At 37.1% G+C, this 51,038-nt stretch overlaps 1 protein-coding gene across 1 annotated transcript; it reads left to right on the top strand.

Moving 5' to 3' along the window:
* Positions 1–17,563: 17,563 nt before the first annotated feature.
* xkr6a (XK, Kell blood group complex subunit-related family, member 6a) lies at positions 17,564–42,941 on the top strand. The gene is made up of 3 exons (XM_048190399.1): positions 17,564–18,219; positions 36,588–36,784; positions 39,560–42,941. Exons 1-3 carry the CDS (start codon positions 17,639–17,641, stop codon positions 40,525–40,527), a joined length of 1,746 nt encoding a protein of 581 aa, XP_048046356.1. The 5' UTR covers positions 17,564–17,638; the 3' UTR covers positions 40,528–42,941.
* Positions 42,942–51,038: the final 8,097 nt, after the last annotated feature.

Genomic DNA, 51,038 nt, shown 5'->3' with positions numbered 1-51,038 from the left:
AAGGTTGAACCACTGTAGTCACTTTGACTATTTTAACGGTGTCTTTACTACTTCTCTGGACCTTGAATGTGGTAATTATGTTGCTTTCTATGGGAGATTTAAAAAAAAAAAAACAACAACTCAGATTTCATCAAAAATATCTTATGCTGCCTTCATGTCCTCTCGGAATTATCGTAAATACGAGTTTCCTAGGTAAAAATTGCACATGAACGCCCTCCCATTTCGAAACTTAAATGCAATGAGCTCGTAATCACGACTTCAGAAGTGATAGCTTCTGATAGCACATGAAGACAGCATAAATTGACCATATGCACAGTTATATGCTGGTTGCCGTTAAGCCAGTTTGGGCATTTCTGGTTATTCTGTACACGCTCTACATTGACACAAAACCATCAATGGTTGACTTTTTAATGTTGTATTTATATTATAATGCAGTTATCACACCTTCCTAATTTGCCAGTAAGCTAGTTTTATTGATTACAATAAAGACAAAGCTAATGGGAATGTTTGAATAAGAAACGCTTTGTCTGTAATTGACTATATGCATGGAGCGTTCTTTAGAACTTCCACAATAAGCCAGCTGGAAAAGTTCCAGTTGCTGGTGTGTTGAGCATCAATAGTGTAATACTTAGTTTATCATCAGAATATAGTCACTTAAATGGTCAGGCATAGCATTAATTTAGTTATTCAAACATAACGACGACATCAAAAAATAAATAAATAAAGACGTACCTTAGTGTTCCTCCTCACTAAATTCAAATTCGACCATCAGTTTTCACACTTTCGTGTGAAAAAAGGCGTCAAAAATTAAATATTTGCTGTGGTTACAAAGGGAAAGCGTGGTGCTCGCATTCTGTGTAATTCATTCATAAGAAAAGTTATTGTTTTTCATGAGATTTTGTGAGTACTTCATACTTCACATTGACAAAGTTATTTTATAATGTTTAATATTTATTCAAAAGCGAAACTAAGTGAAAAACTAAGAAATGGCTAATATATGCACAAATAAAAGCTACACTGCCGCCACCTGCTGGTTATAGTGGTATTTAATGTCTTTTTTGTTTTTAAATAAAGTGTTTTCTATCAAATGTTGGATTTCCTACATTTTGAAACATTCAGTTTTACAAATTGGGACAATCTCAGAAGAATGAACAAATAGGCTAATGTTTGTGGTCATCACATTAAAAATAACATTTGAAGTGCTGGAAAAAATGCGTGTGCATACACGACATTTCTTAAAAGTTTCCAATAGCTTTGTCTTTATTGTTAAAATTAGGTAAATGTGATAGGCTAACTGTATTAAAATATGAATACAACATTAAAAAGTCAACCACTGATGGTTTTGTGTACAGTGAGTACAGAATGATCAGCTAACAGTCAGTCAGTGCAGAAAAACTAATGTCTAACTAATCTAACTAATGTGCACAATAAATCTTTAATTTACAGTGTGTTTACAGTGTGTTTTTTTTTCAAACAAAAGTGTGAAAACTGATGGTCGAATTGAATTTAGCCGAGGAGGAACACTGAAGTAGGCTAATGTCATCTTATGTTTGAATAACTAAATTAATGCTAGGCCTGAATATTTAAGTGACTATATTCTGATCATAAATGAAGTATTACACTATTGATGCTCAACACACCCAACAAGTGACACCGGAAATTTTCCAGCTGGCTTATATTATTGCAGACGTTCTAAAGAATGCTTCGTGCATATAGTCCATTTGTGTTCCAAAGATGAATGAATGTCTTATGGGTTTGGAACGACATGAGGGTGAGTACTTAGTGACAGAAATTTCATTTTTAGGTAAACTAACCCTTTAAATGCAGCCTAGGTGTGTTTGACTTGAAGCTGTGCTGCGCAGACCGTTAATTTGATTTCAATTCGCTCTCGTGGTACTTTGATCTGATGTCATAAACCGATCAGTCTGTACAGTGCAGCTTCAGGTTGAACACACCTAATGACTTCACCAGTAGTGATGTCCGGTTTGCGAACGAATCGTTCTTTTTAACCGGTTCTTTTCAGTGAACCGGTCGAACCAGTTCACCAAATCGGTCTGATTCGTTCCAAACAGTTCGCATCTCCAGTTAGCAAACACGAATCCACAAATTACTAAAGTTACTCAGTTTTTGACGTGCCTAACACTACCTCTCAAAATAAACCAACATCCCAGTTATTCAGTTAATCCAACAGTACACTGATTTAACCTGCTGTGAAGAGAGAACTGATGATGATGGGCACGAGCAGCAGAGCAGCTGATATGAGTGCGCATGTGCGGCGTACACGAACGAACATACACGGTCTGTCACCGTTCTCGTTCTCGAGTCAAGAACCGGTTGCAACGGTTTTCGGATCATCAGTACACGACCGAGAACCGCTTCTTTCGGACATGTCCGATTTGAGAACCGGTGAGCTGATGATACTCATCAGCGCATGCGTGCAATTTTTCAAGAGAATGAAAAGCACGTTAGTTAAGTTTTGTTGAACATCGGACAGTGTGATAATATAAAACATACTGGAAATATGTTTATGACTTAATTCAAAATACAAAAAGTTTATTGTGCTTTTCCAAATACACCAGAGCAGATTAATAGCATAAAATACTGTACACAATACTGTACATAATAAACTACATGCCAACATGAACATAATATTTTGTACACAGAACAAACTAATGTTCAGAAATAGTTCTACAAATTTATTTTTCTATATTAATGTTATTTAAAAAGCAATATAGTGAAAGTTGTGCAGTTGTGCTTTCAAGTTAAGATTTTAAAGATTGGAAACATGTATTTGTTTCATAAATAATCCATGGACAGCTTATTTAATTTCTAAACAAAAATATGACGTATAAAAAAAACAAGAAAACATGACGTAATCAAACTACAGCGAGAGCAAACATGCGACTCCTTTTGAATCGCTCTCGCGGTTCTCGAATCTCAATCTCGTTCTCGAGTAGAACCGGTTGCAACGGTTTTCGGATCATCAGTACACAACCGAGAACCGCTTCTTTCGGACGTGTCCGATTTGAGAACCGATGAACTGATGATACTGCGCATGCGTGAGTCAGCGTGTGATCTAAAGCCCCGGGTATACTTCGGCCGTCCGCGTTCGTGCACCGTCCGCATGACGTAATTTTCGTCATGCGGAGGGCTCGCGGCCGGCCGCACACCCTGGCCGCGTGCAGGCCAAATTTCGAGACCGCGCGGACAGTCCGCGTGCAACAGCGCATGCGCAAGCAGTATAGAAGAGTCCGCTAGGTGGCAATACGCACAGTATTGAGCACAGTGTTCAGCCGTCAAAGAAGAGTGTGATAAGACCGGTTTAAAAACACGCTTGAAAAAAGAGAAAAACACGACAATGGACAGCGAACTTTACCAGCATTTGTGCAAAGAGATTAGAAAGTAACCACATCTGTACAATTCATGTTTAAAGAGTACAAAGACTCATTTAGGGCGGCAAATTCATGGAGGGGATAAGTAAAATATGGGAAAGGATGCACTTCTTTCCTTCTCCGATCATGCCCAGTGAATGTCACGTTGATGACAGGACTCAGTGCTGCTCTCCGATGTCAGGTAGAGCATAGAAAAAAGCTGTACTGCGCATGTGACGAACGCAGTCATCCGCGCGCATCCGTGGTGTAGTATACTTTGAAAGACGCGCGGACGTGACTGCGCGCGTGATGCGTCCGGGCGCGGAAAGTGAAGTATACCCGGGGCTTAAAGCTACAGAACAGTAACATCACAGCACCGGCTAACTAGGACAACTGATGCTATGAGAGGACTCGAATGAGGGGCCAATCTGGCGAAACGTAGGTTTATTTAATTACAAATAAATCGTAATGTAAGAGGATCATGGTTTCTGCTCTGATGAAGACTAATTTATTCACTTTATAACTGTAAAACTTTGTTTGCCCATCACTGCCTGTATATGTCATGTGTTTGTTTAGATGCAAAACTAAATTGTAAGAAACGCTTCAGATAATGTTTTAGTTGACTGATGTTATGATTACTGACTTTATATATTTGAATGTGTTATTTTTTCATCGCGGATGACGTCATTACGTCGGAGCGTAAAAGAACCGGTGCGTTTATTGATGACGTCGAAAGAACCGGTTCGCGGAAAAGAACCGAACTTCCCATCACTATTCACCGTTGCCAATTGCGTAAAAGAACCGGTTGCACTTTCAACATATAAACCGGTTTTTTCAACTGGTTTATTGAATCGAACAAGGAGCTAGTGGAAATTTCCTCTGAGTGTTTTGTAATTAACTCAGTGAACCAATGAACATGAACTGTGTGTGTCACCGTGACATGCTGGAAGACTGGTAGGGCTTGTTTCCAAAGGACTTTTTTCACACCTACATGACATTTAGCACCAAAACAAGCTCAAGGGAATGTTCATGAGTCATATTCCTTATTCTTTCTCTGCTCACTTGCAACATCTTTGAATCAAAGACACACCAAATGCAAAACATATTTTTATGCTAATAAAACAATTTGTAATAAAATATTATAAATTAAATTAGAAAAAAAAAATGTGTAGAATTTTACAGTGCTGTTCCGCATGTACATACTATGTACTTATTTACAATAACTGGGTTATAACTAGATACTAACTCTGAACCTACCTCTAAACCTAACCTTAACCCATGTAGTTACTTTATATTAGGAAAGGCAAGGCAAGTTTATTTATATAGCACATTTCATACACAATGGTAATTCAAAGTGTAATATAAAATCACTTACTGCACGTTTAACCCTCTGGGGTCTGAGGATTTTTGGGGCCCTGGAGATGTTTTGACATACCCTCATAAACATATCAATGGCAAAAGTGTCATTACACTGTATTTAGTATGAACTAGGCTACCATAATATGTGAGCAACATGTATGTACATGTTTGTATTTTTGAGGGAATAAAGTTTATGCGTGGTTATTGAAAAAAACAAAAAACTTAAGTCACTGAAATATGGCCACAAAACAAATACTAAATATGTGTTCACAAGACTTCTTGGTATTGGATGTTGTAGACAAGAGTATTTGCTTCAAAATGATGTAAAATTATCCTGCCTACTAGTTCATATAAAACAATATAATGATTTAAATTTTGTAAGACCCTTTTTTAAGAATTTTTTTTAGAAGTTACTTTATATTAGGAAGGGCAAGGCAAGTTTATTTATATAGCACATTTCATACACAATGGTAATTCAAAGTGCTTTACATAGAAAAGGAATTAAATTATATTCATATATTCATAAAATAATCACAACATATGCATAAGAAATATAAATATCATGCCTGACTGAATCACTAAATTGGGGGCTCCCCAGTCTGAATGGAGGAGAGAGAACTTTCTTGAGTAAATACACTGTAAGTACACATACTGTAAAATAAAGTATAACCAAAAAATGTATAACAAATTTATGTGCATGTAATATGACTCTCTCTCTCTCTCTCTCTCTCTCTCTCTCTCTCTAAATATACAGTATATACACACTGGCCTCTTTAGGTACACCTTTTCAGCTACTCATTAACACAAATATATTGCTGAATATTTTTCTCCTTAAAACTGCAGTGTTCTAAAGACAGTTTCAAAAACGCGGTTTGAAAGCTGGTGTTTGTGACATCACAACCTTGTAACAAATAACGTCAACCTGCTGACAGGCTTTAGCATATCATTAACTGACCATTCTGAAGCAGGGGAGTCTAGAGATGCCAGGTTATCCCAGTATATTTTTCTGTTGATATGAAAAGTCGGGTAAATTTAGCAATATAGTGGGTGTATGATGTACAGTATATTACGATGTTATGATGAACTATATGCCTTTCTGCACTGACAATTGTTCGAGGCAAGGCTAATTAGCATATTCATAGATCACCATATACTAAATTAAAGGTGCAGTAAGCAATTTCTGAGAAACGCTGTTGAAAGTGGATCAGACCAAGCACAACACATTCATAGCCAATCAGCAGTAGGGGGGCATGTCCAGTCATGATGGGGAGGAGAGAGATTGAGCCAATCAGCAGTATGGGGCATGTCCAGTCATGATGGGGAGGAGAGAGATTGAGCCAATCAGCAGTATGGGGCATGTCCACTCATGATGGGGGAGGAGGAAGAGTGAGCCAATCAGCAGTATGGGGCATGTCCACTTATGATGTGGGAGAAGAGAGAGTGAGCCATGGCTGAGAGACATTACAATAGAAAGGGTTATAAAAGAAGAGTTATGATCAGGCAAGAGCTTTAGGACCAGCGTTAATATTAGAAAAGCTTTCCAGTGCTGGAGAAACCGGAGAGGAAAGGCCTGAAACAGGCACGTGCACTTTTTGGAGGTGTTTTATTTTATTTATTCATTTTCTTCAATAAATCAATGCTATTGGTCACCCTTTAAGCATGTCTGACTGATTTACAAATAAATTTAGCCTAATAAAAGGTATTAAAAAGAGCTTGGGACAAAATCGTTTTGGTTCCGCTCAAACTGTCAGTCAAACCTCTTAACTGCGCCCCCTGAGTGCCGTGAACTGAAGTTCCACAGCAGAGCAGCTGAACGTCTTGCAACGGTAAATAAATATCTTGTTGTTTGAATAATTAGGCTACAAGTCGTTGTCTTTACGAAAGAAACACTAGTATGTCTATAAAGTTTCATATTTTATGCATTTGAAGCCTGAGACCGGCGGCGGAGAGAGAGAAAGAGGGGGCTAGCATTTGCCATCTAAGTTAGTCATAGCCAATAGCATACAAATAGCCTTAAATAGCCTGTGCATACAGTAGTATTACATCTTTTATAAATTGAGATTTTGGCCAAACATATTTTACAACAGGAAAAACTGAGCGCTCATAACCTATTGATGATGACGTAGCCTAATGTGATGATGTTTTTGCACATTGCACATTTCCACACATATAACTGCATTTGACTTTGACACAAAGCGAGTGATCCTCGTCAGCTAGGTAAAATATATTTCTAAGAAATTTCTTATTTGATTTATGATGGCTATCTGCTGATACACTTAATTCATTAACATTTAATCATATTATATATGGTCACACAGTATGGTTAATACGATGTTAAGTATTTGCTCGCTAGATATTTTTTTTAATCTTGTATTGTATACTACTCCCCGCTTGTCTTCACATGTATAAACATAGAAAACATGGTTTTACTACAGTAATGTTGTAGTAACTAAAAAATATTACAGAATCATCAGGTCACTGTGCTTCTTTATATTTTATCATGCAGAATGTAGTCTGTGTATTAATGTGTGTTGAGAGGGACATCCCAGTGGATCACATTGAAGTCATCAACGTCTTCAAGCACATGGCTCACAGAAGATTGCTGTTGTAATTAGTTTTAAAGAAGCCCTGCAACCCTGTGTGTGTATATATATATATTATATATATATATACACACTATTATAACCATTTTAGTTTCGGCACATGCCCCTCAAAAGGTCTGTGCAAGGCACTGGCCTGAAAATGGATGCAGACGATGCGTTGTTTCTGCTCCATATATGAGTGACATTGGAGGAGAGAGATTGAGCTAATCAGCAGTAGGTTGCGTGTCCATTCATGATGTGGGAGGAGAAAGAGTGATCCAATCAGCAGTATGGGGCATGTCCACTCATGATGGGGGAGGAGAGAGATTGAGCCAATCAGCAGTAGGGGCGTGTCCACTCATGATGGGGGAGGAGAGAGTAGAAAGAGACTGTAGAAAGAGAGATGGCCGAGAGTCATTACGATAGAGAGGGTTATAATAGAAGAGTTATGATCAGGCAAGAGCTTTAGGACCAGCATAAATATTAGAAAAGATTTCCAGTGCTGGAGAAACCGGAGCGGAAAGGCCTGAAATTTGATGCAGAGGTTGCGTTGTTTCTGCTCCATACAAGTTTTGACATGCCCTGACATTTGTGCTTTTTTCAGTTGTTCATAAACATATTAATGGCAAAAGTGTCATTACACTGTATTTAGCATGAACTAGGCTACCATAATATGTGAGCAACATGTATGTACATGTTTGTATTTCTGAGGGAATAACGTTTATGCGTGGTTATTGAAAAAACAAAAAAACTTAAGTCACTGAAATACGGCCACAAAACAAATACTAAATATGTGTTCACAAGACTTCTGCGTATTGGATGTTGTAGACTAGAGTTTTTGCTTCAAAATGATGTAAAAATTATCCTGCCTACTCGTACATATAAAACAATATAATGATTTAAATTTTGTACAACACTTTTTCAAGATTTTTTTTTTTTCACAAGAAAAAACATTTAAATATGTAATTTTAGTGATCAAAGATGAGTTTTAAAGAATAAAATTATTGACTACAGGGGGACTTGAAAACCGAAAAAATGCTGCCTTCGAGAGAACTCATTCCAAGTACAAAGGCATCAAGGCACATCTGAATCCAGTGTTAGCTTCACTTCCTGTCTCCTGAGATACCTTCATCTGATCGATTTTTGATGGCATCATATATGTAGCCTATCCTTCACTGCCTTTGATATCCCACAATCCTGTGTGTTCCATTCTGTGACAAAGAAAGATGGCATCTGAAAGTTTCAGTTTCTGGTCAGTTTGTGTAAATGTATGTTTTTGACCAATGTTTTCCACTTCTGATGTAATATCTATTGAGAATTGACTACTGTAGTAATTAAATATTTGATTAGTTCTCACCAAAGCTCACTCTATCTCGCTGTAGATCATTAAATGGATATGCTGCCTCGGAAGTCTGTCCACAATCAGTTTCGTGAGGTACCTTCATGTGCAAATGCTGTCTGCAGAGTCATTGCCTATAACAACATTTCAGCTGCCTAATTTTTCAGATGCAGCCATGGTCTAGACAATCTGCTGAAGTTCAAACTGATCATCAGAATGGGGAAGAAAGGTGATTTAAGTAACATTGAACGTGGCATTGTTGCTGCTGTTGCGAGAACGAGCTGGTCTGAATATTTCAGAAACTGCTGGTCTACTGGGATTTTCACGCACAACCATATCTAGGGTTTACAAAGAATGGTCCAAAAAAGAGAAAATATCCAGTGAGCGGCAGAAATCTCTGGGCAAAAATGCCTTGGTGATGCCAGAGGTCAGAGGAGAATGGCCAGACTGAAGAAAGGCAACAGTAACTCAAATAAGCACTCGTTATATTACGATGTTATGATTAACTATATGCCTTTCTCCACTGAAGGTTGTTCAAAGCATTTGTAAGGATACTGGTGTTTAGAAGGCAGCTGTTTGACTCTGAAGTGGCAAATTGGAACATGGTTTGTGTAACATTAGCAACACATTATTAGCAGCTGTTTGATAATGTAGTCAAGCAAAAGGCTAATAATATTAATTACCGTCATTTGCCCAACATTGTAAAATCGATACTGTAATAAGTTCAAGTTCGTAGGGAAGGAAGAGGACAGGGTCGACTTTGACTGCTGGCTGAGTTTTTATTTCAATAACAAGATGTCCAAACAAAAGTCTGTGCAACGCACAATAAACAATCCACATCCACAGTAGGGCTTCACTCCAGTAGTGCTCTCCAGCTCAGTCCCAGTGTCTCTCAGTCAGCAGTCCCTCTCTCTCTCACACTCCTGCTTCTCCTGGTGTTTTATCCTGTCTCCGTGCCAATTACTGGAATTAGAAACAGGTGTTTGTGATTTACAATTAACCCACTCACTCACCACGCGTCTCCCGACTCTCTCTCCTGCTGCAGACTTCACTGAACCACGCCCTCCCTGCCACAGATACCATTGTGCAGTGTTTACCTCAGTAAGTTGACCGAGTGGATCTCTGAGCTTGTGCTAGTGAGTGGGGGTGGGGCTAATTAGCATATTCATAGATCCCCCAGACTAAATCGAGCTGATAGAAAGGCAACAGTAACTCAAATAAGCACTTGTTACAACTGAGGTCTGCAGAAGAGCATCTCTGAACACACAACACAATGGGCTACAGCAGCAGAAGACACACCGATGCCACTCCTGTCAGCTATGGACAGGAAACTGAGGCTACAATTCACACAGACTCACCAAAATTGGAATTTAATTTACTGTAAACAATATGAAAGCATGGATCCATCCTGCTTTGTATCAACGGTTCAGGTGGTGTAATGGTGTGTTGAATATTTTCTTGGTAAACTTTGGGCCCATTAGTACCAACTGAGCATTGTTTAAATGCCACAGCCTACCTGAATATTGCTGCTGATCATTTCCATCCCTTTATGACCACAGTGTACCCATCTTCTGATGGCTACTTCCAGCAGAATAAAGCATGTCACAAAGCTCAAATCATCTCAAACTGGTTTCTTGAATATGACAATGAGTTCACTACTCATATGGCCTCCACAGCCACCAGATCTCAATCCAACAGAGCAGCTTTGGGATGTGCTAGAATGGAAGATTCTTATCATGGATGTGCAGCTGGCAAATCTGCATGATGCTATCATGTCAATGTGGACTAAAATCTCTGAGGAATGTTCCCAACACCTTTTTGAATCTATGTCATGAAGAATTAAGGACAGCTCTGAAGGCAATAGAAGGTCCAAACAGGTACAAGGCGTACCTAATAATGAAATGGCTGGTTGATGTGCTGTATATATACATAAATGACTTGAAACATAGTTGCAAGTTGTTCTTTAAAAAAACAAAATAAAACAAAAACAAACAAATACAAACTACGGAGCCCCACACATGACATACAAGAAAAAAAATTAAATCGTGCACACGATTTATTAATTCGTCCAGTGGATGTATTTGTAATATGTGTTTTATTTGGGGAGAGTGGTAGTATTTTGTTGAGCATGTTATGTGTTGTGTACGTGCTCTCCTCTCTCTCTCTTTCCTGTCTGTCTCTTTGCAGGTCGTTGAGTTCCACCTGATGCTCATCAGCTGAGTGCATGTTGCAGATCCCAAACACTATAACAGAGTGGAGAAACTATGCTGGACTGTGGATGGAATGCTTCCTTTCCCTGATCAAAATTGTTGTGTATTATCTATTGTGTGAGTTCAGGTGTACAACCAAGTGTGGTCTGGCTTTGCTCTCAACTTGTGAATGAGTTGCGTAACTGCTAGCTGTGAGAGAACTTGCAAACGCTGATTTTGTTCTTTTCGGCGTATGTTATCATTTTGTTTTCACCCTTAATTTGTGTAAATACTTTATTTTCGAATTTGGAAGCTGTAGGGAGAGGGTGCCATTTTCTTTTAAACTTGAATTTTGCTTATGTTTAAATTAGACAGGAAGCAAGGTAAGACTTTCTTTTGTATAGGTTATTTAATGCTACCCTTGTCAGTTAGAAAGAATGAATTAGAATGTTGACCTGGCCTTCTTCTGAAGATTTGCTTCCTTTCTTTCTTGTTTATGTTATCTTTGAATTTATTAAATAGTTATTTTGCTTAATTTGGTGTTTGCTTTTCTGGATCAGGGAATTGAAGTGACCGGTCGTTTTCGTTTAATTTTATTTACAATAATTGTTAGATTCTCCTACCCCTAGACAAACTGGGAGGTTCGTAACAGTGCACACAACTTACTAATTTGTTCCCTTGATTTTCTAAATCATGCTCATGATTTATACAGTGTTCAGCGTAAATGAGTATACCCCCTTTGAAAAAGTAACATTTTAAACAGTATCTCAATGAACACAAAAACAATTTCCAAAATGTTGACAAGACCAAGTTTAATTTAATCCGTTTAATTTATAACATGAAAGTAAGGTTAATATTATAACTTGGATTACACATTTTTCAGTTGTACTCAAATTAGGGTGATGCAAAAATGAGTATACCCAACAACAAAAACTACTACTTCTAGTACTTTGTATGGCCTCCATGATTTATAATGACAGCACAAAGTCTTCTAGGCATGGAATGAACAAATTGGTGACATTTTGCAACATCTATCCTTTTCCATTCTTCAAGAATGACCCCTTTTAGAGACTGGATGCTTAACTTGCCTCTTCAGAATTCCCCATAAGTGTTTGATTGGGTTCAGATCAGGAGACATACTTGGCCACTGAATCACTTTCACCCTGTTCTTCAGAAATGTGTTTAGGATCATTGTCATGTTGGAGAAGTGCACAATGACCAAGGGCACGGAGTGATGTTAGAATCTTCTCTTTCAGTATAGAGCAGTACATCGGTGAATTCATGATGCCATCAATGAAACGCAGCTCCCCGACACCAGCAGCACTCATGCATCTTGGTCTCATCACTCCAGAGTATAGAGTCCCAGTAGTCTTCATCTTTGTCACCATGGGCCCTGGCAAACTCTAGGTGGGCTTTGTTGTGCCTGTGCTTTAGGAAAGTCTTCTTTCATGGACAGCACCCATGCATGCCATTCCTCTGCTGTGTACACCGTATTGTGTCATGAGAAATAGTCACCCCAGTTTGGTTTTCTACTTCTTTAGATAACTGCAGTGAACTTTCGTCGATTTTCTTCAACCCTTCTCATCAGAAGGCGCTCCTGACGAGGTGTTAACTTCTGTGGACGACCTGGACGTCTCTGTGAGATGGTTGCAGTTCCATCTTTTTTACATTTTTGTACCACTTTTGCTACAGTATTCTGACTGATAAGTAAAGCTTTGCTGATCATCTTGTAGCCTTCACCTTTCTGGTGTAAAGAAATTATTTTCTTGTGACATATCTCTTCCATGTGGTGCCATTGCTGACAGCATGAAATGGGAAGGGGTTTTAACACCTTTTATAATCAACTGTCTGCTGGACACCTGTGTAATGAATAATTAGACTCACCTGTGGTTGAATTCTTGTTAAATTAAACATTTGTAGTCTAAAATTTAGCTTTGCTCCAGAGTTTCAGCGGTGTTGTACTCATTTTTGTATCACCCTAATTTGAGTAAAACTGAAAATTTTGTTCTATAAGTTATATTATTAACCTTACTTTCAAATTATAAATTAAACCGATGTTATACAAAACTTTGTCTTGTCAGCATTTTGGAAATTTGTGTTCATTGAGATATTGTTTCAAATGTTACTTTTCAAAGGGAGTGTACTCATTTACGCTGAGCACTGTAAATCGAGGGAATGAAATAGTAAATCGTATGCACGTTTTAGTAAATCGAGGGAACAAATTGATAAATCATGCACACGATTTAGCCTACTATTTTTTTTTCCTGCATGTCATGTCCGGGGCTCCGTAACAAACCATATTTGTTTTGATTGATAAAATAATTTGAAAAAAAAAAAAAAAAAAAAAAAAAAAAAAAAAAGCACATTACATTACTAAAGTCACCATAAAATCATTTCTTTATTTTTTTATGGAATATTGCAGTATTTATTACAACCTGTCATTCACATGAGATCGACCAATAGCAAACCACAACCAGCTAGCCAATCAATTGCCCAAGTCTCTCCCTACATTTCTTGTTCCAGAAGCTGTTAAGAATAGGGAAGAAAAGACTATCGCAACTTGCATTTCATGTCTACTGTAAATCTGTATATATATATATATATATATATATATATATAGAATATACAATAAAAATAAAATGTAGCATTGCTGTACATTTGTGTTAAATTATCTGATTCATTTTTAATAAGTGAAAATGTAAAAAAAATTTTTTTTAAATAATACCAGATAAAATAATGATTTTGTCCATGTCTCAAGAATCAGTGATTCCAGCCTTATTCCATATTGAAAGATGTGTCAGTCGGAGCAGCGGTCATAAGTGCTGTGCATATTGAATTAATGGTGTGTCTTTCATGGCATGGGCATTTGTGTGCAGCAGTCATGCAATAAATATACATTTATTGTCTGCTTCAATAGCAGCACATGAAAGCAAGCCAGAACTCAAGGGATCTGCAGGCAATTATCTCACTTGTAGTATTCACTGCCCCTACAGTCACAACATTAGCTTTCATAAAAATTTCATGCCCTTGTGCTTTTGCGTTTAGTAGCGTTTCTGTTTGGTTCAAACCCACTGTAGAGAGCTCTACAGTCACTCTTCTGAACAGAGGAGACAGGCTGCTGAAAAATATGCAGTTCTTTCAAATCATATTTTGTGTAAATGGCTTTTGCCTTTGCAGTCAGACAGAACGCTGGACACTAGAAGAATTTCTCGCCTAAACTAGTTCTCTCAAAACTCAATTGTGTTGTATTTCTGATTCTTTCTTTACCTCTTTTCTGTTTTACATTTGCATTTATTCCTTTGTGAAAAAACATTTTGAAAACATGATGTCCACTACAGTGATACATCCAAATACTTTATCTCACAATCCAATGCTCTTGACTTGAGCTACCATTTCCAATGTGATGAATGAATTAGAATTACAAATGCAAATTTGATTGAATTGTCTGATTGGAACATAATGCCAGTTTTATTAATAGAGTGCCCCAGGGATGACGCGTTTTTGTAGGCAAAACCCGGAAGCGAGTTAGCATTTTAGGACTTCCGGTTCCAACGCCATGGGTCTATGGGTTTTTTGAATGGGTTTTTGCTAAATCGCCTGAAATAAGGTCTGTGGTTAACAAAGCCTCTAAATACTTTCACGTTTTGATCTATGACATAAAACACACCAGTTATAACCCACTTGTGATTTTTTAAACTTTTACTGTGTCTTAAAATCGGCAGTTGCTAACAAATTGCTAAAAGGAGACTACTTCCTTTGGCGGGGACTTTAGATGTCATCATGACAAACAGGACATTTGGACAGCATTCTCATGAAAAAGAGGATAAGTATTCATACACAGCGCAGATCATAATCTGTGAGCATGTTCTTTAAATAGAGTTGTTTTCTAAATAAAGTTTGAGGACGCTTGGTGGTGACGACGTTGATCCGCGACCATGGTGTGCTGTAGTCCGTTTATAGCGTACTGTTAGCCTTTTATATCTGACGACTTTATTTAGGCTTCAAAATCTATAAATGTTGTGTTAACTTGTAAAGATTATCTTGATAAACAAAACGTGTAAGTGTCATAACCCTTTGTTAAACACAGAGCTTATTTTCTGCAATTTTCCATAAGTCTATGGGAAAAATGAATAGGCTTTCAGTTCGAGGGAACCCGTGCGCTGCTAACTTCCGGGTTGGCCTACAAAAACGCGTCATCCCTGGGGCACTCTATTTTACTCAATGTATTTAACATTTATTTATTTAAAAAAAATATATATATATTCACCACAACACTGCAGGATTTAAATGGTTTATTTTGCTGATTTTAAGTAGGCTACAAATAAACATTAGGTTCTGTTATTTTTTATTATTTTGTGGTTTCATAATTCATGCATTAAATGGTTAAATATAGTCATGTTTCACACTTTTTCTTTTACTGAAAATGAGGTTTTCACATCTACTCCTCTCATTTTATCATGACAGTTTAATTAGTGAAGAGCGGTTAAGCCGCCCAGCATCTCTGTCAGATGCGCCGCAGTGTCTGTTTGAAGATTTGGACTCTCTCCATTGGGATGGAACTAAAGATGGGGGCTTTTGTCATATTCCTGTGGCAGAGGGTTTTGCTTGTGCTGTGCTAATCTAGGAAATTCCCCATGTGCTGAAAGCAACTGCAGTGGATTTTATGGAGCTCACAGATTGTGTTCAAGGAGGCTGTTTTTTTTTTTTTTCAGTGTTCTGCTTTTAACAACAACTGGTTTAAATACTGTATGAATAGAGCAATAATATAATGCTGTTTTAAAAAGAACATCAATACAAATGCACAGGAATTCTAAAAAAAATGCTGTGCAAAATCTTATGTATGCCAGCAACTGATTTTAAATGAAAATAAACATTCGCTTTGTGTTTCATACTTGTTTTACTGTTTAAATTTTGCTGAAATCCCAATAACAGGCAGTTTAATGGCAGGTTTCCATGCATTGTCATAAAAGGTCAACATGTTAAATGAACTGTACACACTAAAAAATGCTTTATTTAACCCAAATAGTTCTATTTAATTACTATATGGCTGGTCTTAAAATGAACCCAAAATAGGCTGGAAATTAAAAATCAGACAAATAATTACTAGAAGCAACAATAATAATCAAAAGGTGAACATTTATTAATAAGCAATTTAATAAATGATTATGGTTTAATTATTATTAATTAAAACTTATAAATAAATGTTCATTTATTAAACATATTAATTAATGTTAATTTTAAACATACTTTGGGATCGTTTTAAGCAAGCAGTACAGTCATTATTAAACAAAAACTGAGTTAAATAAAACTACCCAGCAGGTTGTGCAAACATTTAACCCAACCACTGGGTAAAACAACCCAATTACTGGGTTTGTCCATTTTCAACAAAATTTGGGTTGTTTTTAACCCAGCATTTTTTAGAGTGCAATTGAGAAATAATTGTGAAATATTTATGGTGACAAATAAACTATGGGTTTTCCTGGATACAAACTTCATTTATTTTATAGTATTTAATATTAATATATGATACACTATTTAGTTAGTTAGTATAAGATCCTCACCCAAAAAATGAAAATTCTGTCATTTATTACTCACCCTCATGTCCACACTCGTAAGACCTTTCGTTCATCTTCGGAACACAAATTAAGATATTTTGATAAAATCCGATGGCTCAGTGAGGCCTCCATTGCCAGCAAGATCATTTCCTTTTTCAGTTGCCCAGAAAGGTACTAAAAACTAATTTAAAGCAGTTCATGTGACTACAGTGGTTCAACCTTAATATTATAAAATGACGAGAATACTTTTTGTGCAGCAAAAAAAAAAAAAAAAAAAAAAAAAAAAGACGTTATTCAACAATGTCTAGTGATGTGCGATTTCAAAACACTGCTTCATAAAGCTTCGAAGCTTTACGAATCTTTTGTTTCGAATCAGTGGTTCGGAGAACTTATCAAACTGCCAAAGTCACTTGAACTATTGAAAATTCGAAACACTTATGACGTAATGAAGCCTCGTTTACTGAAATCACGTGATTTTGGCACTCCGAACCACTGATTCGAAACAAAAGATTTGTAAAGCTTTGTTTTGAAATCGCCCATCACTAGATATTGTTGAACAAAGTCGTTATTTTGTTTTTTTGAGCGCACAAAATGTATTCTCGTCACTTTATAACATTAAGGTTGAACCACTGTAGTCACATGAACTGTTTTAAATATGTCTTTAGTAGCTTTCTGGGCATTGAAAAGTAAATGATATTGCTGGCAATACAGGCCTCACTGAGCCATCGGATTTTATCAAAAATATCTTAATTTGTGTTCTGAAGGTGAACGAAGGTCTTACGGGTGTGGAACGACATGAAGGTGAGTAATAAATGACAGAATTTCCATTTTTGGGTGAACTAACCCTTTAAATGGTTGTGTACATAAATGTAAAAAATAAAGTCACCTTGAAAATTTTTCTCGTGTGACAAATGGCTATATAATACATTTGGTATTGGTATTTAATATTGTCTTAAAATCATTATATATAGGCCTATTTATTATACGTCACTACTTAAAATATATAAGCTAGTGTATTTTTGTCACTACATGATGTTTCCAACTACTATTGCAAAATGTGAAAAATGGTCATAAAAAAGTATGCGTCCAGACTTTTAACTGGTAATGTATTCTTGAGACCTATAGACAATTTTAAGTAGCATCGTCTCATATATATACACAAACACACTCCAGCACAGGTATCGCGGAAATGACGTCACGAAGCACGGAAGGAGGGGGGGGATGAAGCGTTTCAGAGAGCAAGATGGCAGCAAAATCCGATGGCGTGGGGGTCGTTGCCGGTTTCGCCCAGCTGCACAACCTGGACGAAGCGGTCGGCGACGAGGATGCGCTGGACAGCTCGGCCATACACATCTGTCACTGCTGCAACACGTCGTCGTGTTACTGGGGCTGCAGGAGCGCGTGTCTGCAGTCGCTGCTGGGCGACAGGGATGCTGGAGAACGCGGGCGGCCGCAGCATCAGCAGCAGCCGGAGGAGCGCCTATGGCTGGACTGCCTCTGGATCGTCCTCGCGCTGCTCGTCTTCTTCTGGGACGTCGGGACGGACTTGTGGCTGGCCATAGACTACTACTCCAAACGGGACTATCTGTGGTTTGGGCTCACGCTGTTCTTCGTGCTGGTGCCGTCGGTGCTGGTCCAGATTCTAAGCTTCAGGTGGTTCGTCCAGGATTACACGGGCGGTGGGCTCGGGGCCGTGGAGGGGCTCAGCAGGAAAGCCACGGCGGATCTGAGCTCGCGCATCTACGGCAGGGACAGGTGCTGTGTGATCTCGATATGGATATGGCATGCCTGTGTGCACATCCTTCAGATGGGACAAGTGTGGAGGTAAGACGCTGACGTGATGGTGATAAAAAGTCCATTGAAACGCTTTTAGGATGATGCACACATCCAGTTTATGGACCAGAAGAATGTGCTGATTTATACAGGCAACAACCTGCTTGTTTTGATCAGATGCTCAGGATGGTTTATGGTTGTTTTGGCTGGTCCATGACATCACATCACCGTGCACGCGCTCCAGAGATGATGCACATTGAACAAACACACACATCACATGCAGATGCCTTATATTTCCATCATCACTGAGGCAGCGCTCGGTTGCAACACAAATGTTTTTCTTTCTCTTGCTTTATGGCTCGTTCTCTGTCCTCTAACCATCTGTGTAACGATGCCAAACAGTTCATTTCAGCAGAATGACGGGCTCACTTTGGGCTTGAGAGTGTGAAATCGATAGAGCTTGTAATTAATTTACTTGAATGACCTCTGCAAGAGGAAAACAAACCTCGGTGTGGTTGGGTTGTTTTTGCTGCATCCTGCTTGGGCTTGATCTTGTAGGATGTTGCTTGTACATTCAGTCTTGTAGCAGGCTTGTCTTCAGGCATGTTGTAAATATTTTAGTTGTTCCAAGGTCATATTTTATGCTGATTGAGAAGCGTGTGTGTTCTGGCCTGATGTGGGGACCCCGATGTGTCTCGTCCACGAGAGGCTGTTTGCTCTCGAGTTGAATAGAAACATTGTGATGAGCAGATAAGCATGAAACAAGGCTGGACATCACAAAGATTTGCATTCAAATGCTATTATCCAAATGCAGAATGACTTAAACGTCATCAAGACACAGCATGACGAGGGAAGGATATTTTATGCTTCTTGGTGAACTACTAAATTTTTGTGTGTGTGTAAATTGTGTTTGGGTAAATCTCACAAAAACCAAAAGAAAATTAAAATACGAAATTATAATTTGCATAAAGAGAGCAACACATTTTAGTTTTGCAGTGTGATGACAAATTATCACAATTTACTCACATATTGTCATTCTCATTGCTTATCTTTACATTTTTCTTACTCCGATATGATAATTTTTAAAGGGTTTGTTCACCCAAAAATGAAATTTCTGTCATTAATTACTCACCCTCATGTCGTTCCAAACCTGTAAGACCTTTGTTCATTTTAGGAACGCAAATTAAGATATTTTTGATGAAATCTGAGAAGCTTTCTGACCTCCCTATAGACAGCAACGTAATTACAAAATTCAGTGCCCAGAAAGGTATTAAAGACATATTTAAAACAGTTCATGTGACTACAGTGGTTCAACCTTAATGTTATGAAGCGACAAGAATACTTTCTTGTTCTCTTTCCTGTCATTCTCCTATGCTGTTGACGTAGTAAACAGAGTGCAGCGTTTCCATGTTTACATCCGAACGCCGGCTATTGGCCATCTCTTGCGTCAGCATCGGCCAATACTGAGCCAGTGTTTGGACGTACAACACGGAAATGCTGCACTGTGTTTACAACATCAACAGCGTAGGAGATTGCGTAGTTATGATGTTGCGGTCTATAGGGAGGTCAGAAAGCTCTTGGATTTCATCAAAAATATTTTAATTTGTGTTCCGAAGATGAACAAAGATCTTACGGGTGTGGATTAAAGTAAATACAGTAAAATGATACTATCACAGTGTATAAAATCTTAAAAATTTTAGTGATTAAATTCTTGTTTTTTTCTGGAATAAAATAATGAGAACTAAATTATTGTGAGGATTTTGATGGGTGTAAATGTGCTTAATTGTCATGAAATAAGTATCACAGTGTTAATTATAATAATCCTAAAATTAAGCTTAATTTGTTTAAGGATTTATTTTAGTTTTTTCAGTAAAATGGTACAGAATATAAAGCAGTACATTCATTTTAAATAGCATTTTCATATTTGGATTCATTTCAGTTTTAAGGCAGGTAATGGATAAGAGAAAGATTCTAGGCTGTATGATTTTTCCAGACAATCCAGTTGTCAGATTACAGCATTTCCAAATAATAAATCCTCTGTAATGTTCAGTATCTATAAATGCCTGTGATTAGTTCCATACAGCACTTGTAACCTGTTTACTGAGAGTATCCAGTGACATGTAAGAATAGCTTGTTGTTGATGCTTTACTTCTTCAGCAGGGCGACAGGAAATGTAGTCAGTGTCTGCAGGCCTGAATAAGACAATTAGTTGACTGTCACGCCGGTTAAGATCATCTGTCAAGCTCAGGGGTGACCAGAAGCTCAGGCAGAAAATGTGTTCCCCGTCGGCGGCGCTCACACTCTCTGGATGCACATATGCTTCCCTTGGCAGAGATCTAACACTGATGAGGGCTGATTGCAGTGTTAAGAGTGTAAGACCCCAGCTTGACTCACAGTTCTCACAGCATGGAAATCCTTTCAGCCCTTCCTTGCTTTTAGTTTACAAATGCAGATTATGTCCAGTTGACATATGGGCTTGTAGGATCAAGCGAATTACCAAGGGGATTTTTGGACCCCATTGACAACATAAGACTTAAATTTTCTAATAAATTTTGATGTTTCCATAGAGTATGTTTAATCGGTGGTGGCTTGTAAGGCATAATCATGGTATTGTGCATACACTGAGAAAAAAAAAAAAAAAAAGGTGTAGGATTTACTTTGAACCAATTTTCACTGCTAGTAAATTTCACAAATTTTGGCCATATTATAAATTGATATTTCATATTGTGTTGTTGTTGATAAATGTGTGAGGAATAATGTATAGTCATGGTAATAAATCTCGTATAACCCTGAAGGGGTCTGTTTTGTGATAAATGACTTTTTTCTTCATATATTTTAGTGTTTTCATAGAGATTTTAATTGGTGCTGTTTTGTAACAGGCATGATAGGTATTGCTTATACACTGCAAAAAGAAGAAAAAATGGTGTAGGATCTACTTTGAAAAAAATTTTACTCAGAAATTGCTAGTAAATAATTAGAAACTGCAAGTAACTAAACTTGAAATGTTGAAGTGGAATGACTAAAATATAGTATTTTCTTTAAAAACATATACTCCAATAATTTTTTCAAGTTGTAACCAAAACATTTTTACAGTGTATTTGAACAAACCCTTAACCCTAAATATTGAACTATTGATTAAAAATCATCCAGCACTGCAAAAAAAAAAAAAAAAAAAAAAAAGATTTTCTTACTCAGTATTTTTGTCTTGTTTTCCAGTACAAATATGGAAACATTCTTAAATCAAGATACATTAATTTGAGAAGCAAAATGACAAGATTAAGTCTTTTTTTCTGAAAAAAAAGACAAAATTAAGTTTTTTTTCTTGTTGTTAAGAAGAAAATCTGCCAAAAAGGTAAGAGAAAAAGTTTTCCCTTTTGAATTAAGTTAAAACAAGACTTAATATTCATCTTGTAGTTTTGCTTCTCAAGTTAATGTATCTAGATTTAAAGGTGCCCTAGAATTAAAAATTGAATTTATCTTGGCATAGTTAAATAACAAGAGTTCAGTACATGGAAATGACATACAGTGAGTCTCAAACTCCATTGTTTCCTCCTTCTTATATAAATCTCATTTGTTTAAAAGACCTCAGAAGAACAGGCGAATCTCAACATAACACCGACTGTTACATAACAGTCGGGATCATTAATATGTACGCCTCCAATATTTGCATATGCCAGCCCATGTTTGAGGCATTACACAAGGGCAGGACGTCTGGATCTGTGCACAGCTGAATCATCAGACTAGGTAAGCAAGCAAGGACAACAGTGAAAAATGGCAGATGGAGCAATAATAACTGACATGATCCATGATATCATGATATTTTTAGTGATATTTGTAAATAGGGCTGACCGATATATCGCATGCGACAAGCCACACAATATCGCGTTCATTGTCGAAGGCGATTCATCTGCGATATGAATGCGATACTGCGTGGCTTGTCAGTGAACTACGGCTCTGTCTATTAAATGCCGCTCCATTTGAAAGCAGGTGATGGCGATTTAGCGGTAATCGGGGAACCGGCTTTACTGACGAAATGCGCGTGACAATTGCATGCGATATATTGGTCAGCCTTATTTGTAAACTGTCTTTCTAAATGTTTCGTTAGCATGTTGCTAATGTACTGTTAAATGTGGTTAAAGTTACCATCGTTTCTTGCTGTATTCACGGAGAAAAGAGCCATCGCTATTTTCATTTTTAAACACTTGCAGTCTGTATAATGCATTAACACAGCTTCATTCTTTATAAATCTCTCCAACAGTGTGTAATGTTAGCTTTAGCCATGGAGCAAAACCTCAAACTCATTCAGAATCAAATGTAAACATCCAAATAAATACAATACTCACATAATCCGACGCATGCATGCAGTATGCATGACAAACACTTTGTAAAGATCCATTTTGAGGGTTATATTAGCTGTGTAAACTTTGTTTATGCACTGTTAAAGGCAAGCGTGAGCTCTGGGGGCGGAGAGCGTGAGCATTTAAAGGGGCCGCAGCATGAATTGGTGCATTTCTAATTATGCCCCAAAATAGGTTAAAAAAATTCATAAAAAAAAAAACATGGGGTATTTTGAGCTAACTTCAAAAATTCAGGGGACACCTTAGACTTAAAATCTAGGGCTGGGCGATGTATCGAATGCTTTTGTCACGCGCATTTCTATAAAGCCGGTTCCCTGTACCGCATTTTAGACAGAGCCGAGATCACTGATAAGCCACGAAATCGCGTTCAATATCGACGGCGATCATACGATATTGAACGCGATATTGCGTGGCTTACATGATCACGGCTCTGTCTATTAAATGCCGCTCCATTTGAAACAGGTGATGGCGATTTAGCTTAGACCGGCTTATGAAGAAATGCGCGTGACAAAAGCATTCATCTGCCCAGAAAAAAAAAACGTTTGATGGCACCTTTAAGAATGTTTACAAATTTGTACTGGAAAACAAGACAAAAATACTGAGTAAGAAATGTGATTTTGTGCTATGGAATGGTACCCTAAATCATGTGACTTGTTATTGAGAGGTGCTTAAAATAAAAATGAGACCAGAATATCACAGAGACTTGAGTGTGAACCTTTCACTATAGGGCCAGTAAGAAACCAACAATTTGTAATTTACCTATTAAGAAAATGCATCTAATTTGCATTCTAGCATCTGTTATTAAACCCTCTGGCCAACATCCTTATGAAAACAGTGAGCTCTGGGTTCATATGGTCCTGTTACGCAAGCATGATCTCTAAAGCGCAGCGCAGACCAGACCAGACCAGACCAGCAGTTGGTGTGGCTGTAGATGTTTTGACACACTGACCTGAATTCTCCTCTATCTATTCATTGCACTTTCAGTAACCCCGAGCCCCAGAGCTCACACCTTTCACCGGCCTGTTACAGGGCTTTTACAGCCTCCACTTAACCGCAGTGTGACCGGCTCCTGGGACACACGTATCCCTCTCACAAGCCTCCACCTGCAACCATTACCTTGTTTATGTTTAGCGTTTGTGACATGAGAATATAAAACAAGGTCTCCAATATCAGTCTCTTTGTTGAAAATTGCATTGCTCATGGCATAAATATTTTAGTTGATGTGTGTAATGTTTTTGATGTGCGAACACAAAAAAGCTGCATCTAGCTTATAAAATGAAAACACAACAAACAACAAATCCTTGCCCTATTCCAGTTTACATTTATATTCATGCATTTATCAGACACTTTTATCCAAAGTAACTTATGATAGAGGAACATAAGCAGGTCATTACTGATCCAAGCAATATTCATAGTGTACAATGGCAGGTTTATTAGAAAGCTAGAGCAGATGTGAAATGCAAAGAGGAAGCTTTTTTCTTAACATGCAGTAACCATTTGTATTATAGTATCGTAAGTGTTAATTAATAGTTTGATTTAGATGTTAATTTTTTTTGCTTTTATTTAAATTTTTGTTACATTTTTAGTCATTTTGTTGTTTTTTGCCATTATTATTATTATTATTATTATATGTCTGTGTAGTTTTTATTCATTTTTATTTCAGTTTCAGTTTTAGTTAAACTAAAGGAAAATTAGAAATGATGTCTTGGCAACCAGCTGAAATAAAATAAGTTTAAAGTGTTAGGTCATCCAAAAAGGAAAATTCTGTCATTAATTACTCACTTTTGTTCATCTTCAAAACACAAATTAAGATATTTTTGATGAAATACAAGAGCTTTCTGTCCCTCCATAGACAGCTACACAACTACCACTTTGATGCTTTAAAAAGTTCATAAAGAGATCATAAAACTAATTTATAGGAATTGAGCAGTATATTCCAAATTTTCTGAAGAGACATTATATAATTTATATAATGAACAGATTGAATTTTCGGCTTTTATTTACATATAAACATTAATCAACTCACACATCAGTTGTGGTAAACTGAAGTTCAAGTATGTTTGCTTGACGCGTGTGAGAACCAATGAGGTTCATTCTTGTGTAAAAGAATGCATAATACATAAAAAATGTATTTGTCATTGAATTATTCAGTCAAGAGATTTGTTCAAAAAGTCTGATTCAGAACAGAAATCACTAAGATTTCTTTAAAAAGATTTGTTCCGAAGATAAACCAAAGTTTTACGAGTGTGGAACAACATGAGGGTGAGTAATTAATGTGAATAATTAATAATTTGGGTGAAGTAACTCATCAAGGTATTTTTGTTATGTTTTAACATGTATTTTATTACAAGTAATGAAAATGTTTCTTTTATAGTGCAGGTTTTAGTTTACAATAATAACCCTGGCAGTAACTATAAGTAAACTGTATTTCCCTTAAAAAAAAAAAGAAAAAAAAAAGCTATTAAAATCTTGATCTGTTTATTTGAATCTATTATCTGTTCTTATTCAGCAGACAGTTGTATCATGAAGCAGGAATTAATTTCATGTAAAAAGGGTCAGTATGCACAGGGATATTTCTTATTTAATAATGTGTTTAGCCTGAATACTGAGTAGCCTTACATCTACTTAGCCATATAATCCTCCAGGATCCATTTAACCTTTCAGATAACTCTGACTACTGAATTAGCCTAAACTATTGTTTCTTTTTATTGGGGAATTAGATTTATTGGGCCTTCATTGAAGAACAGAGAAGACCGCTGCTATAGTTTTCAGCCTCTGCACTTATCACTGTTCATAAGGATTACGATTTTTGAATTCATTCTGCAGCTGCAACTAAAAATACCAGAAAATTAAAAACGGGATTTGCTGCATAATGAATAACTTTCAGGGATTGACATCAGCTAGACAGAAAGTACTTTACATTGAGAAAGTTATAGTGAAGCTGTTTGCTCTTTTTAAAGAATTCATATAATGCATTTCTTGTGCAAGCTGTTGGAATAGGCTGTTTAGTTTGTTGAGACATTTATGTGTTAATATTTGTTGAAAGAAAGAAAGTTGAATGAATGTTTTCATTGTGCTCTGAAATAGGGCTGCACGATATATCGCGTGAGATTGTCACGCGCATTTCGTCAGTAAAGCTGATTCCCTGATTACCGCTAAATCGCCATCACCTGCTTTCAAATGTAGTGGCATTTAATAGACAGAGCCGTAGATCACTGAAAAGCCACGCATTATCGCGTTCATTATCGAAGGCGATTCATCTGCGATATGAACGCGATATTGCGTAGCTTGTCAGTGATCTGCGGCTCTGTCTATTAAATGCCGCTCCATTTGAAAGCAGGTGATGGCGATTTAGCGGTAATCAGGGAACCGGCTTTACTGACGAAATGCGCGTGACAATCTCATGCAATATATCGTGCAGCCCTACTCTGAAAGTTATAGTCTGTTTTCATAATGCAACAAACTGCTTTGCATCCAATTTACCTAATCTGTTTAGATTTTTATGATTGTGTCCCTTTAATAGATGCTCAGAAACAAGTCTCAATAGCTAGAAAGAAGTCTAAAAGTCAGTTTTCTCAGATTGTATTGCTAAGTGCTCAACAGTCTTTTCAATTGTTAAAGCTTTTATGGAGTAAACCCAGACTATTTTCTCATAAAAGATTCTGCTGTGAAAACCTGAGGTGCTTCGCACAATCCTCAGTGTTAAAGTTGTGTTCAATTATTGATTGCAGGCACAATCTGTGAAAGTTTCAGGGTAAAAGCAAGCATAAAGCCTGTGTACTGAATCTATCCTCCCTGCGGGAGTTTCAGTAACGGCTGAGAGAGAGTTTACAGTGTCTCAGCAGGATCTTTCTCTTAGTCATGATGTACTTGCAAGAAATAGCACCTGAATTCTTCATCTAGGGGTCAAATGGATGAGCAACCTTGAAAATTTTCTTCTTTCACAAATTTCCAGACAGTTGACTATAGCATCTTCAACCAGACTGTAATACAAGTCAGCATGAAACAGAAGTTGCGAAAGTCTTTCCTTCTATATTGTGATGCATATGTGAAACGGATTCTTGCGCAAGAAAAAAATGTAGGCCGGGACTTGATTTTGTCCATGGGAAATTGATTGGATGGTTGTTTGCTATTGGTGGATTTCATGTGAGTGACAGGTTGCCCCGCCTCACAACAGTAAATACATCATCAGAGAAGAGAAGAGATGTCACTGCTAGAGGGAGGGGAAGATATTTTGATTAAAGATTACATAAACAATAGTGCAGTATTCCATAAAAAAAAAAAAAGAATTGTCAACTTTGATTTAATGGTGACTTTAAAAAAAGTTCTGGGTTGAAAACAACTTCATTGTTGAAATACTTTCTTGTATGCATCCTAGTTTTAATGTGCAGAGCCAAACTGTAAGTTGCATTCCTGTAGTTTTGCATTTTCTGGGATGCACCCCAGTTAGGATAAAAGAGCATGAAGGTTGCTTTATCCGCTGACATTTACTGTACAGTACGCACTTGTCTCTGCATGTGGAAAACTCTGTTGTTTGTCGGCATACATAATTGAAATTTTACTTGCAACTTTTCTCTCTTTTTTTTTTTTTAATTTTGACTGTGACATACTAGAAGACAAATAAATATCCAAGACAAAAGTGTCTTTAAATAATGTATGACATATCACAACACAATAAATGCTCAGCTGGAATACATTTGAAGTAATTTGCCGGTCCCTGTGTTGAATTATGCAGGTCTCTACTGAAATCTGTCACCATGAATTTGAATGTATTTACAGTTTTGAAGTTGTCAAAATGTTTTTGTATTCAGTGTTTTTCCAGCTGATATTTTATGCAATATTTGTACAACTCTGTAGGCCTAGATAATAATCCATTTGCAGGGGCATTTTTTTGTGTGTGCAACTGTGCATATTACATTTCTTAGGCAGATTTGTCACTTTCAGTGGCATTTTTGCATCAACCAACCAAGCAGCCTTGATTTTCTGGGTTTCTGCTCACATTATTTGCTTTAACAGAGCTCTTATGTGGCCATATTATCATTTGATATAATTTTCCTATTTTGTTAATAAATGTGTGCGGGATAATGTACAGTCTGATATCTCGTATCACCCTGAAGGAGGCTGTGATTAATGAATGACTGTCATATTTTATGTGATATTCGTATAGCATAACTAGAATAGAGTTCGGCATTTTGTTTGCCCTCACGTTTTGAATTTCTAGGGCATTTTTCCAAGCCAGATCCATTAGAAAAAATGTGCATGTGGTGAAATTTCTGCAAAATGATATTATGTTGCTTCTGCATGTTTTGCGACACTTTGAAAGTGAAATGTCTAGTGAGTGGACAGTGGAGCTAAAACCACGTTCAGTTTTTTTTACTGAAACAGACGTGAATCTTGCAATGTTGTATGTATCACGGAAGTTTGGAAATGAAATGTCTGTTGAGCGTTGCATTTGAAAATAACAAACCATCTACACTAAATCTAACCAATACTGTTAAAGGGGTCATGAATTGAGAAATCAAGTTTTCCTTGAGCTTTTGATATATAAGAGGTCATCGTACTATAAGAATATCCTGTACGTTTCAGAACCGAAAACTTCCTTGTTAGTCAAGTAAAAGCTTTTATTGACACCAGGCCCATCTAACGACTGATCCTGTAATGTGCCTATCTATAACAGGTGAAACGCTGCCTCCACAGAAGAAATCAATGCCTACTTCATCACTGCAATGTTAGCCCCGCCCACTGGTGTGTTAGTGAGATGAGGAGGAGAGAATAGCGATACAGGACAAAAATAACATTACCTTTCAAAGGATTCTAATTCTAGGAATATGGATATTTATTTTCAACAATGTGAATGTCTCAGTTGAGCTATATTTATTTGTTCTTTGGTAAATCAGTCGCATTTCGACGCAGGCTTTGCAAACAGACTTTTACGATATGGACTTGACAGTAATGCAACAACATTTAAAGAGTTAGTTCACCCAAAAATGAAAATTCTGTCATTTATTACTCACCCTCATGCCGTTCCACACCCGTAAGACCTTCGTTAATCTTCGAAACGTAAATTGAGATATTTTTTTTTTTTTGAAATCCAATGGCTCCATGAGGCCTGCATAGGGAGCAATGACATTTCCTCTCTCAAGATCCATAAATGTACTAAAAACATATTTTAATCAGTTCATGTGAGTACAGTGGTTCAATATTAATAGTATAAAGTGACGAGAATATTTTTGGTGCACCAAAAACCCCCCCAAAATAACGACTATAACTAATTAATGAATATATAGTGATGGCCGATTTCAAAACAATGCTTCAGGAAGCTTTGGAGCATAATAAATCAGCGTGTCGAATCATCAGTTCGGAGCGCCGAAGTCACGTGATTTCAGCAGTTTGGCGGTTTGACGCGCAATTCGAATCATGATTCGATATGCTGATTCATTATGCTCCGAAGTAGGGATGTGCAACGATCGCGATTAATCGTTGAAGCAGTGTTTTGAAATCGGCCATCACTAAATAAGTCATTATTTTGTTTTTTTTGGCGCATCAAAAATATTCTAGTCACTTTATAATATTAATATTGAACCACTGTACTCACATGAACTGATTTAAATGTTTTTAGTACATTTAATGGATCTTGAGAGAGGAAATGTCATTGCTCCCTATGGAGGCCTCACTGAGTCATCGGATTTCAACAAAAATATCTTAATTTGTGTTCCGAAGATTAACGAAGTGAAACGGCATGAGGGTGAGTAATAAATGACATTATTTTCATTTTTGGGTGAACTAACCCTTTAAGTAACTGTTAATTCTAATGGCTGATCTGAAGAAATTATTTATGTAAAGTCAGATTTTCTTTGTCTATGTGTCAGTAAATCAAACCAGTGACTAAACGGTCAACTTCACGTTGTTTCTTTTAGTAGGATGAAAATAATCTGTAATTTAAACTGTGATTAAATTTATAGTATAGTTGATCAATTTAGTGAGTTCTGGTCATGCACAAAAACTCCTGTTTTATTCAACGAATCTCTTAGTTACAATGCGTTTGCACTGTTAGGAATCTCTTAGTGCAGAAATTGAGTTGCAATGACGAGATCACTGCTTTCATGCGCTCAGCAACATGTCTGTGATCGGCTACAATGTTCATCACTGCAACCTTTCATGCCACGATCTAAATATAATGCCATAGATCTAAATGTAATACAACACTTTTCACGGTAAGTTAACCTTGAGAGCTGTAATAGTAAAAATGTGCTAAAAGTTTTTTGAGAGAGTAATACTTAGCTATTTCAAATGGAAAGATATCAGCCAATCAAAGCAGTGGGCGTTTACACTTAAAACAGAACGTTTAAACAACAGGGCTAAAATTAAGATAGGAAAAATGCCTTTTATTTCTAAATTATGACCATTTTTGATGTAAAACACATACTAACATTATAAGTGCACCCCAGAAACATTATAAAACAATAAAACAATGCAGTTCATGACCCCTTTAACAAAAGCAAATGTGAGATAAAAATGCATTTGCTGAAGCAGCCATGTCATTTTAGCTTGCTTCTACAAGTATTTGAGCTCTTGAGTCTTTATTAATCAATAATCTACCCCTGTAATCCAAGTTCGTCAAAAGTACCTTTATTTTGGTACCAAGTCGGTACTGAAATTTAAAAAAATCTGAGGATACCAGCATTTCTCCCTAGCATTGTGAGCGCCGTTGAGTGGATTCTTAAACACCTCTTATTGGCCATTGTGTTCACATGTTCAACAGATATGCCTGTGATTGGCTACAATGATCAACGCTTCAAAAACATGTTGTAAATAGACATCTTTGACGTTCTTCACCGATCACTTACACAGATGCACACAGGAGTGTTTAAAAGCAGGCGTCTATCAGCGGAACTCTAATATATCCGCTTTCTGTGTATTTGTGCAAGCGCTCCATGAAGAGCCTCAAAGATATCTATTTACAACATGTTTTTGAAGCATTGATCATTGTAGCCAAACACAGACATATATATCTGTTGAGCACGTGAACAATGGCCAATCAGGTGTGTTTAACTTAGTCAGAATCTGCTGAACACACTGTTTAAAATACTAGGGGGAAATGCTGGTATCGTCACATTGTTAAAATTTCAGTACCGACTTTGAGGTCTGTACTTTTGACAGCCCTACTGTAATCATGATCTGTGTGATTGTTGTTTTACTACCACTAGTGTTCATTTCAGCTGGAAACTTTAGTGAATTGTATGTATAGGCACATTTTTTTGTGGAGTTTTGCAAAAATGTATAAGTAGAGGCACATTTCTTTTTTCCCAATGACCCTACGTTGCATTTTTTTCACTTTCAGAGCCCAGGTTAATTTCTGACCCTGCTCATGATGTTTATTTACTCTTGTGGAGCTGCTCTATAGCCATTGTATCATCATATCAAACTATTCATATTTAGTTTATGATGAATATATGCACATGTATGCATATATTTACCTTCAGGTATGCAATAGTTCAAAAGAAACAGAAGAGCCTTAAGATTTCAGACCTAGTGTTCAGGTTCAGAATTCAGTTCTCTTTCTGAACAGCACATCTGTCCTTCAGCCTTACAAGTTTCTAATTTATGCCTTTTTATCTTTGGAGTCATTTTACCCATTTTCATTTGATGTCTGCTCGATCCCATAATTCTGTTGCAGTTTGGTTGTTGTGTGTTCTCCCCTCACCCCATTCTCATTTCATGACTCCATTTTGTTCTGTTTGTTTTGCTTTAGTTTCCCTGATGGACTGATGATCTAGACAGAAGCAGTTTGGTTTGGGACAGGGAGGTTTACTCGCTCACATAGCGGAGGGCAAGAGAGACAGAAAGAGGCTTCTGGAACGGGCCAAGATGAGTGTAAGTCTACCTCTCTGTCTATACACTCCTCTTTATTTTCCTCTTTCCTTTCCATCTGTTTCTGTATTATTAGAGCAACTATTTGTTTCACAGTTTTCACCGCTTCTAACAACTTACTTTAATTAAAAAACTGAGTGCAAAAAGTGCTGCAAAGTGAGAAGAAATGAGAATAAATTCACACACATGCATGCGTAATGTTCCCAGTCATTTCCCATTGTCTCTCTCCATATGTTTGTCGGGTGTTATGAAACTGGAAATCCCTTTTTTTCATAGTATTCCCCAGGAGGGATTTAGTGGGAAAACTCCAGAGCTCCTCACAGGATTTTACAGACGTGCACGTCTTTCATCCGAGATTTCAAACATCTACATAGAGAATAGAAAGCAAATCTCTGTAACTCTATTTTAATTCTAATTCTGTTCTGGAAAAGATTGTGCCAACGTGTTTATTTTCATTCACAGTTTTGTTGCTCGTATCATGGCATCTGAGAGATTGTAGATCGATGCGGTGAAGGTTGCATGAATATGAAACATCTAAATTCTCTCCATTCTAGAAATGTTGGTGTGTTTTTTTCTAATGTTTCTTTTTATGATGACTTCATCTTGAGCTGCGTTGTGTTTAGGGCCAGTGGTATTTTATTTTTTCATTTTTTTTTTGAAAGAAAGAAAGAAATTTGCTCTTTTATTTGGCAAAGATGCACCAAATTGATCAAATATGACAGGACAGACTATTAAAGGTGCCCTAGTATGCTTTTTCACAAGATGTAATATAAGTCTAAGGTGTCCACTGAATGTGTCTGTGAAGTTTCAGTTCAAAATACCCCTTTTTTTTTATTTTTTATTAATTTTTGTAACTGCCTATTTTGGGGCATCATTAAATATGCACCGATTCAGGCTGCTTCCCCTTTAAATCCTTGCGCTCCCCGCCCCCGAGCTCGCAACTCTATAATACATTGCATAAACAAAGTTCACACAGCTATTATAACCCTCAAAATGGATCTTCACAAAATGTTCGTCATGCATGCTGCATGTATGCAATAGATCATGTAAGTAGAGTATTTATTTGGATGTTTACATTTGATTCTGAATGAGTTTGCGGCTATGCTCCGTGGCTAACGGGCTAAAGCTAACATTACACACTGTTGGAGAGATTTATAAAGAATGAAGTTGTGTTTATGAATTATACAGACTGCAAGTGTTTAAAAATGAAAATAGCAACGGCTCTCTTGTCTCCGTGAATACAGTTATAAATGATGGTAACTTTAACCACATTTAACAGTACATTAGCAACATGCTAATGAAACATTTATAAAGTCAATTTACAAATCCCTAAAAATATCATGATATCATGGATCATGTCAGTTATTATTGCTCCATCTGCCATTTTTCGCTATTGTTCTTGCTTGCTTACATAGTCTGATGATTCTGCTGTGCACATCAGACGTCCTGCCCTTGTCTAATGCCTTGAACATGAGCTGGCATATGCAAATATTGGGGGCGTACATATTAATGATCCCGACTGTTGCGTCACAGTCGGTGTTATGTTGAGATTCGCCTGTTCTTTGGAGGTCTTTTAAACAAATCAAATTTACATAAGGAGGAGGAAACAGTGGTGTTTGAAACTCACTGTATGTCATTTCCATATACTGAACTCTTGTTATTCAAATATGCCAAGGTAAATTCAATTTTCAATTCTATGGCACCTTTAAAAAAATGCTGTTAAGTTTTTTTTCTGGATTCTTTGGTGAATAGAAAATTCAAAAACTACTAGGCAAATGTTTCTTAAGCAGCAAATCAGCATATTAGAATGATTTCTGAAGGATCATGTGACACTGAAGACTGGAGTAACGATGCTGAAAATTCAACTTTGATCACATGAATTAATGACAATTTAAAATACATTCAAATAGAGAACAGTTATTTTGAATTGTAGTAATATTTTACTGTTTTCACTGTATTTTTGATCAAAAAAAATAAGTCTTGGTGAGCAGAAGAGACTTCTTTCAAAAAACTGCAGAGCACATGTGTGAAATTAGAGATAACATACACATCTTTCCATTGTGGTTAAACTTAAAATTAAAATACTTTGTCTTCTGAAGCCCAGTGTTACTAAAACATTTAATTGTATGTCACAGTACATCCTGTGGATTTATGTGGCTAAATTCATCAGCTTTATACTGTGGGATTTTGGTACATGCACTCCATGCTTTTAAGGCGGTATTGATTAACACGGGAAACCGCTTGGGTGACATGAAACCAAACATTACTGTAACCTGCACCCATTCCCATCCCATCCGGGTCGATATCTGTGGCACAGCTGCGTACAGTGACTCATTCAGCTGGAAATATAAAGCAAATAAAGGCTGTTCACTGAGTGACTTCCGGTGTTACTATTAGAGAGATTTGAGATATAACTCTGTCTGACACTGTGGATCTGACCTACTGGATCGCACAGAATATCCCGGTTCAGGCAGTGCAGTTTCCTCTGGGTATATATCAACATAAAGAGGTTTGTTCGTGTGTTTGCATACAGTCAATATTGGCCATTAATCATTATATCGCAGAAACGTCCTACACTGACTGTAAATGGATGCCGTGTTTATATGTAAACTGTGAAATATGTGATATATTGTGATATCTCACGCTGCTTGTCTCTTCACAGCTTCCACAGAGTATGTGAGCGCTGCAGGGATTTTATAGTTAAATAAATATAAAATCATATATTTTTTTTTTTTTTACTTGAAGAAAATCAACGTTGACTGAATTTAACTAAAAACATTAAAAGATTAAATTAAATTTTATTTCAGCTATAGTAGGCAAAGCAACATTTCTCCTATTCATTTAGTTTAACTTGATGTACTAAAATAACTAAAACAAACACTTAAATAAAAATTAATAAGTTTTATAGACCTATTGTAAAAAAAAAAAAAAAAAAATCAAAATATTAAAATAAACTATAATAGTAGTATCTCACTGGTACTAAAATAACACTGGAGCGGTGACACAACCGTATTTTGTCACAGTGTGATTATTGCATTTCTATATTTATTGCATTTGTTCTGACATGCGTGTGCAAATAAGGGAGATCCATTTTGGGGGTCCTCCAGAAACAGGTTTGAGAAACACTGATGTAATAAGTCAGCCCTTGATGGGAAACTCCTGATGCCATGTGCTCGAGCTCATTTTATAGACATAAATAATTCACACTCACGTCCTGATGTGCTGCCAGAGTTTCTGTGCCTCAGGCAGCCTGTGAAAATGATAGGCTACAATTTATTGCACATCTATTTGAAAAACATAAACGGTTTTCCAAAATTGTTAAAATTCTAGTTCAGTGCATTTATTTATTTATTTACTTGCACACACACACACACAGTTTTGAGGTCAGTGGGGATCTTTAATGCTGTGTCCATGGTAAAATGCATTGATGGGAAGTCAGATAATGATGATGATGCTTTTCCTCATTCCAAGTGCACATTTGGAGAAATAGATGCTAAATTGATAGTTCTTGGGTGCAGCACCACATATAATGTAGATTTATTGCAACTTAACCTAAATTGAACGCTGACCTGCTAATGTACATTAATGCTAATGTACAATAAGGTGATTTGATTTCTGAAACAGAAACCAGAGACATTTCAGTTAAGTTGACAAAATATCAATTAAATCTTACTTGTTGATATTATCCGATATTATCTATGAAAAATACTGTTATTATAAGTAATACTTATTATGATGTTTGTGAGTCAAATGGACCCTAACTGGTTTTAATACAATTCACCAAAAATCACACTTTGAAAAATACTAACCATTGCAAATAGATCAAAATGGTATAATAACACATTATAACATTATGAAAAAAAATAAATAAATATAACTGTTTTTAGTAACTTTAATAACTACTGTATTTAATAACTAAATAACTATTGTATACAGTATATACAGTTTGTGAACTGAACACATTAAATACAATTACAAAATGTTAAACACACATACATACAGTATTTATACAGTTCATTTTCAAGTTATTTTAACTTTTTAGTAAATACATTTTTGGAAATGGATCTTTTCTCTATAATTAGCTTTATTTTTGCATTTTTAGCTCATTTTGAGTACAAAGTATGTGCTTTCTGCAAATGTAATTCTTGCAAGTATAATTGTTAGGTTTTTTTGTTTTTTTAATTTTTTGTACAAATCGGGATGTACTAATTTACTCACCTGGTATAGTTAAAGGGTTAGTTCACCCAAAAATGAAAATTCTGTCATTTATTACTTACCCTCATGCCGTTCCACGCCCGTAAGACCTTTGTTAATCTTCGGAACTCAAATTAAGATATTTTTGTTGAAATCCGATGGCTCCGTGAGGCCTCCATAGGGAGCAATGACACTTCCTCTCTCAAGATTCAATGTACTAAAAACCTATTTAAATCAGTTCATGTGAGTACAGTGGTTCAATATTAATATTATTTTTTGGTGCGCCAAAAAACAAAACAAAATAACGACTTATTTAGTGATGGCCGATTTCAAAACACTGCTTCAGGAAGATTCGGAGCATAAATGAATCATTTTTTTGTTTTGTTTTTTGGCGCACCAAAAATATTCTTGTTGCTTTATATTAAAATTGAACCACTGTACTCACATGAGCTGATTTAAATATGTTTTTAGTACCTTTATGGATCTTGAGAGAGGAAATGTCATTGCTCCAGATAGAGGCCTCACGGAGCTATCGGATTTCAACTGAAATATCTTAATTTGTGTTCCGAAGATTAAAAAAGGTCTTACGGGTGTGGAACGGCATGAGGGTGAGTAATAAATGACAGAATTTTCATTTTTGGGTGAACTAACCCTTTAAGATATGTGTGTGGGAATTACTGCATTGTGATGGTAGAACGTTTGGGAATGTTTAAAATTGTGTGCAAATTAGGCTGTTTATTGGTATCAGATTGTTTATGTATTCCTGTGGTTTCAGTGTAACACAGGATCGTGACATTGAAAAAAAAAAAAAATCCGTTTACAAGAACATTTTGTGCAGAGATACATGTTATTGGCTATGCGTCTCATAGAAATGAGTCATGGGATCATGAGATGATGCCAATTAATTGAGCATTTAATTGTGCTGGGTTTTATAGCTTCCAGTAATCACAGGTTCAGTATATGTTTTTGTAGTAATGTTTATGATCTTCTGAACAGGTATATCCGCACGATGTACCTAGGCATCCAGAGTCGGCGACAGAAGGAACACAGGCGGCGCTTCTACTGGGCGATGATGTACGAGTATGCTGACGTCAACATGCTCCGTCTACTGGAGACGTTTTTGGAGAGTGCCCCCCAACTGGTGCTACAACTCTGCATAATGATCCAGAAGAACCGGGCTGAGACACTACAGTGTGAGTGTGAACAATTCATTAGTGGAGTTAGTTAAACTGCAATTGTAAACTTTCACAATGCACAATACATTTGTTAAATAGATCCCTCTACGTCATCTAGACAGCTGTAGAGTGCTGCAGGATTGAGTCCTGAAACTCAGAAATGAGTTGGCATTTTTGCATTTCCGTTTCCATCATCCTGAATCAAAGGTCTTTTTGAAAGAGTTTTTTGTTAAATGCCTGATATAAAGTCTTAAGTTAACACAAGCTATTTTCACGTTTTATTCTACAACATAAAATGCATCAGTATAACCCCAATCATGATTTTTTTCAAGCGTTTACATGTCTTAAAATATGGTTGCTACAAGTACAGAGGTTGTCTGGTAAAAAATAAACAGAAATTATGCCGAACAGCTCATCTAATTCACTAATTGCTTTCACAGCCTCATTGTGTTTACAAAATATTCTAACTCAAACTTTCGCAACTTTAGCATTTTACTTTTGCTGATTTTGTTTAGGCTTCAGTATTCACAAAAGTCGTTCATTTATCTTGATGAACAAAATGTGTAGGAATCATAAACTTTTGTTAGTCACAGAGCTTATTTTCTGCAATTTTCCAAAAGCCAGTGGAAAAACACTATTTAATTTTTTGTTAAGGGAACCAAGGTGATGCTAACTTAAGGGTTGGCCTACAAAAAATGTATCATCCCTGCAGCTCTCTATTTAATGTGTGTTTAAGGTGAAAGATGTCCATCTGAAATATGTTGCCAAAACATTTCCAGTCATCATTCTGCATGTTTCTGTGATGTTTGTGATTTAAAATGCATGTTATTAAAGCAATAAGTCACTCAAGGCTGTGCTTTATGCTGATTGCATGTAAGGTATGGTCTGAATCTGATTGTAAAGATGTTTCCGGGTCCAAGCCTCTACTCCGTGTCAAAGGAGAATTTTCTATTTATAGCCCATTTTAAGCTAAGTTTTCAAAAACTCAAGTGTACAATAGTCTCCAGGCTCATGGTGTCCTATACACAAATTTATTTAACAATTCAGAAAAGATTCATCGTTGTCAACTAGGGCTGGTCGATTATGGCAGAAATCATAATTACAATTATTTTGGTCAATATTGAAATCACGATTATTTAACACGGTTATTGGTGGGTGATATGTTCAAAGTCTTAATTCATGATATGAGTAATTTTAGTGAAATGAATGAATGAATAAAAAAAAAAAAAAACGCTTGCTCTGCTCCACAGCAGTGGACACGCACCATAATGTGACACACGTCTGCAGAAAGAGAGAAAGCTCATGGAGATGAAAGGGCTTGAATGAAGCGCATTTACTCTAACTATTAGAGTAAATAGTTAGAGTAAATATCATTACTACAAACGATCCTGAGTGCTTGTGGTGTGATTCCCACCACTGTTTTGGCAGGCTCACTTCAACTAGAAATAGTAAAATGGTGCTACCATTCTGTCTCTCGGTCTGGATGGAAACATGCTGGGGGTCCGCCATTTGAATATTATTGGTTTAATTCGCGTAAAACATCTAGCCTATAATTCATTTGGCTTTTTTGTATCGATGGCATGGTCTATCGGCCCAACCTTAATCCATACTTTAACTTCCAGGGGGTTAATAAATGTCTTCTGAAGCGAAGCGATGGGTTTTTGTAAGAAAAATATCCATATTTAAAACTTAATAAACTATAATCACTAGCTTCCGGCAATGGCTGCACGCAAGTCTAGTTCCGGCAGAAGAGTGACCTCTGACTCGACGCATGACATATTGATGAACGCGGAAGAGCAGAACACCAGTCACGAATTAAAAGAACATTTTTTGAGGATTTCAATATAAGAAAAGAGGAGCCAGTCCTATTTGTTTAAACCACGAGAGGCGTCTACTCTCATCTCAACTTGAAGCCAGCCCAACCCTAACCCTAACCCAAAATCGAAAATTAATTACGATTGATCGCACAGCCCTATTGTCAACTGAGCCAGCTGAGATTTCAGTATGGAGATAAAGTCTACAGCAGTGGACTCCAACCCTGCTCCTGGAGAGCTACCGTCCTGCAGATTTCAGCTCCAACCAAACTCAAACACACCTGAACCAGCTAATCAAGGTGTTCAGAGCTGCTTGATAATTACAGACAGGTGTGCTTGAGCAGGGTTGGAATTGAAGTCTGCAGGACAGTAGCTCTCCAGGAGCAGGGTTGGAGACCCTTGCTCTACAGCAAACCATTTTAGCACAGTTTACACAGTTTCACACTTGAACTAGTTAATCTTGGGTTATTCCAAACCTCGCATAAAAGCAGAGCTCTCCTGGGCAGGGTTTCATAACCCTGGGTAAAATGCGGTACTTAACCCGCTTCTAGATTACAGATGTGAAACGGTCCTCTAATATCGGGATTTAAAATGATTATAATCTGGGGTTAAATGCAGTGTGAAAATCCCTTGCATTGTTTGCTTTTGGGATCTGATAGAGCAGTGGTCTCATACTCATTTCCTGGAGGGCCACAGCCCTGCAGAGTTTAGCTTCAACCAGCTCCAACTCACACCTGCTTGGAAGTTTCTAGTAATCCTAAAGACCATGATTAGCTGGATCAGGTGTATTTAATTGGGGTTGGAGCAAAACTTTGAAGTTCTTTGGCTCTCCAGGAATTGAGTTTGAGACCACTGTGATAGAGTGTTTGAACCTGGGAACTGTGAGGCATGACCGACTTAACCAGATTGCTTTGTAAAATGGTGGCAAGAGTAATATGATAAGTCCTGAAGAATGTCTCTCGTCATGAATACATTACAGGTGTCTCCTCTGTTGCCTCCCTGCTCTCGCTGGCTTGGGTCATGGCTTCGTACCACAAGCTCTTGCGTGATTCCAGAGACGACAAAAAGAGCATGAGCTACAGGGGTGCACTGATCCATATCTTCTGGAGGCTTTTCACAATATCCTCTCGGGTGCTCTCCTTCGCTCTCTTCGCTTCCATCTTCCACATCTACTTCGGCATATTCGTGGTTGTGCACTGGTGTGCCATGGCGTTCTGGATTGTGCACGGAGGCACGGATTTTTGCATGTCCAAATGGGAAGAGGTGCTCTTCAACATGGTGGTGGGCATTGTCTACATCTTCTGCTGGTTCAACGTAAAGGAGGGCCGAACCCGGTACCGCATGGTGATCTACTACTTTGTGGTGCTTGCCGAAAATACGGTGCTTACTTGTCTGTGGTACGCCTACCGAGACCCAGTCACTACTGACTCCTATGCAGTGCCGGTGCTCTGCGGAGTTTACCTAACCTTCGCCTCAGGGGTGGTTTTCATGGGCATCTACTATGGGTTCCTTCATCCGATGGGACCTAAAATAAGGTTGCTAGCTAGCTCCTGTTGTGCTGAGCTTCTTTGGGGACTTCCATTACCCCCGGAGGCCGAGCCCATGGCACCCACTCCTGGTCCACGAGCGTCCCAACGCACTCCCACTCGGGCTTCCACGGGGGCCTTTGGCCTGCCGGATGATGCCACAGGAGACACCTGCCTGCCCGTGTTTCAGGTGCGCTCGCCCGAGCCCACCACTCCCTTGGGCCGTTACAGGCCAGAGGGTCCTCTTATCAAGATCGACATGCCCAGGAAACGCTACCCGGCCTGGGACGCGCACTTTGTGGACAGGCGCTTGAGAAGGACGATAAACATCCTGCAGTTCATCACGCCCGCGACCGTCGGAATCAGGTACAGGGACGGACCGCTGCTGTACGAGCTCCTGCAGTACGAGTCATCCCTGTGATGGCTGGCTCTCTCCTACATTTAGTTTCAGATCTGCCACATTTCTCAAAATGCATGCCATTTTGGTTTCCGGATAAATTATATAAATGTGTGTAAAAGAGGTACAGCAAGTGTAAGCATCAAGCATTGCACTTTTCTTTTACGTGAATAGCCTCCTGAAGATGTGTATATATTTTGTATGTATATACTGTCTCTTTTTTACGATATCTGTTTAGAAATGTGTCCCCATGAAGGGATATGAATGCGTCATGGTGTTTACAGCCAGCGGAAACCATTACATTGGAAAAATGGAGATCGGTTGACCACATCAACACCGCCTTGGGTTTTTAACAACTTTTATTAATCTGTACTAACTGATCTGATATTTCAGAGCTTATTTTCACACTTCCATCGATCGATATGCTCAAGTTGACGTTTATATACAGAAAGTACCTGCTATAACCTAGAATTTTCCACTTGAATAAAGGGGCGTTCACATTGACAGTGATTTGCATGGACAGTGCAACAGGAAGTCACTTATTTTCAGTAAGAGTTATAGATTTTCGCCTACTAGCAAACTACAGTAGAGCGATTTAGCGACCTCTAGTGAATAAATCGCTGCACACGCCTCTTTAGACTGACCTCTACAGGCAAGATTCTACTTCCTGTCAGACAAAATCCAAGTGGCATTCATTGTCTGTTTGCCTTAAAATCTGTATTTAGCTTGTTAAAGTGTCTTTATTCTTTGGTTATTAAAGAAATACCTCATTGACTCTGTATAGCACAGTTTAAGTCCATTTAACCCTTTGCACAATATGATTAAAATGAACCTTGCACTGAGAATCATGTTAGACCTGTATAGTTTAGTGGGAATTTAGAATAATAATTAAAGCACATAACTCGTGGTTTTGAAGGAACCGTTTTGTACAGTGAATAGCACATTGAATTGATGATTTTAAATTTTTTTGTTCTTGGTTATTGGTTATATGTTTTTGCTTTATAGCTATGTTCATACCGCAAGCCAAAATCTCTCATTCTGATTTTCAGCTCAGACTTTTTTAGAAATAATATTTATAATTCTAAATACCAGTAAATATTATTTAAAAAAAGTTTAATAATATTATTTATTTATTAATATTTATTCTTATTAATGTATTTATTGTAATTTAATATTATTATATAGTTCTTTTTATTTATGTGACTTTAAATTATACAATGTAATATTTTTTTATAAGCAGAAATTTTATATTTATTATTATTTAGGAGATTTAGCATTGTGCCACTGACCATTTTTGCTTTTCCCCATCTTCACTCCAAGGATGAAAGTGTGCAATCATGACAAATTTTGAGTTCAAATGGTCGGCACTGTGTTCACACACGAGCAGAAAACAAATCAGACTTGGCCTAGATTCAGCTGCGGTGTGAACGTAGCCGTGTTCCTTATCTCAGCAGAAATAAGCACAGAAAACCCTTAACAAGGTGGCGTTGTATGAACGGTCCTCTCCATTATTTCAACCTCTTTTCGAGCATTTAGACTGCATAGTGTATACGGTTACTGCTCTCATCTGTTTGTCTAGTGTCGTCATCTAAAATTCCAAGTAATAAACTTGTGAGGTGCAGAAATGTGGCTGTGGTTCTCTGAGGAACCCTGGCACACATATTTTTCCTATGTGTAATGACTTAAATGTCAGTTTTTTACCATTTATTTTATTCTAAGGTGCAAAAAGATGCTAAGCTAATGGCATTTGAAGTTATCTTTGCCTGAATATACCTGAGTGTATTTACACAAGTAACCGTGGCAGAGTCTCACCATAGGAGGATTTTGCGATCGTATGAGAAGAGGATGATAATTGCCTCAACACACAGGGCTTGCTGCTGCCCGCAGCGTGAAACAAAGCCAAATCACATCCTCTACTGTAACAGTACTGTCTCTCTCTGCTATTGGTGCACCAGGCCGCCTGTCACGCTCATCCTCCTTGCTGATTGGTGCTTATAGGGAAGCATTTATTTCTTAATAACTAAGCATGTAGATTGTTTTTTGGTGCTACATTTATTCATTTCTTTTGTATTATTTTGCCATGTGGAAGTTTTAAAGGTGCACTAAGTTTTTTTTTTTTACTTTAAAAACATTTTACCCCTAAATAAATAAACTGTACTTCTGAAAAATGTTTAAAATGACACACATGCAAAGAAACAGTGCTCCTGTTGCAAAATGCATGAGGTGTCAATCAATTTCACTATGGCTTGATATTGTTGCGTGTTGCAATAGCCTAATTGAAGTATAAAAATAAAAAGCTCTCACAAATATTGGGCAAAATAGTACATTTTTAATGAGGCTGAACTGTTTTAACAAATGCATTTTGGTATTGGAATAAATTAAAGCTGCAGTCCGCGATTTTTCTTTTTTGTCGCCATCTCTTGTTTGAAACCTGCAATTGCAGTCATATGCGGAACAGTTATCTGTACGTGCGTTGTGCATCGGCACAGCTCGTCAGCGCGGATGAATCTAATGCTTCCTGTCAGTCACCGCACCGGTGTGGATACTGTACTTCAGAATCACAGATTCTACGTCTTGAAAGTATGACCAATATAAGAATTTTCACTGGAAAATATCATCTGAACAAGTAAGTAACATGTCTGCCACTTTTGTTCTGACCAACTGAGGAAAAAAGTATTAGGCCTACAATAAATCGCGCTGCCAATGATGATTAAATCTAACGATCGCTTAGCTCGGATCATGCCAAACCGTGCAAATTATTATTACTGTTAAATTATTCTCAAATTGTTAATGTTAACAACATCAGCATTGCGTGATTGTGTATTTAGTGTGTATTAGCGTTACCTGTAGATTTCAATTTCTGTAGTCACTCCACAGTCCAAAGTCTTTTGCTTTTTGACTACGGGTGAATCTCCAGTTGTCACTGATGATTGTCATTTGGACCTTTCTGGATTACAATCCGCCATCAAAACGATAAGTTTAATTATTTCAGCTGCTGTGAAAACAGGCTATAAATGATCCGCTACCAGCTGCATCCTCACATGATAAAACTGACTAGCCTGGATGTGACTCCTTCCTTTCTGTTTACGGACGTGACGTAATGACGCACAGAGGAACTGCTGCATGCTCAAATTTCCTGCGGAAATCCACCATGTTGCTCTTATTATAAAACATTATTACAAGCGTACCGTTGTGAATCGAGCTAAGATAATGAGATCGTTTTGAACACTGGCTGGTTATGTACTTGCTCAAAAATTGATTTTGGATAATTTTTAACCAAAAAAAGTTGCGGACTGCAGCTTTAAGTATATTTACAATCAACATTTGCCATCTTTAACGGATTTTTTTCACTGAGCTCATGCATTACAGTGCATCAGATGTCGCCTTTTGAATTTGTTAAATTTGACCAAAAGACATTAGCTGTGTCTAAATTCAGAGGCTGCATCCTTGGATGTCTGCGAAGGTCAAACCTAGCATTGTCAAATATAGTTCTATATTCAACTGTCTGAAAACAATACGTTCATATTGGTCCATATTATGTATATTATGTACAACATTTGAACAGCTTTAAAGTGTATTTAAAAAAAAAAAAATTTGTATCGTTAGATATTTGAGTAAGTTGAAACCCAACAATACTTGCATATCTAAGTGTAATCCGGAATTCTCTCTCTCTCTCTCACTCAAAAAAAATAAAATAAAAAATAATTCCAGTCGTTACCAGTGCGCAATGAATCTTGGGATAGGCTAGGCTGTGAAGGATTCACTCATTCTATCCTTTGTGACCCATGCAGGAAAAAAGGATGGATTTGTTGGCCACATTTGAAGTAGCCTTCGAAATGGGACGGCCTTTGTCATGCTGCTGTGACACAAGCAGCCTTTGAAGGATGCAACCTCTGAATTGGGACACAACTATTATCTTAGAAGGAAGCATGATTTATATTCAAAATTAACCATGTCTTTTGACGATTTATTATTTTTTTTTTTTCTATCAGTGCAGCATTTAAATTGGCTGCATTGGCCAGTTAAACTCAAAGCTTGGTGCACCTTTTAACTGTGAATTGTCTCCAATGTCATGGCACTTGCTTTTCACACAAATTCATTGCAATTTTAAGTTTCCAAATAAGAGCAAATCTAAAGCAGCGCTGGCTTGGTGCACCACATACATGCACAGGAGATCACTTATGTCCTTGACTCCATTGTGCCTGCTTTGATCCCAACAACCAGATGCCATACAGGTGCATCCAGCAGGTGAAAAGGGTTCTTGCCAGGTTGGAAAAAGAGCTTGAGAATAATCACTAATTGGCGTGCTTTTCCCTAAAGTTGTCATTGGATTGCTGGAAGCTCTTTTACGCTGCTTCTCTCTAGACTCGGCTTCCTCCCTGGTTGCTGCTAGCCCTTCCCTCACATTAACGTGTGGCTCAGGTGTATTCTGGTGCAGATATTTATGTTTTAGATTTCCCTTCAAGTATAAATCTATAGTAATAGGTCATTCTGAGGTATTCTAGGACAGTCCTCCTCCAGCGTTCATTTCATGACTGTGTGCGTGTGTGTGTGTTTTCTCTGCATGTTTTGCTTTGATTTTGCTCATCCGCAGCATTCTGGACCACTGTTGTTTGCTGGAGAAACCTGCATCTTTTCATGGTTAGTGTTTTTTTATTTTTTTATTTTTATGTTTTTGATGGCTGCCAGATGTGCCGTATGTCCACTGGTGCATCTTCACTCGCGCACATCTGTGCTGTAAATATTAGTCACCTATTGGCCTCCTCTGGGCGCTAATACACTGTGATTAGTTCTCCTTCTAACCAAGCAGTAAACATTCAAATGCATTCAGCTTGTTAATGTTGAGTCCAACGTTTCGAAACAAGCTTCCGCTGCTGAGGACTGACTTTTGAAATAAAACCACGCTGAAAACACCTCAAATATTACTGTTGTCCTGTTAAACAGTACCTGCAATGATACGTATGAAGTCAAAATCGATTTTTTTGTTTACTCAGGCCTTTTTTTCTCCTTCCTCTGACAGACTGAAATATTCATCAGCTGTCGTCAGAAAATGCAAGGGCTTCCTTGATATGGACAGAAAACCGCAACAGTATTGCAGCGTTCAGTTAATAATATAGATGTATATTATAATGAAACATTCATTATTATACATTGTATTATTCTAATGAAGCATTCGGTTAATGCCACCATGGACTATAGCCTATGGGATTTTCACTGACATCTTAAAGATGGCATCCATAATGATGTCATCATTAGGATGTGATTTTGATAGAAATGTTCATTTGCCATTATTTCATTTTTCACCCATTTATTTTACCCTGTGGTGCCTTATCTAACCGCCAAGGCAACCAGTTCAGCAAACAACAATGCCAGTATATTTCTATTTTCTTTTCTTTCAAATGTGCCAATGCAGTAAATGGAACTGTACATAAACACATGTAACATAGCAACACGACAGAACGATGATGTAAACATTCCAGCGCGAGCACTTCTGGTTCTGGGGTGTGACTGCATTGGAATAGGCGCTTCACAGATGGCGGTGAAGCAACACTAGACATCAGCCTTATGAAAAACGACAGAATAAACAAATTTGTTGGTCCATTGTGAGAGGCAAACGTTAGGGCTAAAGTTCATTTCTGTATGTGATGTCCAGTATTGCTTCACCATTGTTGAGAACACTATCTTCAAGGTGCTAAAACTGAACCATATTTTGTATATTATGTTTTAAATGTATAGATTTGTTCTTGTAAAGCCTTACCTTGTACTGATCGACGTATCAGACTGTTCATCCCCAAAAAAAAATAATAATTACAGAACAGTGTATAATGTACAGTAGAAATACATTTTTGTTATGTACAGACAAAAAATGTTTTGTTTTTGTTTTTGTTTTTATCGTTTTGTTTTCGTGATTCAGTGGGAACTGCTTGATGAATATGACATAGACATTACAGTGTTGCTTTTGTATAGAATGTTTCTGGTAACCCTGTAATGCTACATTAGCAGTTAGAATAGGCGTCAAAATATGTTTTTATTGTTGTTGTTTTTTGTTTTCTTTTTTTTTTTTTTTTTTTTCATTTTAAACTCTTCTTGGCATTGAAATACTAGAGGATTTGTTGTTCACCTCTTTTTTTTTTTTTTTACTGAAATGGTTGCATTAATTTGATCTTTTCTTTCTCGATTTGAAAGTGATTCACATAAATGTGTTTTACTTACATTCTATACAACATGTAAATGTTACTTTATGTTCAAGCAGTTTTGTGCGAAGAACAGGTTCAATGCTCAACAACAGTAAATTAGTACAAATTCAACATTCAAAATACAGTTCCTCAATTCCAGACTATGCAATTTCAAAAGGATCTGAACATTTTAAGCTTGATTTACTAACCTTTTGTTCTTGTTAAGTCAAGGCATGAAAAAAGTTTTGCGTTTTCTGATTTCTGATTATTTCATTTTCTTTAGACATTACCAAAATATGTTGGACAATTATAGTGCATTTGAATAGTTTCTTTTTAAGTGTTTATGAGTACAGCTTGTGGAAAAATAACAGTTTAACTCAAATGGAAATCTCATATTGATCCATTTTTATTAGATTAGTTGAGCTTTATATTTACTAGCAAACTAACATATTGTTTTCCTTTTTGTGGAACTATTCAATGTAGAATGCAGAGCAAGCTAAGCTGTAATGTGTATATACTCAGCTACAGTATAGGTTTGAACATTGATCCAGATATGAATCTCCTCCTATATAGTGTTATAAAGACCTCAGTTGTCACATATGGTGACTGTAGATCCCAGTGGCAAACCAAAGTTTCAGATGATAAATATTACCCTTGTTGTGGTGATGAATTCACCTGTGGAAATGTTTTTCTACTAATCATGTCAAACACAAGAGCATATTCTTTGGTATCCAAACAGTACAAAGAGTGAAGTTGCTTTGAGAAGGAATGTCACTTTTATGTTTATCCCACATAGTATGATTTATTCACATAAAGTATAAAAACTTGTAATACAATATGGTATAATTATCGATCAGGCATAACATTATGACCACTGACAGGTGATGTGAATAACATCTCTTCATCACGGCACCTGTTAGTGGGTGGGATATATTAGGCAGCAAGTGAACATTTTGTCCTCAAAGTTGATGTGTTAGAAGCAGGAAAAATGGGCAAGCGTAAGGATTTGAGCGAGTTTGACAAGGACCAAATTGTGATGACCAGACGACTGGGTCAGAGCATCTCCAAAACTACAGCTCTTGTGGGGTGTTCCCGGTCTGCACTAGTCAATATCTATCAAAAGTGTTCCAAGAAAGGAACAGTGGTGAACTGGCGACAGGGTCATGGGCGGTCAAGGCTCATTGATGTACAATCGAAGGCTGGCCCGTGTGGTCCGATCCAATTGCTCGAGAAGTTAATGTTGGTTCTGATAGAAAGGTGTCAGAACACACAGTGCATCGCAGTTTGTTGCGTATGGGGCTGCATAGCCGCAGACCATGTACACCCTTTCATGGAAACGGTATTATGCGCCCTGCCACAAAGAAAAAAATGTTCAGGAATAGTTTGAGGAGCACATCAATGAGTTTGAGGTGTTGACTTTGCCTCCAAATTCCCCAGATTTCAATCCAATCAAGCATCTCTGAACAAACTAGTCCAAACCATGGAGGCCCCACCTCGCAACTTACAGGACTTAAAGGTTCTGCTGCTAACATCTTGGTGCCAGATACCACAGCACACCTTCAGGTCTAGTGGAGTCCATACCTTGATGGGTCAGGGCTGTTTTGGCAGCAAAAGGGGGACCAACACAATATTAGGAAGGTGGTGATAATGTTATGCCTGATCGGTGTGTATACATATATATATTATGCTGAAAAGCACAGTGCAATATATTTTACCAATACTGAACATTTCTTATAACGGCTAATTTGTACGTTCTGAATATTTTGTTCATGATAAACTTTTATGTACTGTACATCCAATTCCATGTCAGCTTTGAAACTGAATATTATGTTTGTCCTAAAACAGATTCACTTTGTTTCAAAAGTTAATAAGAATGACTTGATGGGACAAAAGATCAGCACAATAATGGCAGGTTCCTTCGGCATGAAAATGCAGCAGGTGAACTGCATATCGAGTTCATTCCCACATAAATTCCTATTGCAATTGCTGGACGGTGTTGAAATTCGTCACAATGAATGTTTATTTTTTTAAATTGTTGATTGCCCTCAGAAGTGTGATATACTGTAGTGCATGAACATTTCATGGTAGCCTTTGAATTATATTGGGACTTGCATAAATAATAAATTGTGTTTGTATTATCTAAACAACATTGAGCAGAACTACAGATTATGTTTGGATATTGAATATAAAGTGTTTTAGCTCTCTTATGGCCTCAAACAATTATTCAGGTTCTTTGGTGAGACGTGGATTTTTTTTTTCACGTTTTCACTTAGTAAAATCTCAACATACATCACAATGTAATATATAAGACTTTTATTTCATGCAACACGTGTAACTCGCACAGTGTAGTCGTTCCAAGCAGGAGTCTGAATTGTCTGTGGTCAAAGTTTGTGGTGTGTAAAAGACATCTCTGTTGTATGTATTAATGAATCCTAGATTTTGCTATATGCATCCTTGTGGAATGTGAAATTGAATGTTTTGTGTGTTTATGAATCGGTCTGTATTGAAAGTGAAGCACATCTGAACTCCAAACCGGCTGTTGAAACATGCAGGGAATGCAACTTGATAAATTTGTGTTTGTTTCTTGTTGCATTTTTATTTTGTATCAAAAAACAAAAGCATTTTAAAAGCGTTCATCAAGAAATAGTCAAATATGTTAAGAGATAAATATGCGAGAAATTGCGCATTCAAAACAAGTTAAGCTTTATGGACAGGAAGTGTGGTATGTTGTCAATTAAAGACTCAAAGATTGAAACTCATCAGAACAACAATGCATTAACAATGGAAGTCAGTGGGGCAAGACATTCTTTAAAAGCAACAATCAGCGTTGGGGGTAATGCATTTCAAGTAACGCGAGTTATGTAATCAGATTACTTTTTTCCAGTAACAAATTACTTTTAAATTTGAAACAAAATATCTGAGTTACCTTGTTTTCCAATTTATTGACTAGACACCTGTTCTGTCACAATGTTGAGAGAAATCGGGAGTAACACCGTGTGTAGAACCCATTATAATCACCGATATTGTTTACGCTGGATGTGGCGCAACTTTTATCGTGTTGAATCGCGCTGCAACAGCTAAAAGCTGTCTACGCTGATCACAACAAGCTGACCGTTGCAAAGCACTTGGACAATGTCAGAAGTAGAATGGGGAATCCGTTTTCTGTCGGGAATTTGTCGGGTCGTGTTGTGCCGCTCGCATCCGGTGTAAATATGAGCATGAATTTATTTATCGCACAAAAACAGATTCAGCATTCCTCAATATGATTAAAAAAAACGTGAAATGCAAACTCAGAATATTATGCAAACCTGCAATAATTAAATATGGTAAATAAATATACTCTGTTTTTAATCTCACTTTCTTCTCCTGCATCCTATTCTTCTGTGATCCATAATGGCAGCACAGCTGAAAGGTTTGTTTGAGTTGTGCCCTCTACTGTACTGGTGTGAATTTGCATTTCCTTCAGCCCGAGGCTTATTTATTTCACTTTTGATGTGAAAGGGCCTTTACATTTACCATTTTTTTTTTTTTTTTAATTAAATAACAAACAAGCAAATCCAGGTGAGACAAATTAACGCAAAAGTAACTTAACATTACTTTCCATAAAAAGTAACCATGTAATGCAGTTAGTTACTTTTTAGGGAGTAACGCAATTTTGTAACACAATACTTTAAAAGTAACTTTCCCCAACACTGGCACCAATAATGTGTTTTATTTTAGCTGCAAAGTCTTAATCATCATAATATCATATTACTATTATTATTATTATTATTTCATAAAATAATTTTGTACAAACAAGGATAGTTAATAGTTTTCTCAGACATAGTCTTGTTAACACAGGTAGTATTGTGCTTTTCAAACGGTGTGTAAGTTGTTTATTCCAGTGCAATGTCTCATCTCATAGACTTCCATTCTAAGTGCATTACTGTACAAATTATATTTGTTTGCTGTGAATTCAAATCATTATTTTCTGATGCTGTCAGTAGGACTTTAACTTGTTTTAAACATGTAACATTCCTTGGAAATTTGATGTAGTTAAATTATAAATACTTTCCAAGGACATACAGTTTATCACTTTTGTGAGACCAAATATAAGACATTTTAATATTTTTTTTTTAACCATGTATTAACAAAGCTGTGCAGGGCTACCCCAAGCAAAAGTACCTACATACAAAAGACATTTGACCACATTTGATTTCTCAGTAAGGGGTGATTGTATTTACCTATAAATGTGTTTGTAAGGATATTCTCTTACTTGAAAGGTAGTTTAGAAATTAGTTGTCTGGTCAGGGTTTATATTCTAAAGTATGTGTTTGAAAAGTTTTGTAGTTTATGTTTTTAGAGAAAAGGCTGTTTTTT

The sequence above is a fragment of the Megalobrama amblycephala genome, linkage group LG5, assembly GCF_018812025.1.
Source record: "Megalobrama amblycephala isolate DHTTF-2021 linkage group LG5, ASM1881202v1, whole genome shotgun sequence".
In the NCBI taxonomy this organism is placed as follows: domain Eukaryota; kingdom Metazoa; phylum Chordata; class Actinopteri; order Cypriniformes; family Xenocyprididae; genus Megalobrama; species Megalobrama amblycephala.
This window is presented reverse-complemented; position numbering and strand designations above follow the sequence as displayed.

Coding starts and splice junctions, on each gene's coding strand:
- xkr6a (XM_048190399.1), top strand. CDS start 17,639: ATGGCAGCAAAATCCGATGGCGTGGGGGTCGTTGCCGGTTTCGCCCAG. Junction 18,220..36,587: donor CAGATGGGACAAGTGTGGAG/GTAAGACGCTGA, acceptor TCTTCTGAACAG/GTATATCCGCACGATGTACC. Junction 36,785..39,559: donor CCGGGCTGAGACACTACAGT/GTGAGTGTGAAC, acceptor AATACATTACAG/GTGTCTCCTCTGTTGCCTCC.